General features: G+C 39.3%; 3 protein-coding genes and 2 non-coding genes across 5 annotated transcripts in view; 3 read left to right on the forward strand and 2 right to left on the reverse strand.

Moving 5' to 3' along the window:
* Positions 1 to 23,718: 23,718 nt before the first annotated feature.
* LOC141648020 (magnesium transporter MRS2-4) lies at positions 23,719 to 29,646 on the forward strand. The gene is made up of 4 exons (XM_074456435.1): positions 23,719 to 24,193; positions 26,064 to 26,509; positions 28,062 to 28,337; positions 29,171 to 29,646. Exons 1-4 carry the CDS (start codon positions 23,899 to 23,901, stop codon positions 29,447 to 29,449), a joined length of 1,296 nt encoding a protein of 431 aa, XP_074312536.1. The 5' UTR covers positions 23,719 to 23,898; the 3' UTR covers positions 29,450 to 29,646.
* A 16,831-nt stretch (positions 29,647 to 46,477) lies between these two features.
* On the forward strand, positions 46,478 to 46,551 carry TRNAT-AGU (transfer RNA threonine (anticodon AGU)). The gene has a single exon. It is a non-coding gene; the product is annotated as a tRNA-Thr (tRNA).
* Positions 46,552 to 46,756: 205 nt separating this feature from the next.
* Positions 46,757 to 52,313, reverse strand: LOC141648021 (protein NRT1/ PTR FAMILY 1.2-like). Its single transcript, XM_074456436.1, has 4 exons — positions 51,970 to 52,313; positions 50,537 to 50,754; positions 47,975 to 48,525; positions 46,757 to 47,838 (listed from the first exon to the last, which is right to left on the reverse strand). The coding sequence occupies exons 1-4, from the start codon at positions 52,091 to 52,093 to the stop codon at positions 46,920 to 46,922; spliced, it is 1,812 nt and encodes a 603-aa protein (XP_074312537.1). The 5' UTR covers positions 52,094 to 52,313; the 3' UTR covers positions 46,757 to 46,919.
* A 6,829-nt stretch (positions 52,314 to 59,142) lies between these two features.
* Positions 59,143 to 59,216, forward strand: TRNAT-AGU (transfer RNA threonine (anticodon AGU)). The gene has a single exon. It is a non-coding gene; the product is annotated as a tRNA-Thr (tRNA).
* A 187-nt stretch (positions 59,217 to 59,403) lies between these two features.
* LOC141648022 (protein NRT1/ PTR FAMILY 1.2-like) overlaps positions 59,404 to 72,089 on the reverse strand; it is a 14,402-nt gene continuing 1,716 nt past the window's right edge. The window contains exons 3-5 of the mRNA XM_074456437.1: positions 60,854 to 61,404; positions 59,866 to 60,761; positions 59,404 to 59,781 (exon numbers count right to left, since the gene is read on the reverse strand). Coding sequence (XP_074312538.1) covers positions 59,765 to 59,781; positions 59,866 to 60,761; positions 60,854 to 61,404 — 1,464 coding nt within the window. The 3' untranslated portion in view covers positions 59,404 to 59,764. The remainder of the gene's footprint in view (positions 59,782 to 59,865; positions 60,762 to 60,853; positions 61,405 to 72,089) is intronic.

Consider the following 72,089-nt stretch of genomic DNA (forward strand, 5'->3'; position numbering starts at 1 on the left):
AGATTCATGAGATATTGGACTCTCACGGGTCGCTCGTCACTCAAAATCAGGCACAAGGTGAGTATATATGTGAAAGATAGGAAGAAGTAAAGACACTCACCTAACTCGACCTATAAGAACATGCATGCAGTTAACATGAATAAAGTCTCTACAACCGTACGTATGCATTCCAACCATACTAATGACCAAGACACATGCGAGGACTTACATTTGGGTAAGTGAGGTAATGGGTGAGAAGGGGCTAAGATGAATTTGGATATGTGGAGTTAATAGCCAGGCTAGCAACAACGGATCCAAATATAAACTGCATCCCAACTTCGTACTCAATATAGCAAGATGAAACGGTGCAAGACCATGCACTAATGTCACGCCTTGGTTACTTTGACACTAGAAAACCAAGCTCGTGTGCCACTTAACTCGCACCCCTTTGCAAGCTAAGTCAGGCAACCCCTTTGCAGCGGAATATTATAAGTGTTATAAAGGATAAATGTCGGCTAAGAAGGCTAGACACTAAGTGTGGAAAGGTTACTTATATTACACTTGAATACTTAAGAGAATTACAAGACTTGGATATAATGTGTTGGTGTGTGTGTTTGGTAGGATGGATGGCAAATGATGCCCCTTACCCATATTTATACTACTCCTATGGAACTCTCTAGAAGCGGAACCTTCGGAATGCTCGAACATCACAACCCCGAAACTTAGGAATGTTTGGACACTACTAGATATCTCTACCATGTACATGAATATTCTAGTACCTACTAGAACATTCTGGACCCTTCTAGACAATTCTAGTATGCACTAGAACAATCTAGAACAGCCCAGAAGACTCCACACTATTCTAGAATATTCTAGACACTTCTAGAATACTCTAGATTACTCTACACTATTCTAGAATATTCCGGACCTTCTAGAATATTCTAGTTGACTCTACTATCTTCTAGAAACTTCTAGACATTTCTGGATGCTTCTCTAATCTTCTAGATTCTTCCTTGAAGATTGATCCTTTGAGCCTTGAAGCGCTCCCAGCACATGGACCTCGGTTGTACATAACGTCAACCGTGACATTCTCCCCCACCAAAGCCGTAGACGTCCTCGTCACGGTCGATCCTCGATAACCATGCTCATACGTTGTCTTCCGGCCTCGATGACTAGCTGTGCAGCAACAACACCCTTGTTGAACATATCCCCAATTCCTCGCGGGGTTAGTCCCTCCTTGAATCTTTGGTCGACGCCTTCTTCTTGGCGCCTTAATCACTCGTAAGGAAGCGATCCTTGCATCGCGTTCCTCTTGTGCGAGATTGATATCAATCTCGCTTCCGTTTGACGTGATGGTGATCATGCCATCCCCAAGTTTGAAGGGCCTGACTGAGTCGATAAACTCCATGCCAAGCACAACTTCTTCGTCGTCCATATCGACGATTATGAATTTGGCCTTCCCCTTCCACTTCCCCAAGCGGATTGGGACTCCATAGGCCATCCCGTAAATTGGCGTAGCCGAAGAATTCACTGCCTTCAACTCGCCCCCAGTTTTGGTGTATCGAATGCCCATATCCCTAACCACTCTCAAGGCAACGTAGTTGTGTGTTGCACCTGAGTCGATCAGCACCCGAGTATGAACACCGTTTACCTCCCCATTGACGGTCAATAAGTTCCCTTTGTACCTGTGTCCCGCCTCCTCATTTGTTGTTGTCACCTCGTACGCGACCTCGTTAGCCTTTTTAGTCGGCTCGACTTCACAATTTGCCGTAGCATCCAGCCCCACAGGCTCCTTGCTAACGACCCCGGTAGCCTTTAATGTCGGCTCGACACCGAATTTTGTCGCGGCAGCCAGTCCCGTCGGCTTGTCCACGACCCCCGTATTAAGAAGTCTCATTGCCCTAAGCCTCCGTGGTTCATGGGACTCTGATGACTCCTCATCTTCGTAGCGCATCACCATTGCGCTAAGCTTTGCCCGCTGGGGGCACTCCCTGACCATGTGCGGCCCTCCGCACAAGAAGCAGTTGAACGTCTTACCCTTGTCGCGCCCCAGCGTACGACTCCGGTCATGTGTTGCCTCCTTGGCCCTCGTACCATCACCCGTGATGGTGCTTGATTGGCGGTCTCCCCTACCAATCTCGTTGCTGCTATCCGTCTCTTTGCCCCTCCTTCGATCACTTGTCACCTCGTATAAGGACTCTGCCGCCACAATCGCCTCATTTAGGGTCTTCACGTTGCGGCGTTTCAACTCTTGTTCTGCCCAACGTTGTAACCCGTCCATGAAGTATATGAGCAACAAGTTCTCCGGCATACTCGACACCTCCAACACCGTAGATGAGAATTTCTTCACATATTCTTTTACGGTCCCCGTGTGTCGCAATGCTCGTAACTTCTTCAAAGCAACCTCCTCGGCATTCTCGGAGTAGAATTGCTTCTTGAAGTCTACCTTGAACTCGTCCCATGTCCTGATTTGGCATAGTCCCTTCTTCACCTCGGCTTGTCGACGTCTCCACCATAGGATTGCGTCATCGACAAGGTACATACTGGCGGTAGTGATCTTCGTGGCATCGTCTTCAACTCGGAGAGCGTCAAAGTAACGCTCGACGCACCACAGGAAATTATCTATCTCCTTTGCGTCCCGACTCCCGTTGAATTTCGGCGGTTTAGGCACCTTGATCCTAGTTGATGCCTCCCCAATTGTGGCGCTCCATGCCACTGCAGCTCTACACACCACGATTTGTTCTTGAAGCTCGTCGATTCGCTTCAAGAGGGGCTGGACTAAGGCAGCCAGCTTCTCATCCATCCTCTTATCAAGCCTCTCTTCAAGTGAGCTTGCAAGAACGTTGAACGCACCTTGCATCTCCTGCTTCACAAGGTCGCTCACCCCATTATCCAACGCCTTGACCTGATCACTTACATTCTCCACGTTTTCACTTATTCTCTCAAGCGCCCCTTGGTGCTGCACCACAGCTTCCTCCAAGTGCGCAAGCCGAGAATTAGTAGACTCCTTTGCCTTCTGCACATTCACGGTCCCACTAATGGCACTAGTTGCTTCAACACCCGACATCTCCGCAATGTATGGTCTTCGCAGGCGAACCTGCTCTGATACCACTTGTCACGCCTTGGTTACTTTGACACTAGAAAACCAAGCTCGTGTGCCACTTAACTCGCACCCCTTTGCAAGCTAAGTCAGGCAACCCCTTTGCAGCGGAATATTATAAGTGTTATAAAGGATAAATGTCGGCTAAGAAGGCTAGACACTAAGTGTGGAAAGGTTACTTATATTACACTTGAATACTTAAGAGAATTACAAGACTTGGATATAATGTGTTGGTGTGTGTGTTTGGTAGGATGGATGGCAAATGATGCCCCTTACCCATATTTATACTACTCCTATGGAACTCTCTAGAAGCGGAACCTTCGGAATGCTCGAACATCACAACCCCGAAACTTAGGAATGTTCCAGACACTACTAGATATCTCTACCATGTACATGAATGTTCTAGTACCTACTAGAACATTCTGGACCCTTCTAGACAATTCTAGTATGCACTAGAACAATCTAGAACAGCCCAGAAGACTCCACACTATTCTAGAATATTCTAGACACTTCTAGATTACTCTACACTATTCTAGAATATTCCGGACCTTCTAGAATATTCTAGTTGACTCTACTATCTTCTAGAAACTTCTAGACATTTCTGGATGCTTCTCTAATCTTCTAGATTCTTCCTTGAAGATTGATCCTTTGAGCCTTGAAGCGCTCCCAGCACATGGACCTCGGTTGTACATAACGTCAACCGTGACACTAAGCTCACGAAACACCAACAATCGTCAACTCCCCATAAGATATAAGTAGGACATGGGAGTGAAAATCATTAACCAATTTTCTTTTTCACATATGATTTTTCTTTTTTTCTTCTCTTATTCCATTTTTTTCCGTTCTCTTTTTTTCTTTTTTTTTTTCGTTTCATTTTTTTTTTTTCATTCCCTTCAATTCTTCCACCATCTTCTGAAATCAGATAAAATAACCGTATTGCAATAAAACATTCCAAAAACCACTCGTCACTAGCTCGGCTAGGGTAGGAAGTATTATAGAAAGTAGTTAATAGGACAAAAAGGCAATTTGTCTATGTGAGGCTCATGGGCAAAATGAAGTAAAAGGAGCTGCCTCTCCTAACATGTGTCACCATCTACAGACCGAATGCATACAGGTATCAAGAAGACTAGACTCATGCTTATGCAAATTGATGTTACATGCCTTAAAGAGAGTACTACTCACATCCTAAATGAAACCGGTCATGAATGTCACCAGTTTATAAAGCTCTAACCTCAGAATGTAATGTAGCTTGCCGACATAATGAATCAAGTCTATTCGTTCAGATAAGAAAGAAACAAAAACTCGTAGATTATGCACATAATCATGCCAACTAAATGTCAAGAATATGCAAGGCTCGAGTAAAGATTCAAAGTAGCGTCAATGTTCAAACGTTCCGACTCAAATTAAACGTGAATTTTTTGAATTTTTATGATTTTTTGAATTAATTAAAACAACAATGCATGCGGAAATCAATAAACGTGAAAGCAAAAATGCAAGAAAACATGCAGACACAGATATGGATGCATACCTCCCCAAACCAAACCGTACAATGCCCTCATTGTACCAAAAATAGGGAAAGAAATGCAAACTAAGGAGAAAAGGATAAATGGAGTCGGAAAACTTACAAAACGTTATAAGGAGGGACCTCCCCAAACCGACCATGAACATGGGAGGTCAAAGAAAGTCAAACAGTACCTCCATAGACATGAATCAGCTGCTGGGAGTCAAAACTACTCGATCGAGCACTTGGAACAGCTCGATCGAGTGAACTGGTGCATGGGAGGACTCGATCGAGCAGAAACCCGCTCGATCGAGTGAACGTGATTTTGGAAATGGTCGATCGAGGACAATTATCACTCGATCGAGTGAAAACTATCCCAAAAAGTGCTCGATCGAGCTGAAAACCACTCGATCGAGTATTTAGACCTGCAAAACACGCAATTAAAGCAAGGAAATACATAGGGAGTTCGTAGAACAGCGTATAAAGTTCGACAATAAGCTAAGGAAAAATAAAATGTTTAACAAAAGTACAATAAAACAGTCCGGGCTGCCTCCCGGAGAGCGCTGGTTTAAGAGGTCCCGCACGACCTTTCTGGCATCAATTAACTGGCGCGTCAAGCTCGTCGAAGCGCAAGACTTCAACACGATTGTCTGCTTCATTCGCCTCGTGGTAATGCTTCACATATTGGCCATTCACCTTGAACCTATGACCTTCGGAATCTTCGAGCTCCACGGATCCAAATTTGGTAACAGCCGTCACCGTATAAGGGCCACTCCACCTGGACTTCAGCTTGCCAGGAAATAATCTCAATCGGGCATTAAACAGCAGCACCTTTTGCCCAACATGAAACTCACGAGGTAAGATTCTCTTGTCATGCCATCTCTTCGTCTTTTCTTTGTAAATGCGCGAGCTATCATAGGCATTAAGCCTAAACTCTTCCAATTCATCTAGCTGCAAAAGACGATTCTGACCACATAACTTAGGATCATAATTAAGCTCACGAATTGCCCACCAGGCTTTACATTCCAATTCAACAGGTAAGTGACACGATTTCCCATAAACTAGCCTATAAGGTGATGCACCAATTGGTGTCTTAAAGGCAGTTCTGTAAGCCCATAATGTGTCATCTAGCTTAAGACTCCAGTCCTTCCGTGATTTAGAAACTACCTTAGACAAGATCTATTTCAACTCGCGATTAGAGACCTCTACCTGACCACTAGTTTGGGGATGATACCCCAAACCACGCCGGTGTTGGACACCAACTTTAGACAGAATGGAAGTTAGTTTCTTTTCTTTAAAATGCATCCCCCCATCACTAATGACGACCCTAGGGACACCAAAGCGGGGGAATATGATCTTTTTAAACATCTTTATCACGGTCTTAGCATCACAATGAGGTGAGGCAATTGCCTCAACCCATTTCGACACATAGTCTACAGCCACTAAAATGTACCTGTTACCTTTACTGGATGGGAACGGTCCTTGGAAATCAATGCCCCAGACATCGAAAACCTCAACCTCTAAGATACTGTTCTGTGGCATCTCATGTCTCCTTGAAATGTTCCCTGATCGTTGGCAAGCATCACAAGCTGAAACAAAAGACCTAGCATCATCAAACAAAGAAGGCCAATAAAAACCAGACTGAAGTACCTTAGCCACGGTGTGCGATGGACCGTGGTGACCACCATATGAAGAGGGGTGACAGCCTTCCAGGACTATTTTGGTCTCCCACTGTGGAATACACCGTCTGTAGAGACCGTCTGCACATTCGTTAAACAAGTAAGGATCATCCCGAAATCTTTTAGCGTTATACGTAAAACGCTTCCTCTGCTGATGAGAAAGGTCAGGCGGCAGCTTGCCACTGACAACGAAGTTAGCTATATCTGCATACCAAGGTTCTTGGTCAACAATAGATGATATAACAGCAGTTAAAGTATCGTCAGGAAAAGAATCATCAATAGGTAGAGAATCTTCCCCTTCTTGTCGCATCAGTCGCGACAAGTGATCAGCTACAACGTTCTCAGCTCCTTTCTTATCCTTGATCTGCAAATCGAACTCCTGAAGAAGGAGTATCCATCTCAGTAGCCGTGGTTTAGCCTCCTTCTTAGCAAGGAGATGCCTCAAAGCTGCATGGTCAGTAAAAACAAGTAACCGACCCAACTAAATAAGTACGAAACTTCTCTAAGGCATAAACTACAGCTAGCAGCTCTTTCTCAGTGGTAGTGTACTTCACTTGAGCCTCATCCAGAGTTCAGCTCGCATAGTAGATAGCATTCAAAGCCTTGTCTTTCCTATGGCCTAGCACCGCTCCTAGTGCATAGTCACTCGCATCACACATAATCTCAAACGGCAAGTCCCAATCGGGAGAAATTTTGTATGATCGGCGCAGAGACTAAAGCCCGCTTTAACCTATTAAAAGCAGAAAGACAATCATCAGTAAACACAAAAGGGGCATCCTTAAGTAACAGCTGTGTAAGTGGTTTAGCAATTTTTGAGAAATCCTTGATAAACCGGCGGTAAAAGCCGGCGTGACCAAGGAAACTCCTCACCCCCTTAACATTAACAGGAGGTGGTAACTGCTGAATCACTTCCACCTTTGCTTTATCAACCTCTATTCCCCTATCAGAAACTAAGTGCCCTAGAACAACTCCCTCGTTGACCATAAAGTGGCATTTCTCCCAGTTCAGCACAAGATTAACCTCAATACAGCGCTGCAACACTTTCTCAAGGTTAGACAGACAGTTAGAAAAATCACTTCCGTATACACTGAAATCGTCCATAAAAACTTCCATGATAGACTCAATATACTCTGAAAATATTCCCATCATACACCTTTGAAAGGTGGCAAGGGCATTACACAAACCAAATGGCATCCTGCGATAAGCAAAAACGCCTTGAGGACAAGTAAATGTAGTCTTACCCCGATAAATGCGGGTGGATAGGGATCCGAAAGAACCCGAGTACCCGTCTAAATAGCAGAAAAATTTATGAGAAGCTAACCTTTCTACCATTTGATCAATAAAAGGAAGGGGAAAGTGATCTTTCTTGGTGGCGGCATTGAGCTGTCTGTAATCTATGCACATCCGCCAACCAGTCACTACTCGAGTAGGTATTAATTCATTCTTTTCATTCTTAACTACAGTCGTCCCTCCTTTCTTCGTAACCACCTGTACTGGACTTACCCATTTGGAATTACCAACAGAATATATAATACCTGCATCTAGCAGCTTCATTACCTCAGCCATCACAACATCCTGCATCTTTTGGTTGGGCCTGACGACCCGCCTGCAAGGTTTGTGATCTTCCTCCAGCTCTATCCTGTGCATACAAATATCGGGACTAATCCCCTTGATATCGTTCAGTGAATAGCCCATTGCTTTCCTGTTTTTTTTAAGTACAGCTAACAAAGAAGTCAGCTGATCATCATTAAGCTTGGCACTAACAATAACTGGATATTGCTCTGTATCGTCTAAGAAAACATTTTTAAGTTGAGAAGGGAGAGGCTTACTGTAATACTCCGTATTTATAAGTCTTGGGGTACTCTATCGAGTAGCCCTTACTCTGTCGAGTAAGGGTAAGTTGCGAAATAAAATAGTTTCTGACCTGTTGGGTACTCGATCGAGTAGCTGGGGCACTCGATCGAGTAAGGGGGTACTCGATCGAGTACCTTGGGTACTCGATCGAGTGTCCGGTTTTACGGGGAGTTTTCTCGGGTTTTGTTAATTATGCGATTAAGGTATTTAAGTTTCGTCGTCATTGTTTTAAATCACTTTTACAAAACCTAATTTCCTGTTTAAGAGAGAAAGCAACAAGTTCATCTTCCTAATCGCATTCTTAGCAATTCCCGGAGTTCAGACGGTCAGTTCTTGTCGTTATTCGTATCGTTGAGTTCCTTGCGTCGAGGGTAAGATCTATATACCCTTTTTATTGTTTTTCCCTTGATTTGGTTAAACCATAATTTAGAGATTGGGGGTTTTTATGTGTAGTATGTGATTGGTAGCCTATATGTGTTGTATGATAGGAGGAGGGTTCATAGAAGAGGCTTTTGATTCAAATTTGTAGAGACCGTCGATTGTGTGCATACCGGTAGGGTTTCCTACTCGTATTAGTCCCATAATGGGATATTGGTTGATGTGTTGTATTTGGTTGTTTGATATAATAATTGTACTGTGATTGTGGTTGTGATCGTTGTTGATGGTTCGCGAGGCGTGGCCTCGGCTGAGTGGGGTCACTTGTGGGAGTGACTTCACGCCCTAGTTTCGCCCTTCGTGGAACCCGCCACGAAAGGGGATGTGCACATTAATGGACAGGGTTATCGCTCACTATGTGGAGCGGGGATTTGGTGGGTACGGCTGCGGTCCCCCATCTGGGGGGCTGGTCCGGTGGACGGTCGATATTGAGATGATGGGAATTGGTTGGTTGTGTGTGTGTGTGTGTGTGGCAGTTAAAGCTGTATGTGTATCTTATTGTTGTTATACATATTGATTGTGTGATTAGTACTGTCCCCGGTGTTGTTTTGTAAACCTGCGGTGATCCATTCGGGGATGGTGAGCAGATTTTGAGCAGGTATTGAGATGAGTACTGGGATAGCTGGGATGCCACGACATGATGATAGGAGTCTTCCGCTGTAGCCTTTAGTTTATTTACATTTCAGTTAGAACAGTCATTTTGAAATGATGTATCGTACTTTTGGTTTGGTTTTGAGGATTGTAACTATTCGCTAAATTATTTATAATAAACGTTGTTTCTTTATTGTTGTTTGATTATCATTGCCTCGGGTAACCGAGATGGTAATGTCTTCATACCTAAGTAGTCCTGGTAAGGCACTTGGAGTATGGGGGTGTTACAAATGGTATCAGAGCGACGATCCTGAAACCTGTAACCAATGAACCTAATGAACATAGGGAGTCAATTAAAATGAACCCGGGGTAAAAGTTGTAGGAGCTAGTGCAAAGGCTTGGGAGACGTCCTAAAGTCGCAGGGGTCGCCCTACAACTTTGAACCGGTCACATGGGGGAAGTGTTTGTCGAGTCGTATGTGTGTTTGGTTAACTTGTGTACGGATGTGATGGAATGTGTTAATTGTTGGGTGTTGAAGTAGAAAGTTGAGCATGTGAAAGAAAATGGTGATATGGGGGGAACTTGTTGATGAGATGATAACATGTTGGATGATTTACAATGTGGCATTTAATAACATGATGAAATGATCTCGTAGATAGTAGAAAAGATGCGTAGCATGTTTATTATGATATAATGTGGTTTATAAAGTTTAGCATGTTAGCATATGACGTAACATGCGGGTAGCTTTTATGAATTAGTGTTACTCGATCGAGTGGGACTGACTCGATCGGGTGGGTTTTAAGCGATTTTGAGTCGAATCGAGTTTTGGGGCACTCGATCGAGTAACTAGGGGTACTCGATCGAGTAGGGGGTCACTCGATCGAGTAGCCTAGATACTCGATCGAGTAGGTAAGAGATCAGAAGGTCTGTTTGGGGTCTGAAGATTGGGTACTCGATCGAGTACGTGGGGCACTCGATCGAGTAGCCCGTTACTCGATCGAGTGTGTTTGGGAACTCGATCGAGTGGGTTCGGGTGGCGTGTTTTCGTGTTTTGAAGTTTAGTACGTATGTTCATATCTACCCTTTCTTATATATGTATAGTTTCAAGATGCCGCCCAAGAGAAACGCTTTGTATGCGAGAGCCGAGCTTATGACCGTGGATGACATCGTTAAGATGTTAGAGCACCAGGATGCTCTTACCGAGACCCTAAAGAAAGTGAATGAGGATAAGAATAAGGATAAGGAGAAGGAGGTTGACCATTCAAAAATCAGCCTTTATATAGCGAGGTTTAACCCGAAAGAATACAAGGGAGTTGGGGAGCCTAACCTTCTTGATAGTTGGTGAGAGAGAGATGGAGAACATATTAGATTTGGTTCATTGTCCGATGAGATGAGGGTGGAACAGCTGCGTTCTATCCGAGGGAGGCGGCGCAGGAAGTGGTGGGATTCGGTGAAAGTGAGTGCTAAGGAGATATATACAAACCAAGGCTTACCCGCTATACCTTGGGAGGAGTTTCGTAGGGCTGTGAGGAAGGAGTTAAATCTTTGGAACATGTGAGGAGTAAGATGAGAGAAGAGTTTGATGGTTTTAAGATGATCGCCTTTGAGATGTCTACGTGGTGAGTACTACAGTGTTCAATGAGAAGTCTAGGTATCTTTGAGGATATGGGTTTGAGTGAGGAGAACCCGACATTGAGGTTTGAGAGGGGTTGACCCCTAAGATTATGGATAAGTTACCTGTGGGAATCCTTACTGATGTTAAGGAAGCTTATGAGAGGCGGGAGAGCCGAGAGGTTGGTGGAGATGGCTCGGGAGAGGTTAGGTGGTGAGAAGAGGAAGTCCGAGAGTGAGGGTGGTGGCCAATCGAATCACAAGAAAGGCAACCACAATCAATCTAAGGGATTTTCTTCCGGGTCCGGGTTCGATCTTTGGGGCTTCCTTTGGGCGTGGCCGTGGAAGTGTGAGTAATAGTTGGGGAGTGACTGCTATAGGCGTGGTGGTGTAGGCCACAAGAGACATGAGTGCACAAGTGCACCAGGATCTTTCCGGAGACTGCGTGAGCTTCGCGAGCAACAGACCTACTGGATCATGGCCAAACCGGGAAGTCGAGTTACAGTGGAGGCAACCGCAACGGCGGTAATTCTTATCGAAACCACCGAACAACAACAACAATCAAGGGTCGGGTGCTAAGCCGACCACATCACTAATCTTGTCCAGGAGGTGGGCGGAAGACCGATGGCAAGTTATTCATGATGGAGAAGAAAGCGGTGAGGAAGATGCGCACTTTATCACCGGTACATTCCTTGTTAATGGTATTCCTACCTTTGTTTTGTTTGATTCGGGGGCTTCTCAGTCGTTTGTGTCTTCGAGTCATGTAAAACAGTTGGGTTTGAGAATATATGAGTCTGTTAGTGAGCAAGTTTTCATACCTTCGGGTGAGTTTGTATCGTGTGGGAGATTGTTCAGGGATGTATCTTTGATAGTTGGGCAAGTTGATTTCCCTGTAGACTTGCTAGAGTTTCCTTTTAACGGTTTTGAGATGATAGTTGGGATGGATTGGTTAGGAAAGTATAAAGCTAAGATAGACTGTCATCAAAAGAAAGTGTCTTTAAGAGGTCCTAAGGGTGTTAGTGTGTCTTATCGTGGGTTTCTAGTCAAACCCAAGGTTAAGTTGATTGCAGCTGTTACCTTGAAGTCTTATCTGAGGAAGGGATGTCCTCTGATCCTGTGCCATGTGAGAGATGATCGGATAGAGAGTCCGACAGTTGATGAGATACCAGTGGTGGGGGAGTTTGCAGATGTTTTTCCGGAGGAGATTCCGGGGTTGCCACCGAAGAGGGAGATAGATTTCACTGTTGAGTTGAAGCCAGGGACGGGGCCGATCTCTAAGGCACCGTACCGTATGGGCCCTAAGGAGATGGAGGAACTTAGGAAGCAGTTGGATGATCTGATAGAGAAGGGATACATTAGACCAAGTGTATCGCCGTGGGGAGCACCAGTTCTTTTCGTGAAGAAGAAAGATGGGAGTTTGAGGTTATGCATAGATTACAGGGAGCTGAACCGTGTAACGATAAAGAACAAGTATCCTTTGCCAAGGATAGATGACCTGTTTGATCAGTTGAGTGGTGCAACAGTCTTTTCTAAGATTGATTTGAGGTCGGGGTACCATCAGGTGAAGATTAGAGAGGTGGACATACCAAAGACAGCTTTCACGTCGAGGTATGGCCATTATGAGTATGTGGTGATGCCGTTTGGGTTGTCTAATGCGCCGACAGTGTTTATGGATTTGATGAATAGAATCTTCAGACAGTTCTTGGACCAGTTTGTAGTAGTGTTTATCGATGATATCTTAGTCTACTCTAAGACTAAGGAGGAGCATGAGGAGCATCTGAGGATCGTGTTGCAGACTTTGAGGGATCATGAGTTGTATGCTAAGCTGTCCAAGTGTGAGTTCTGGTTAGAGAAAGTTGCTTTTCTGGGGCATGTAATCTCTAAAGATGGGGTAGCTGTGGATCCGGCGAAGATTGAGGCAGTGACAAAGTGGGAAGCACCGAAGAATGTTCTTTGAGGTTAGGAGTTTCTTGGGTTTAGTTTGGATACTACGGGCGGTTCGTGAAAGATTTCTCCAAGATAGCTAGACCGATGACAGCGTTGATGAGGAAAGAGAACAGGTTTCGTTGTGATGAGAGTTGTGAGACGGCGTTCCAAACCTTAAAGGAGCGTTTGAGCACAGCTCCTGTCCTCGCATTGCCTGAAGGGAGCGAGAATTTTGAGGTTTATAGTGATGCTTCGAAGAATGGGCTAGGTTGTGTGTTGATGCAGAATGGTAAAGTGATTGCCTATGCTTCTAGGCAGTTGAAGCCTTATGAGGAGAATTACCCTACTCATGATCTGGAGTTGGGTGCAGTGGTATTTGCTCTCAAGATTTGGAGACATTACCTTTATGGAGCAATCTTTAAGGTATTTTCTGATCATAAGAGTCTCAAGTACATCTTCACGCAGAAGGAGTTGAACATGAGACAGAGGAGGTGGATGGAGTTGATTGGCGATTATGACATGGAAATCATCTACCATGAAGGGAAAGCCAATGTTGTAGCTGATGCTTTGAGTAGGAAGAGTGTACATTCCCTATGTACAGCTCTATCTTTGATGAGGCTGAGAGATGAGGTAGCGAGTTTTGGGATACATATGATGCAGAAAGGAGATGCCATGGGTGATATGACAGTACATCTGGAGTTTTATGATGATATTCGGGGTAAGCAGGCTTTGGATCCCAAGATAGTGGAGTGGAGAGCTGGAGTAGAGAAAGGGACAGTATCCCGCTTTTCTATTCATACAGATGGTAGTTTGAGGTTTGATGGTAGGTGGTGTGTTCCTAATGACGAGGAGTTGAAAAAGACTATCATGACAGAGGCACATTGCACACCATATTCAGTTCATCCAGGTGGAGACAAGCTATACAAGGATTTGAAGAAAACGTTTTGGTGGCCTGGGATGAAGAAAGAGACAGCTGAGTTTGTGTCCCGTTGTTTGACATGCCAGAGAGTTAAAGGAGAACAGCGACGACCACAAGGTAAGATTCAGTCTTTAGAGGTGCCTGAGTGGAAGTGGGAATCCATTTCCATGGATTTCATTGTGGGTTTGCCAAAGAGTCAACAAGGTAACAACATGATTTGGGTGATAGTGGATCGTCGACCAAGTCGACTCACTTTGTTCCAATGAAAGATACATGGACTAAGGCACAATTGGCTATGGCCTATCGAAAGAACGTGCTTAAGTTACATGGAGTCCCTAAGGACATAGTGTCTGACAGAGATGCGAGGTTTATATCGAGGTTTTGGAAGGAGTTGCAGGAATCGTTGGGAACAACTTTGAAGATGAGTACTGCATTCCATCCTGCGACAGACGGGCAGACCGAGAGAACAATCAAGACTCTTGAGGATATGTTGCGAGCCTGTGTGATGGATTTTGGTGGTAGCCGGGAGCGAGAGGTTGGACTTGATAGAATTTTCTTACAATAATGAGTTATCACACCAAGAGTATAGGTATGGCACCGTTTGAGGCTTTGTATGGGAGGAGATGTAGGAGTCCAATCTGTTGGGACGATAGTCCGAGGCAAAGTGGTTTTAGGACCAGAGATGGTGCATGAGATGGTGGAACAGATTAAGATGATCGGGGAACGGATGAGAGCAAGCGACCCGGGATCGACAAAAGAGTTATGCGAGATCTACATCGTCGGGACATAGAGTTTCAAGTTGGGGACAAGGTTCTTTTGAAAGTGTCTCCTATGCGTGGGGTTATGAGATTTGGGAAGAAAGGCAAGTTAAGTCAGAAGTTTATAGGGCCTTATGAGATCTTAGAGCGAGTTGGGGAAGTTGCTTATCGTCTGGCTTTACCAGCTGCGTTAGAGAGAGTGCAAAATGTGTTTCATGTATCGCAGCTGCGGAAGTATGTGAGTGACCCGTCACATGTGTTGGAGGCAGAGAGCTTAGAGCTAGATGAGTGTTTATCATATCTCGAGGTGCCTAAGCAGATTCTAGACCGAAAGGTTAGAAAGACTAGGAGTGGTGAGACAGTTTTGCTTAAGATCCTGTGGTCTAACCACGAGACCGAGGAAGCTACATGGGAGCCAGAGGAAGCTATGAAAGAGCGTTACCCTTTCCTTTTTGATCAGGTATGTATGGTTACGGGGACGTAACCTTGTTTCTTTTAGGGGGGTAGGAGATGATCGCGAACAGTTTTTAAGAGTTTTATACCCCTTTTATATGCTGTGTCGGGATGTTTGTCGGGATGAGTTGGGTTAGTATCATGTTTTATGTTGAATTTTGTTTTGGTTGCTGAGTCGGGAAGGTTATGGGAGTACCTTTGTTTAGTAGTGGTTTGAACTTCGGGGACGAAGTTCCTTTTAAGGAGGGAAGACTGTAATACTCCGTATTTATAAGTCTTGGGGTACTCTATCGAGTAGCCCTTACTCTGTCGAGTAAGGGTAAGTTGTGAAATAAAATAGTTTCTGACCTGTTGGGTACTCGATCGAGTAGCTGGGGCACTCGATCGAGTAAGGGGGTACTCGATCGAGTACCTTGGGTACTCGATCGAGTGTCCGGTTTTACGGGGAGTTTTCTCGGGTTTTGTTAATTATGTGATTAAGGTATTTAAGTTTCGTCGTCATTGTTTTAAATCACTTTTACAAAACCTAATTTCCTGTTTAAGAGAGAAAGCAACAAGTTCATCTTCCTAATCGCATTCTTAGCAATTCCCGGAGTTCAGACGGTCAGTTCTTGTCGTTATTCGTATCGTTGAGTTCCTTGCGTCGAGGGTAAGATCTATATACCTTTTTTATTGTTTTTCCCTTGATTTGGTTAAACCCTAATTTAGAGATTGGGGGTTTTTATGTGTAGTATGTGATTGGTAGCCTATATGTGTTGTATGATAGGAGGAGGGTTCATAGAAGAGGCTTTTTGATTCAAAGCTGTAGAGACCGTCTGATTGTGTGCATACCAGGTAGGGTTTCCTACTCAGTATTAGTCCCATAATGGGATATTGGTTGATGTGTTGTATTTGGTTGTTTGATATAATAATTGTACTGTGATTGTGGTTGTGATCGTTGTTGATGGTTCGCGAGGCGTGGCCTCGGCTGAGTGGGGTCACTTGCGGGAGTGACTTCACGCCCTAGTTTCGCCCTTCGTGGAACCCGCCACGAAAGGGGATGTGCACATTAATGGACGGGGTTATCGCTCACTATGTGGAGCGGGGATTTGGTGGGTACGGTGCGGTCCCCCATCGCGGGGTGGTCCAAAGTGGACGGTCAGTATTGAGATGATGGGAATTGGTTGGTTGTGTGTGTGTGTGTGTGGCGATTAAAGCATCGTGTATCTTATTGTTGTTATACATATTGATTGTGTGATTAGTGATCGACCCGGTGTTGTTTTGTAAACTGCGGTGATCCATTCGGGGATGGTGAGCAGATTTTGAGCAGGTATTGAGATGAGTATTGGGATAGCTGGGATGCCACGACATGATGATAGGAGTCTTCATTTGTAGCCTTTAGTTTATTTACATTTCAGTTAGAACAGTCATTTTGAAATGATGTATCGTACTTTTGGTTTGGTTTTGAGGATTGTAACTATTCGCTAAATTATTTATAATAAACGTTGTTTCTTTATTGTTGTTTGATTATCATTGCCTCGGGTAACCGAGATGGTAATGTCTTCATACCTAAGTAGTCCTGGTAAGGCACTTGGAGTATGGGGGTGTTACACTTACGTTCCGGTACCTTTACCTCAATGGAGCAAAGAGTGCTAATCATTTGTTCCACCTGCTCTCCCTCATGCTCATTTAAATCATCAACAAGCAAATCCAACGCAGCGTCATCGTCGTCTGGGCTATCTGCACACTCATCAAAAAGCATAAGAGCTTCTAGTGGGTCCTTCATAAAAGAACCCGACCAGAAGTCATAAATAGACTCGTCAATAATATTGACCGAATAGCAAGTATCCTCTATCCTTGGTCGAGCCAAAGTACTAGGCAGACTCAAAGTGATAGCGTCATCCCCTACTGCAAGAGTCAAACGGCCTTGTTTGACATCAATAACGGCCCCAGCTGTACAAAGGAATGGTCTTCCTAAGATAATTTGGGTTTGGGTGTCCTCAGCTATATCCAAAACAATGAAATCTACTGGGATAAAAAGCTTGTCTATTTTCACAAGCACGTCCTCTAAGACACCTAAGGGCTTCCTAACAGATCTATCAGCCATCTGTAGGGTAATGTTAGTCACTTTAAAATGACTCATGTTCAGTTTCTTGCAGACAGGAAGGGGCATGACACTGACACTGGCACCTAAATCGCAAAGGGCCTTATCAATGACCATGTTGCCTATAATACAGGTAATAGAAAAGCTGCCCGGGTCCTTCATTTTAGGCGGACTCTTATTCAAAAGCAAATTACTAGACTCTTCCATAAATGAAATCGTCTCAAATTCACTCAGATTTCTCTTACGCGTCACAATATCTTTCATAAACTTTGCGTAAGTGGGTACCTGAGTAACAAGTTCGGAAAAAGGGACAGTTACCTGGAGGTTCTTCACGACGTCCACAAACTTACCGTACTGTCGCTCGATCTTTGCGTCCTTCAGACGACTTGGGAAGGGCACCCTGGTAGCGATGAGTGGCCCCGCAACTTTTTCTTTACCCTTATCAATGCGTGACGTCTCCACAGCAGGGGAAGATGACACGGTAGCGGCATTAGATAGCAAAATAGGATCTCCGCCACTTAAAGTACTCGATCGAGTACTTATATCACTCGATCGACCATTCTCTTCTTCTGTTTCACTCGATCGACCGGTTTCATCACTCGATCGAGTGATTTCTTCAGCAAAGTTACTCGATCGAGTAAGATTATCACTCGATTGACCAACATCAAATTGTGTACCACTCGATCGACCAGTAATTTCACTCGATCGAGTGATGGGACTAATAAATTCACTCGATCGAGTAGATAAATCACTCGATCGAGTGTCTGAATTGCACGCAGCAAGTATTTCGGTTAAGAATTCATCTAGATCGTCCTCCGGGGTATCTTCAGCTATCAAAACCTCGTCTTCTTCATGAGTAAGGTCATTTTGAAAATTCATTACCAGATTGGATCGGATCGCATATTGGAAGAAGCTTGGTTTGGTCTTTCGCGAGTGTTAACTGCGCGACTTGTTCTTTCAATTCCGATGTGACCGTTTTGATTGCCGTGATATACTCATCATAATAGATTTTAATTCGGCAATTTCTTCACTTGCGGAAGGAGGAATCGGTGAGCGGAGAGTGGCGGGGAAGGGGTGGAGACATTCTTTATTTCTTCATATAGCTGAGAGAAAGGAACTCCCTGCTTGTATTTCTGATAAGCAAGAACGCGCTCTACACTTTCCATGCATCCGATAGGGTCATGCCCTTCCATGCCACATCTACCACATGGCTCTATATGCTCCGTGATCGTAGGCATCCTGGCAATTAAACTTTCAAAGCAACAACTAACCTGCAAAACTAATCAAAACTTTGCAGAAATGAGATCAGCCTCAAGGAATAAATTCCTTGAGACAAGGGACAAACTTAATTAAAGCAACAAAATTGCGCCACCTCCCCAGCAACGGCGCCAAAATTTGACACGTCTGTCGCGTACCTGTCAAAAATACCAACTGGCTCTAACTAATATAGCTAGGGAAGTCGGGTCGAATCCACAGAGAGGTAGGAATTTGTCGGCTTATTCTAAGTTCGTCAAGGTAACCAAATTGGGGGGGGTTAATAAATGTGATACTCTGAACTAAAAGGAATAAGGAAAAGAGAATAAAAGAAAGGAATTAAACAGATAGAGAGAAACAGCTAAGACAAACGGTTCACCATAATCATCCGGTCAAGTAATCTAGGTCTCAGGTCAATGCTAATACGGTCTAAGGAGCAGTGAAAATCTCCTTTCGGTCTCAATTCGCCCTAAAGTGTAAACAGCTTAACTTTCGCCCTCACTGCAATACCCTATTGTTCGCTACTAGTCTCGCCTTTTCCAACCTTTCGGTCCAGTTCAAGGATCACTAAGAAATAAATGTCTAATTGCGTCGACTCAATTAGACGGATACAGTTAATTGTAGCATTTAACCAACAAAGACAATACCAGCATTAACCCAATAAATCGATTACTCTCCCTTCATAATTATGGATCCCCTATAGTCTTAGCATAAGGGAATTAGCTACTCATAACCATTGAATTAACGATAATGACAAATTGATAATTAAGACTTAACATTATGATAAAACTAAAAGGATTGAAATAAAGCAATTATGATAACAATAAAGGGAAGAAAGAATTAGAGCAATGATTAAGAATTAAGAGATTAAAATAGAATGATAATACCAATCGTATCCCAAATCCGAGTAGCAAAGAGTAAAAGAAGGGCAAAATCCAAAGAACAGTAACAAGAACTAGAGTAAAAACGAACGTGGAGAGAAGAGAGGAGTAACGTAGTTCACCCCTTCAGTCTTATACTAAAAATCCATCCTAAAACCTAATCTATGGACTAATTACAAAAGCCCATAAAATAATTAGGCGGAAATTAACTAAGGAAGGAAAAACCACTCGATCGAGTAGAAATAAACTACTCGATCGAGCAGTTATGTGTCAATCCCCTCGATCGAGTAGAAATAAACTACTCGATCGAGTATTTCTTGCTTGTCTCCTCTTGTGTGTACTCAAAAGTGGTCGATCGAGTAACTTAGGCAAATAAAAGCATTCGATCGAGCAATAAATCACTCGATCGAGCTGTTTAAGCTCGTTAGACCTTGAATTACTTCCCGAACCCAGCTCACGCGTCTTCCAAGTGTTAGATTTCCAAGCTCCGGCTCCTTATTCTCCATGAATGCATACAATTGGGACAAATTAGGCTCGATTTAGCTCCTCTTCGGTTAATTCCTGCAAATTACATAAAACGAACCAAAGTAGAATATTCGGGGGTATTTGTAGCCAGATGCTACATAAATAGTACAGAAATGCGTGTAAAAATGAGGTATAAACCTTATATAAAAGACACGCATCAAAAATCATGCATTTTCATATAAATTGCATAATTTCCTATCGTATTGGCCATTGAGGACAATGCCCATACTAGTGTGGGGATGAGAAATTCTAACTTGACTTTTTAAACAAAAATTGAAAAAATTGAAAAATTTCGAAAAAAATACATAAAAATTTGAAAAATTGAAAAATCCAAAAATATGTTCATTTCCTTTGTAGTGTAGTCTTGTATATATTGTTTGTATATATTATGTTTGTTCATCCTTTTTCACATTGATCGACTACGCCACATCCGAGACATGAGGATATAGAAGGCCGCATGGTATGATCTTTCCAATATCCTTTTTCTTCTTTATGTTAATGACTATGTGACTTTGTTTTAATTGATGCGGTATAAACAATGTGAAATTAGGATTGCATTTAGATTATTTGGCATACTAGAAGCATATGCATTAGGTTGTATAAATGTTAGTTGCATCATGGCATATAGTTGCATCTAGGAGAAAATTTTGTGAAACCGTCTATTTGGGAAGCTTGACAAGTGTATATAAGGCCCTTGTAGATACTTTTTCTTCTTAAGACTTTGCTTGTTAGAATACTTGTAAAACACCCTAGAATGTGTCATGCTAGTATCCTTTGACCCATGGATTAAGGCCTAGTCAATAGTACCTTGTGGTGTGATAACTCCTTGGCTACCGTTTGTTCCAAGGTGACTCTTGAAACCATGCAACCATCATCCATGTTCTACCATATTTTGTCAAAAGGAATGGGCACAAAAATTGTTCAAAATTTGAGTTCAAGAATTGAAATGAAAAGTCAAAAAAGTTTGCAATTGCATCAAAAGAAAAGAGGAGTAACAAAAATGAAAACTCATATGCTTCAAATATAAGCACCCTCCCTACAAATGGGGTAGCTTTGAAAATATTCAAAAAGAAATGCAAAAGGTTGAAAAATTGTCAAGTGTTGAAAATACCAAACATCAAAAGAAATGGCAAAGAAATGTTTTCAAAATGTCAAATGCCACAAATTGGGGGGAAAAACAACAACAAAAAGCAAACTCCCACATGAAACTCAAATACTATTGATCCCTTTTCCATCATATCCACTTTTGTGCATGGTAGAGAGGGGACGACCCATCTTCTTGTCTAGGCAAGAAGGGGAATTCTGCGATCCTCCAGTGTTTCTAACACCATAGGGAGTCTATTCTTGACAAAAGTATTTAACGATTGAGGACAAAGGTACCCTAGCTTGACACAACTTGGAGGTGATTTATTGGTATCCTTCTAAGCGTAGTAGTTTGAAGAAACCATATCTATAATGGAATGTGTACCCTTAGATTGCTTCCCCTTTAGATAATTTCCGCCACTTAGATGAGGAAAGTGGCTATTATTTTGTAGATGCATCCATTACTTGATCTTGTGTGCTTTAATGCTTGGATGTGTCGCCATTTTGGCAAGAGCCACCTTGCCTTGCAAGAAGGCATCCTACCTCATGGTTGTCTTATTGTGAGTTGAAGGGGCGGAGTGAGACCCGCTAATTATCTCATATCGGCTACATTAGTAGGTTATTTTAAATAAGGGTCCTAGTTTTGTCACCTCTTTACTCGGGACGAGCAAAGGTTCGGTTTGGGGATATTTGATGTGACCAATATTAGAGCATATTTAGTACCCGAATTAGCGTCGTTCCTATGCTTTTTAGTGTATAATTGGGTCATTTACTATCTTTAGTCTTTCGTTTTGCATATTCTTTGAGGTTTTGTTTCCTTGGTAGGAGAGGAGTGCAAACCTTGCATTTTCATGGCAAAATGGAGCTAAATTGATCGAATCTAATGACCAAGCATCAAAAGGAAGACAGGATTAGAAGGCCTATGTAAATAATGAAGTAAATGGGCATTTATGAGAAGATCCTTGCATCTCCAACAAGATACTTGAGGATTGTTGGAGAAAGAAAAGAAGAAGAAGCTGACTGGCTAACAATCCGGGCGTCGCAGTGCACGGGGCGAGCGTCCTGGCCTGCTACAATCCGAGCGTCCTGTGGCCAGTCATAATCTTAAATCATATTTTCGAGGTTATACCAACTTCAGCTATAACCTTGGGTACTACTCTTGGCCGTGAGTCAAGCCGCCTCTGGGGTTTTACTCGTGAACCCTAGTTGCGCACATGACACCCATAACAACGCACAAACAACATACGCTTCACAGTTAGGTCAATAAATCATGTATAAAGATGCGAAAACATAATTAATTATAATAATAAATTATCAAACATGTACCAATCATACAAAACAATCATTAAATCATATTAATTATATCAATTGGCATAAATACAATTAAAAGAGAAACACCTAGTTACCTTTTTAGCGAATAACTCCTAAAGATCTTCGTCACTAACGTAGACGTCTTCTCTAGGTGGAGCCTCCACGCCTTTATTGAATCATCATACGAGCCAAAAAAGAACGTATCTAATTAAAATACTAATTATACAAAACTAACGAAATAAATGCTTAAAAGAAAGCAGAACTTACGACAACGAATAGATCCAAGGAATATGATCAACCAAGGCTCGAAAAACGATGAAGAAATGAGAGACAAAAGGCGCACAAAACCCTAGAGAGAAGCGAGGCACACGGCTCCAAGAGGAAAATAGAGGAGAGAAAACTAGGTTTAGAGTTTTTGTGAAAAGATGATGAAAAAGAAGGTAAGGGTTTAGTTTCCCCTCTTATTTATAGAAAAACTCATGGGTTTATTCCAAGTTTAGACCCAAAATTCACCCTTCAACTCTAGAATCACGTGAAACCCAAGAAAGGAGCGGGTTTTCACCGGATTTCAAGCTAGATCAGACAATTCAATATGAAAAAGGATATTTTTCCGGAAAATAAAATACGAAATATGGGGAAAATGAATTAAATATATACTATACAGAAATTAGGGGTGTTACAATTTGTTAGTATGCTGCATTTATATGTATATAGAGGTGGTAATCGGGTCAGTCGGGTCGTGTTTGGGTCGAGTCAAGTCGGGTCCGGTCATATCGGGTTAGGGTTATATCGGGTCAGCCAACTCTTTCCGGTCGGATCGGGTAGGGTTCAGGTCGTTATCGGACCGGGCCATTTTGGGTCAAATAATGTATCGAGTCGGGCCAGGTCATTATCGGGTCGGGTTATTTTATCATATTATTTCAATTCTTTACCATTAAATTTAGTTTCTAACCATTATTTGGTTTAATTACTTCATTATTAAGTCAAACGTATCAATTTAAACACAAATCATTTTCATTTTGATCAATATTAAGTTTAATAATTGTGAGGTCATCAATTTAATAGGGTTAGTATCGGGTCGGGTCAATATCGGGTCAAATCTGGGTCGGGTTCAGGTCACTGATCATCGAGTCGGGTTTGGGTCAGGTTCATATCATTGATCATCGGGTCATGTCGGATTACGGGTCGCCATCGAGCCGGGTCGGGTTGGTGTCGAGTTGCAATATTCTCGAGTTCTGTAGGGTCGAATTTGGGTCAAGTCAAGTCGGGTTAGACTTGCCAGCTCTCTCTCTCTCTCCCCCTCTCTCTATAAATATAAATATAAATATAAATGTAATAGTTTTAGGCGTTAGGCCCCTTCGAAATGGGGCCCTGTTCGACGTCACGGGTTGAACACCCCTTGGGTCGGGCCCGGTTAAGTAAAGTTAGGTTTCATTTCTATATGTTCAAATCAACTCCTATAGGATTCAGTTTAGTTGCTCAACTCTTATTAGTTAAGTTCACCTCTTATAAATTCAGTTCAGCTCTTATATGTTTAATTTAAAAAAAAAAATAGTTTAATTCATACGCTTTTATGATTTGTAAGTCCAGCTCATATAAATTAGAAAAATTAAACTCGTCAAGCTTAGCTAAGTTCAATAGAACAAAGCTTTTACAAATATGACCGAAAATGTCCCGTTAAATATTGATATGGACCGACTAGACCCGAATACGACCCGAATGACATGAGATTGGCTACAAAAATGGAACTTGGTAACTAAGGGACAAAGTTATTCGTTGAGGAATATCAATCAATCAGCCCTCCTTAATTTCACCCCTTAACTTTATTCCTATTCTGTCAAGAGTCAACTCTTCCTAAAATCCTTCGTTTATGGCAGCTACCACAACAAACCACCACTACCACCGCGAAAAACAACAATCATCCCTCTTTCACTTTCTCTCTCCTAGGGTTTCCAATGGGGAAAAACCCTTTCTCAATTCACCGCACAATCAGCCGCCGCCGCCATAAGAAATCGCCGATTGCTCCTCCTACGCCGCCTCAGGAGGCGGCGATCGAGGTGGTTCCAATGGCGTCGACGAAGGTGAAGAAGAAGATGGGTGCTGCATTGAGATTATGGATGAAGTTTGATAAGTCTGGACAATCAGAGTTAATTGAGTGGGATAAGACTACTATAATCAAACGCGTTGGTATTCCTCCTCGAGATTTACGTATTTTAGGCCCTATTTTCTCTCAATCCTCTAGTATTCTTGGTATATTTCTTCCTCAGTTTGTTTTATTGTTTAATTTATTGTTGGAACTTGATTGAATTAGTTTTGGTTAGTTTGTGTTAAAAGTTAGTTAGTGATGTTTAGTTGTGGTTGATTGAATTCTACTACAATTGAGTTGTTGACTTTGAAAGGGATGATTTATGAGTAGTGGCGGAATCAGGATTTGAAGTTCCGGGGTTGGGGTGTAAACGTAGATTGAAAATGGTAGGCGCGAACGAGTAGCAAGTAACCTTGGGAAAATTGTAATTAAAGAAGTTTAATTTTTTTTTCATTTTATAGGGAGAGGACATTAACTGCTAGCATCCCTGCGCCACCACGTATCACCAATGATTTCGAGTGCTTAATACGCTGTGTGTGTGATTTTTTAGGTGGAAGGGTTTAAAATCTTGCCATTGTCCTGAAAAGATCAGCCACATAATGACAATTAGCCTTCATTGTCAATCTTTTTCAGCTTGACTTATTAATCACTTGTGAATTTGTGATTGTGATTGGGCATGGAATGTTTCTAAGAAGACTGTTTATTCAAATACCCTATGAAAGAATAGTTAAGTTTGTGGAGAGGACACTTGACAGTGTGTGGGTGTGACTACAAAAGGCTCTATACTGACTTAACATTGACAGAATGGCGGAGTGGCTGAATTGGTCTTCTGTGATCAAACCTGTTCTGCTTTGACGTTATTAAGTGCCTGAAATGTAATTTGATTTAGATTGTGCAAATACAATTTGATTTGGGTTGAAAAGTTCATTCAGAAAAAACTATCTATAATTATTGAGGGTGAGAGATCTAGACTCTAAACACGCGCTCAATTCTAAAGATGTTTAACCTGGCACTTTCCCCCCTTTTTTGGATGAATGTTGGATTTGGTAATTTTTCCACCTATTGTCTGTCATTAAAAGGTTTTTATGCACCTGTAACTTTGTAACTCCGTAAGACAGTGATTTTAGGAATATTCTTTAACTTCTAAGCTGTCTCTCCCTAGGGCATATTGTTAGTTACTCCTTCATGGATGAAACAGCTTTCAAGGAAAAAGCGAGTTAGTTCCTCCCTTATCTGTTCACAAGGCCGTTTCGATGAATTATTATGATTATTTGTGTGGGTTCGGTGAAGTGTTATTAACTAAGAAATTGATAAATGTGAGTGCTGAACAAGAAATGTAACTTTTGATACTTAGCTTTAGAACTTCGAGATGAATGCGTACTCCTCATGAACACGAGGTGCGTTGTTCTTGCAAAAGAAAAATTGTATTTTTAAAATCCGCATTGAGTTTTTACTAGTATATTCATAATAAAAAAAGCGTTTGTGTTTGTGATTGTTCCAGAACAAATGAAACAAATGGTGTACACTAATATCCTTTATGTTAGTTACACCTTATATGAAACAGAAGAAATAAAACCGGGTTGTATGATAGTGCACCGAGTTAGCTACACCTCATGCGAAAGGTGCACCTTAGGCGCCCGGAGGCATTTCAATTAGTGGGGTAGTGCCTTAGCGAGTCTGGCGTTCAGGTGCGCTTTTTAAAACTAAGTTTGAATGTGGGAGCCATTATACATCCCCTTGACACTACCTATCAGGTAAATTGGGTTTTGCCTGCTGTTTTACTTCAAAAGGAACTTGGCAGTTTGTGTTAGGGGTCTTAGAGTAACTGAACTGTACGCATGGTCTCCGGCTTCCTAACTTGAGTTGATTTCTCATTTATGTTTCTTTTTTTAATCTAAAAAAAATAAATACATTGTTCTATTGTATATATATTCATTGTTACATCCATACACATTGCGTACAGTTTTTACTGGATCATTAGGACGAAGTGAGTTGAATGAAGACTAAGTCAACCTTTTTGGTATTGTGTTACAGCACGAGAGAGAGCCATGATTGTCAATTTAGAGTTCATAAAGGCCATAGTTACTGCTGAAGAGGTTCTTTTGCTTGATCCTCTGCGTCAGGAGGTTCTCCCGTTTGTAGATCAGCTCCGGCAGCAGCTTCCTCTTAAAATCTCCGACGCGAGGAATAAAGCAAGTCCAGGAAAAGCTCAAGATAATGAAGCACATTCTACAGTGGGAAAATGGACACACGCTGCTGAAGCTCTTGAAGATGAGCAGCAGGAGCTTCCTTTCGAATTTCAGGTTTTGGAAATTGCATTGGAGGTGGTGTGTTCATATTTGGATTCCAATGTTACCGAGCTTGAGAAAAATGCTTATCCTGTCCTAGATGAGTTGGCTCGTAATGTGAGTACCAAAAATCTTGAACGTGTGAGAAGTTTGAAAAGTAACCTCACCCGTATGCTTGCTCAAGTTCAAAAGGTAATCCACTAATCCTCCAATCCATTGAGCTTTTGCTTTTAGTCTATCCCTTTGTTATTTAGTTATCTCGTAATTAACATGAGGCGTAAGATGATCATTTCTCAATAGCTATAACAAATGAAATTCACTGATATGCAATTACGCAGTACCTATCTTCTACAATTTTTCTGGTCGTCAACAAGACGTGTCTTTATTAGAAACAATCTGATTCTCCGAACAGTCAGATTTCATTGTATGCATCGTGTGACTAGGGACATAAAGTTTCATATTTCAACTAGAGTGATTATCACTGTAGTGAGATATTTAGTGTACTAATCATCTATGTTGCTCTTTGTTTTGGTCTTGAAAATGCCATTACAAGATGGATTTTGTCATGTACTTTACATCAATAAGCTTGTACCTTTTCGTTGAATACGGAACAATTTAACACAATCACATTTGGGGTGTGGTGGATATGTGGGTGGCAATAGCTGAGCTACTTTCTGGAGTTTGGTTTGACTTTGCCACTATGTTAAATACTCATTTCGAATTATTTCCTTTTTGCCTAGAGCAAGGTTGTTTGGCTTGCGATCTTTATTCAGTTACAGCCACTATTCCTCCTGCTTTTATTCCCTTTTTCTTGATGCTTCTGGGACAAGATGTAAAGAAGCTCCCTTTTTCTTTATTGTAAAACTAAAATAACCCTAGTAAGGATTTTAGCTTGTAGCTCTTTTTCTTCAAAGAGTAGAAATGCTTACTTCCAAAGGTATTATTAAAAAGATAGGCTAGATCAATGCCAGATTATGATCTCTCACACAGGCCACTCGCCCGGTCTTTATCTTCTCAAATCTCAAATCACCCTGTCTGGTCACTACTATTTACCCGGTTTATCATTTATGTACATTTGCTAGGAAGCCTAGAAAGTTGAAATTATATGATGCAGGATAGTAAGATATATTTCAGTCTTTAATACTCCAAGCATCCCATTAGGTCTTCCTACGCCATTTGCCTTTGCTTCTATTCAGTTTCCTATTGGACAGGCCTGAGGACACTAGCTTGCTCTGTGCTGTTATTTAGTCAAAGCCATCTCACTGGAAGTATTTTAAACATAGAAGCACTAACTTACAAAACTTCATTTTGATAATTACTTTATTATTAATCCTTAGATTTTCTACCATCTACCAATTTTGGTGGTGGTAACCCATTTTTGATAATTACTTTCAAGCTTACACTCGAGTCTCGACCCCATTTTTATAGTTACTTTATTTATTTTTAAGCTACGTTCAATTTACTCTGTCGTGCATTTTGAACATGTTAACTTCCCAACGTAACTGATTGTAACTTTTAAAGTAAGTTATCTGAGAAAGAAAGAAGCTTATGGTAGTTGCACCCCTCTCCCTTTTTGTGGTTTTGGTGGCCGTGATGGATGTGTTTTTGAAGCACAAAGGCTATTTGAAGCAGATGCGCTTTCCATCAATTGCTAGCTTGAGATACTCATTTGGTCGATTTTATATGTGCTATATTATCATTGATCTTCTGAATGTTTGATCTGTCACAAATATATTTTTCTTAGGTAAGGGATGAAATTGAGCATCTTTTGGATGACAATGAAGACATGGCTCAATTATATCTTACAAGGAAGTTGATTCAATACCAACAATCTGAAGCGTTATTGAATTCTGCTGCTTCAAATTCTATAGTCCCTGCACCTCGTCTTCAGCGAATGAGTTCTTACCGGAGTGGGAGCATGATGACTGGCAGCCACTGGGATGATGATGTTGAAGATCTTGAAATGTTGCTGGAAGCTTATTTCATGCAGTTGGATGGGACGAGGAACAAGATATTATCTGTAAGTATTGCGCGACTAGCCATATCAATGCCTTCTTTTTCCTCCGCTATGTGCTTATTGGAGTCTTTTTCTCAGTTCTTTCCTGTGTCATTTTTTTTGTGGTGCTGTGAAGAAGTAAACAACAGCTGACATATGATCATTTCGTTCTATGTTAGCTTCTATGCTGCTGTTTAGAAATTCATATGTTAGCTTCTATGCAGCTGTTTAGAAATTCATATGGCTGTAGAATTGTTCTTTAACTTTGATAGGGAAAAGGGTAAACGATTTTGCAAAATTACAATTTATATGGGGTTTGACGGCTTTGACCTGACTTTCATCGTATCTGTTTCTTTCTTTTTTTATCTGAATCATATCGTCATCTTTCCCAATGTTCTATAGAGTATTTAGTTTTTTTTTTACACTCGTTTATCTCGTTTCTAGCTCACATTCAAAAGATTCTATCTTTTTTTTTTCTTCGTTTCACACTTTTTTACGCCTATTCACTTTGTTTTTGCATTTTGTTTCAATTATCTTCGTTTCAATCTGTTGTTTCTAGCTCTCGTTCAAATTCTGCTGTTTGTTTTTTCTTGTTTTTTGTTTCACACTTCGTTATGACTATCCTCTTCATTTTCCTCTTTTGTTATCCCTTCTTAGTTCTTACAACTTCATTGTTTTTCATCAGACTTTGTCGATTCATACTTCAGCAGACCTAAATCATTCGGAAGTTTGAGAAGGACACCTTGACGTCTTTGTCCTCTTTTTGAAATGCTTCATCTTATCTGAAAAGAAGAGGTGTTGTGACAACTTCTTCATCATTGTTTGTCATCTAACATTGTCGATTTACCATGTCACAGGTGAGGGAATACATTGATGACACAGAAGATTACGTGAACATCCAACTTGACAACCAGCGTAATGAACTTATTCAATTGCAGCTGACACTGACCATTGCGTCATTCGCTATTACGATTGATACTCTCATTGCAGGAATCTTTGGCATGAACATACCGTGTAAATTGTACAATATTGATGGTATATTTGGCTATGTTATAGGTGGTGCAACCGCTCTCTGTTTCCTGATTTTTCTCTTCATTTTAGGATATGCAAGATGGAAGAAGCTACTTGGCTCATGAACCACGATCTCCGTATGTAAATTCATCTCATTTTCTATTAGAAACAAATATCATAGTTGCGTCAAGTCAAAGTTTCGCTTCCGAATGTTATTTGATATACATATGAAGATATTCTTGATTCTTGACAAGGCAATTGTACAACCATTGGAAATGCTCGTGTCATTCATTAATCATTATCGCCCGCTTAATTTTTCTAACATCAGATTTATATTAAGCATGTCTCTAATTGGTTATTTGATCATTCAATTTCACAAGTGTCCACTTGCCATCTAATAACACGGCCCTCAAATGGTCCCTCCCCTTTCCTTATCTTTGTGTCAAACTAAAGGTAAACAAATGACCGTGACGGAGGGAGTACTAGACTACTACTCGTAGTTGACACTTGTGAATTGCGACTTTTTTATGCACGCGTCTTCACTCTTCAGTGATCAACTAGGTAGCATCAAAACGGACACGGACACGTGATACGGCATCCCATGAAATTTAGGACACGGGACACGCTACTTAAATTTAATAAAAAAAATATATTTTATGGTTATAAATAACGTATGATTTTATTTTTGTAATGTATTTGATACTAAATTTAGGTAACTGAAGGTAAAAGTCGACTTTAACTATAACTAATTCTAATTTCGCACCCAAACCAATCTTCTAGTCAATCTCTTTTGAGAATTTATTCCTCGTGTAAACTATAACATGATTAGGCGTGTGTCCGACGAGTGTCGAGTGTCCGGGTGTCCGACACGGTGTCCGACACGGGACGGCTAGTTTGGAGGAGTGTCCGTGCTATCTAGGTGATCAATGTTGTAAATTGTTCTTTTTTAATGGGCTTGGAAAAATGTTTTTTCAAATTGTATCAAAAATAGGCGAATTAGCAATAAGAAAAGGAGTTGGGAATTTGGATAAAGAAAAACTGTTTCCCAAATTTTGTATGGTAATTGCTCATGTTATATAAACATTTAAATGTCATTTATCTAGTGTGCCATATCGACGTTGTTAGTAAGATAGCTTAAGCTGACCAAACGCTTGTTGGGTTCACTTCACAAGTGAATTGGGAGTAGATTTGGAAGCAAATTGCAGAATATTCAAGTAAGTGGAACACCCTACAACATCGCAATAACCACCTCCGGCAACTCATCAACCTATAAGATGGAACAAATCGATCTAATATTCTACATGAATAAAATGAAGGTTATTTGTGTCTAAATTATCGGGGTCATTCCGTCCATTACGCCCGTCCAGCCCGCTTATTACATGGGCTTGGACAAGTATTTTTTACCCGAAAAATCAATAGGGCGTGTCAAGTCCAGCCCACCAAGTTAAATGGGCGGGTATGGACAACAAGAAAATCTCGTGGACCGACCTATTAAGCCTGTTTACTATTTAAATCCTTTACTTTTACTCATAAAAAAAGATATTTTCAAAGAAAATTGTATCAATTTTATATGGATGTGGAACACTAAAATAATAGGTAAACTAAAAAGGTTAAAATATATAACAAAACAGCTACTCTCCTATAGGACCGTCCTATAGCATACGACGGATCCAGTAAGAAGAATCCCCTATTTACTAAATGAATAGGAGTCTCTACGTTTTTTCCCGCCTAACCTTATAACCTATAAAAAATATACTCTAAAATCATTGCTATAATTAATTATATGTCACATCTAAATCATTGCTATAATTAGGATTAATTCACGGGAATAATCCAAACTAAGTCTCCTCTTCTCATATTAATCCAACCTAATGTTTAACCGAGAAAAATCCAAACTTTGACATCATTTAACTTTTACTAAACCGGTCCCATAATTTACCTGATTTCACAAGTTTCCCAACAAGTGACCATGTGAGATCTATTTCTTTTCTATTTTTTTGGTTCCTTTTTTCCATTGTTGATTATTCTTCATCTTCCCAAGTCAATAACTTTCTTCAAATTAAAAACTAACCCCAAATTTTATCCAAAAAAATTCTAAGCAAACGACCCAATTACAAGAATACATGATACAAGCATCTTCAGACCAACGATAATTTGTAGCAATTGGTTCGTCTGACAACCAAATTCCCCTAATTTTATCAAAAATCTCACCCAATAATTCTACACTCCTAATTATTACTGTTAGCGATAAAGCCAAAGTACCAAACACAAAACCTCCGTCAGTTTTCCCCTTTTTTTCAATTTTTTTCATCATTTTCAATTTTTTCATTCATTAAATTAGCTGCCCTCAATCTTCGCATCTTTATTATTTTCATGATTATTAATCTGTATTTCACCGCTTTCCGCTTTATTTTCCTCCAACACCATTGATTACCACCAATTAAAATCCAAATCAAAATTAAATTAGGTTAAATCCTAAATTGAACCTAACAGTGAGATGTAAATCTGAAAGTGTACCGAAATCGTGTTGATCGGAAAGTATGAAATTGGGGGAAAAGGGAAGGAACATATGAATATGTGAGGGGTGCGAAGGGTATAAAGAGTTATGGGTGGTTTGGTGTCAGTGGTGATGGAGCTCGTTGGTGGTGGGATCCTAGAGAGGAGGTTGGGTCATGGAGTCTGGGTGGGATACTGGAATTAGAGAAAAGGTTTGTGATGGAGCACCTTTAATAATAACAATTATATATATATTTTTTAGGGTTATTTGATATGAATAATCCAAACTATTGACCATCTTCTCATATTAATCCGAACTTTAATTTAACTCAAAATAAACCGTACTTTTACTACCCTTGACTCAGACTACACTTAAGCCATTTTTTACCTGTAAAACCCGGTAAACCAACAGGTTGATCTCATATTTTATTAAGCCTACTTTCTTCTTCCTCCGATATCCCTCCCTTATCAAGACCACCACCACTCTACCACCCTTAACCTAGCTCACCACCAACTACCTCCAAGGTCCAACTACTCTTCAAATTAATGTGATCATTTATTATTTCCATCACATTTCTAATTCCCATCATCAATTCCTCAATAACTGAATCTGGCATTCTACTCAACCTTCTTCACTTTTACTCTTCAAACTTTCTTTCTTCTAGTCAAATTCCTCTTTTTCCGACCATTAAAATTAGGTTGGAATTACTTATACAAACCCTCCTCCTTTCATTGTTACTTAACTTTAATGTTCAAAGTTTCAATATTTCTGGTGAAATATCCTCATCAATCTGAATCTATCAATTAAACAATTCATCTTCTCAGTTTGAAGCAAAGTTTCAATATTTCCTCCCTAATCTCAGCACTAATTTCCTTTACGGAACAATCTCATAACAAATTCTTCAGTTTAAATCTATTCAAATTCTTGATTTTAGCAGGAATCACATTGATTTTAAAATTCCAGAAAGCATTGAGTTGATGGGTTGATGATCTAAAGGTTTGTTGTTCATTTTGAGGTTGTTCAGATGTGGTATCGTTGCCGCGAGCAATGAGGAAAATGCGATGGTGGTGGCGGCGAAGACGGGACAGCGGAGATGAACGAAGGAAATGGGTGTGATGGCGAGGATTGAAGTTTGGAGTGAGGTTGGGAGTTACAGATAATGTCGTGGTGACGGTGGTGCTAAGGTGCTGCGAAAATGGTGACGGTGATGCTAAGGTGGTTCAGTGGTGTAGGCCTGTGGGAGCGGTGAAGTGGTGATGCAGTCTGTTTTCGGTGTTTGATCTTTTGTGAATTGTGAGTTGTGACGTGCTGATGGAAGTGTTAAAAGCATTGTGGTTAATGATCTTTTTTTTTTTTTAGTTATGACCTGACAAGCAGGTAACTGGTTACTGAGGGCATTAGGAGAAGATGAGGTTAATAGTACGATTTATTATGGGATTAAATAAAATTTGGAGTATTATAAGAATACCGCTCATAGTTTGGATTATTCTTGTAAAATAACCCTATTTTTTAATTTAAAAACATAGAGTAATAACCTGGTTAATAGGTAACAGGTCATCTAGTCTAATTTGAGAAGGCTATAGTTAAAGATAGGTTTATTATGAGTTAAAATGTTGTTCAGATTATTATGAGAATGAGAGCCTTAGTTTGGATTATTCATGTGAAATAACCCCTATAATTAAATATATGTCACGCCTAAATGAATAATGTCACTGTAAAATATACCGTAAGAATATAAAAAATATACTCTAAAATTATTTCTATAATTAAATTTATGTCACACCTAAATCATTGCTAAAATTAAATATATGTTGCGCCTAAATGAATAATGTCACTGTATAATATAATGTAAAAATATATAACAAAGGGAATTCTCAATCATTGTTGTAAAAATATATGTCAAAGGAAATTCGATATCTACTAAGAGAATAGACATTCTGAAAATTTTACCGTCAAAGTACACCGACTCAAATATGGAAATAAATGTTTCTTTCACTAAACAAATATTTTCATCAAATTAATATTCTTTTTACCAAACTATAATAATTTCAATCAACTCTAAATTATACTTCTTTAATTAAAATAAAATAACATAGATATCAAATTATAAACGACAAATAGCTAATTCTTTCATTTGTGCTATTAACAGAGAAGTATTTGGCTCATCCTTATTATGCACAAAACTAAACTATAAACAATTATTATTAACTTCGCGACAAAAAAAGGAAATTTATTATAATAATTTGATAAAATCGAGAAAATGAAATCTCTGACTTTGATGTATAAAAAAATAGGTGGATCTCCAAATCAAGAAAATCGAGAACATATTTCATACTACGTAACATCCCCTATTTACTAAAAGAATAGGTGGACTCCAAACTTTCTCGCCTAAAATTTTAGCATCTAGAATTGGGCTTATTATTATAATATATTCTATAGGTATATCTTGAACTATAAACGGATATAATCTTTTAATTGGATATATTCATAAAATTAAAATGCTTAGAATCTGCACAAATTTGATATGCAAGAGATTTTCCCCAACAATTTTTATGATAAAAAAATTCATTGATTTTCTAAGAGATAAGAAATTGTAGATCAAAATCTCCTATATACTAAAAGATTAATACTTCCTCCATTCAACTCCACTCTACCTATTTCTATTTTTTACACTATTCACAAATTGTAACACCCCCATACTCCGAGTGCCTTACCAGGACCACTCAGGTATGAAGACATCACCATCTCGGTCGCCCGAGGTATGATAATCAAATAGACAAAACAGAAACAACATTTATTGTAAATAGTTTAATGAATAAATACAATCCTCGAAACCAAACTGAAAGTGCAATACATTATTCCAAACTATCTGTTCTCAACTGAAATGTAAATAAATGCTAAACTACAGCGGAAGACTCTATCGTCATGTCGTGGCCATCCCAGCTATCCCAGTACTCATCTCTATACCTGTTCAATATCTGCTCACCATCCCCGAATGGATCACCGCAGGTTTTACAAAACAACAGGGGTCGTACTAATCACACAATCAATATAGATAACAACAATAAGACAAACAGACAAATTTGAACCTGTCACACACACACACACCACCAACTCCCATCATCTCAATATCCGACCGTCCTTTGGACCACCACCGCCGATGGGGGACCGCAGCCGTTCCCACCTAAGCCCCGCTCATCGTACGAGCGATAACCCTGTCCATTAATGTGCACATCCCCTTTCGTGGCGGGTTCCACGAAGGGCGAAACTAGGGCGTGAGATCACTCCCGCAAGTGACCCCACTCAGCCGAGAACGCATCTCGAGAACCATCAACAAACACAACCACAATCACAATCACAATCACAATCATCATATCAAACAACTAACTACAAAGACATCACCAATATCCCATTATGGGACTAATACTGAGTAGGAAATCCTACCTGGAAAGCACAACACGCAGACGGTATCTACAGCTGTATCAAAACGGCTCCTCTACGAATTCTCCTCCTATCATACAACACATAGATGCTACTATTCAAATACTACTCAGAAAAACCCCCAATTCCTAAATTAGGGTTTCATCAACCTTATCAAAACATTATAGAAATTATATTAAAAGCTTACCCTCGACGCAAGGAATCCAACGACACGAACTACGATACGAACTGACCGTCTGAACTCCGGGAATTGTCAAGAACGCGATTAGGAAGAAGACTAGTTGCTTTCTCTCTTAAACAGGTTTTAGGTTTTGTAAAAAGTGATTTAGAACAATTACGAATATGTTTAAATACCTTAATCGCGTAATTAACAAAACCCGAGAAAACTCCCCCGTAAAACCGGACACTCGATCGAGTACCCCCCTACTCGATCGAGTGCCCCAGCTACTCGATCGAGTGCCCAACAGGTCAGAAACTATTTTGCTTCGCCACTTACCCTTACTCGACAGAGTAAGGCCTACTCGATAGAGTACCCCCAAGACTATAAATACGGAGTATTACAGTCTTCCCTCCTTAAAAGGAACTTCGTCCCCGAAGTTCAAACCACTACTAAAACAAAGGTACTCCAAAACATTCCCGACTCAACAACCAAAACAAAACTCAATATAAAACACGCTACTTACCCAACTCATCCCGACGACCTACCGACGCAACATATAAAAAGGTGTATAAAACTCTTAGAAACTGCTCGCGATCATCTCCTACCCCCCTAAAAGAAACAAGGTTACGTCCCCGTAACCATACATACCTGATCAAAAAGGAAAGGGTAACGCTCTTTCATGATATCCTCTGCCTCCCATGTAGCTTCCTCGGTCTCGTGGTTAGACCAAAGGATCTTGAGCAAAACTGTCTCACCACTCCTGGTCTTCCTAACCTTTCGGTCTAGGATCTGCTTAGGCACCTCAAGGTATGATAAAGACTCATCCAGCTCTAAGCTCTCTGCCTCCAACACATGTGACGGGTCACTCACATACTTCCGCAGCTGCGATACATGAAACCCATTATGTACTCTCTCTAACGCATTTGGTAAAGCCGACGATAAGCAACTTCCCCAACTCGCTCTAAGATCTCATAAGGCCCTATAAACTTCTGGCTTAGCTTGCCTTTCTTCCCAAACCTCATAACCCCACGCATAGGAGACACTTTCAGAAGAACCTTGTCCCCAACCTGAAACTCTATGTCCCGACGGTGTAGATCTGCATAACTCTTCTCGTCGATCCGGGTCGCTCTCATCCGTTCCCCGATCATCTTAATCTGTTCCACCATCTCATGCACCATCTCTGGTCCTAAAACCCTTTGCCTCAAGACTTTGTCGTCCCAACAGATCGGACTCCTACATCTCCTCCCATACAAAGCCTCAAACGGTGCCATACCAATCGGTGTGATAGCCGTTGTTGTAAGAAAACTCTATCAAGTCCAACCTCTGCTCCCGGCTACCACCAAAATCCATCACACAAGCTCGCAACATATCCTCAAGAGTCTTGATTGTTCTCTCAGTCGGCCCGTCTGTCGCAGGATGAAATCTTTGTACTCATCTTGATTTGTCCCCAACGATTCCCGCAACTCCTTCCAAAACCTCGATATAAACCTCGCATCTCTGTCGGACACTATGTCCTTAGGGACTCCATGTAACTTAAGCACGTTCTTTCGATAGGCCATAGCCAATTGTGCCTTAGTCCGTGTATCTTTCATTGGAACAAAGTGAGCCGACTTGGTCGACGATCCACTATCACCCAAATCATATTGTTACCTTGTTGACTCTTAGGTAAACCCACAATGAAATCCATGGAAATGGATTCCCACTTCCACTCAGGCACCTCCAAAGACCGAACCTTACCTTGTGGTCTTCTCTGTTCCCCTTTAACTCTCTGGCATGTCAAACAACGGAACACAAACTCAGTTGTCTCTTTCTTCATCCCAGGCCACCAAAACGTTTTCTTCAAATCTTTGTAAAGCTTGTCTCCACCGGATGCACCGAATATGGTGTGCAATGTGCCTCTGTCATGATAGTCTTTTTCAACTCCTCATCATTAGGAACACACCACCTACCATCAAACCTCAAACTACCATCTCGTATGAATGGAAAACCGGACACTTTGTCCCTTTCTCTACCCCACTCTCCACTCCACTATCTTAGGATCCAAAGCCGCTTATCCCGAATATCATCATAAAACTCAAGTGATCTTGTCATATCACCCATGGCATCTCCTTTCGCATCATATGTATCCCGAACCTCGCTACCTCATCTCTCGGCCTCATCAAAGATAGAGCTGTACACAAAGAATGTACACTCTTCCTACTCAAAGCATCAGCTACAACATTGGCTTTCCCTTCATGGTAGATGATTTCCATGTCATAATCGCCAATCAACTCCATCCACCTCCTCTGTCTCATGTTCAACTCCTTCTGCGTGAAGATGTACTTGAGACTCTTATGATCAGAAAATACCTTAAAGATTGCTCCATAAAGGTAATGTCTCCAAATCTTGAGAGCAAACACCACTGCACCCAACTCCAGATCATGAGTAGGGTAATTCTCCTCATAAGGCTTCAACTGCCTAGAAGCATAGGCAATCACTTTACCATTCTGCATCAACACACAACCTAGCCCATTCTTCAAGCATCGTATAAACCTCAAAATTCTCGCTCCCTTCAGCGCAATGCGAGGACGGGAGCCGTGGTCAAACGCTCCTTTAAGGTTTGGAACGCCGTCTCACAACTCTCATCACAACGAAACCTGTTCTCTTTCCTCATCAACGCTGTCATCGGTCTAGCTATCTTGGAGAAATCTTTCACGAACCGCCTGTAGTATCCAGCTAAACCCAAGAAACTCCTAACCTCAAGAACATTCTTCGGTGCTTCCCACTTTGTCACACCTCAATCTTCGCCGGATCCACACTACCCCATCTTTAGAGATTACATGCCCCTTAAAAGCAACTTTCTCCAACCAGAACTCACACTTGGACAGCTTAGCATACAACTCATGATCTCTCAAAGTCTGCAACACGATCCTCAGATGCTCCTCATGCTCCTCCTTAGTCTTAGAGTAGACTAAGATGTCATCGATAAACACCACCACGAACTGGTCCAAGAACTGTCTGAAGATCTTATTCATCAAATCCATAAACACTTCCGGCGCATTAGACAACCCAAATGGCATCACCACATACTCATAATGGCCATACCTCGACGTGAAAGCTGTCTTCGGTATATCCACATCTCTAATCTTCACCTGATGGTACCCCGACCTCAAATCAATCTTAGAAAAGACTGTTGCACCGCTCAACTGATCAAACAGGTCATCTATCCTTGGCAAAGGATACTTGTTCTTTATCGTCACACGGTTCGGCTCCGGTAATCTATGCACGGACCTCAAACTCCCATCTTTCTTCTTCACGAAAAAGACCCGGAGCTCCCCAAGGCGATACACTTGGTCTAATGTATCCCTTCTCTATCAAATCATCCAACTGCTTCCTAAGCTCCTCCATCTCCTTAGGACCCATACGGTACGGTGCCTTAGAGATTGGCCCCGTCCCTGGCTTCAACTCAACGGTGAAATCTATCTCCCTCTTCGGTGGCAACCCCGGAATCTCCTCTGGAAAAACATCTGCAAACTCTCCCACCACTGGTATCTCGTCAACTGTCGGGCTCTCTATCCGGTCATCTCTCACATGGCACAAAATTAGAGGACATCCCTTCCTCAGATACGACTTCAAGGTGACAGCCGCAATCAACTTAACTTTGGGTTTGACTAGAAACCCACGGTAAGACACACTAACACCCTTAGGACCTCTTAGGGACACTTTCTTTTGATGACAGTCTATCTTAGCTTTATACTTTCCTAACCAATCCATCCCAACTATCATCTCAAAACCATTAAAAGGAAACTCTAGCAAGTCTACCGGGAAATCGACTTGCCCAACTATCAAAGATACATCTCTAAACAACCTCCCACACGATACAGACTCACCCGAAGGTATGAAAACTTGCTCCCTAACAGACTCATATACTCTCAAACCCAACTGTTTTACATGACTCGAAGACACAAACGACTGAGAAGCCCCCGAATCAAACAAAACAAACGTAGGAATACCATTAACAAGGAATGTACCGGTGATAACGTGCGCATCTTCCTCAGCTGCCTTCTTGTCCATCATGAACAACTTGCCACTGGTCTTCTGTCCACCTCCCTGGACAGTACTGGCTGATGCGGTCGGCTTAGCACCCGACCCTTGATTGTTGTTGTTGTTGTTCGTCGGTGTCTTCTGATAAGAATTACCGCCGTTGCGGTTGCCTCCACTCTGGTAGCTCTGACCTCCCCGGTTTGGCCATGATCCGGTGGTCATTTGCTCGCAAAGCTCGGCAGTCTCTCGAAAGATCACGGTGCACTCGTGCACTCATGTCTCTTGTGGCCTACGCCACCACAACCAAAGCGAGTCACTCCCCGCCTATTGTTCACACTCCCACGGCCTCGCCCAAAGGAAGTTCCAAAGACTAAACCGAGACCCGAAGAAGAAAATCCCTTAGATTGATTGTGGTTGCCTTTCTTGAAATTAGATTGGCCACCACCCTCGCTCTCGACTTCCTCTTTTCTCCACCCGACCTCTCCCGAGCCATCTCCACTAGTCTCTCGGCTCTCCCGACCCTCTCATACGCTTCCTTTACATCGTAAGGACTCCCACGGGTAACTTATCCATAATTTTCGTGGTTAGCCCTCTCTCAAACCTCAAAGCCAGATTCTCCTCACTTAAACCCATATCCTCAAAGATATCTAGATTTCTCATTGAACCGCTGCTGTAGTACTCGACCCACGGACATCTCACCGTCATCTTAAACTTATCGAACTCCTCTCTCAACTTACTCCTCACATGTTCTGGTACGAACTCCTTCCTCACAGCCCTACGAAACTCCTCCCAAGGTATAGCAGGTAACCCTTGGTTGGTATATATCTCCTTGGCACTCACTTTCACGGAATCCCACCACTTGCCGGTGCCTCCCTCGGATAGAATGCGGCTGATCCACTCTCATCTCATTAGGACGCGAACTAAATCTAGTATGTTCTCCATCTCCCTCACCCAACTATCAAGATGGTTAGGCTCCTCAACCCCCTTGTACTCCTTTGGGTTAAACCTCGCAATATAGAGGCTGACTTTAGCATGGTCAACCTCCTTCTCCTTACTCTTATCCTTGTCCTCATTCACTCTCTTCGGGGTCTCGATAAGAGCGTCCTGGTGTTCCAACATCTTAACGATGTCATCCGTGGTCATAAGCTCTGCTCTCGCGTACAAAGCATTTCTCTTTGGCGGCATCTTGAAACTATACATATATATATGAAAAGGGTAGATATGAACATACGTACTAAACTTCAAAACACGAAAACACGCTGCCCAGAACCTACTCGATCGAGTATCCAAACCCACTCGATCGAGTAACGGGCTACTCGATCGAGTGCCCCCATGTACTCGATCGAGTACCCAAACTCCAGAACCAAACGGACCTTTCGATCTCTAACCCACTCGATCGAGTATCTAGGCTACTCGATCGAGTGATTTCTACTCGATCGAGTACCCCTTGTTACTCGATCGAGTGCCCCAAAACGCGATTCTGGACTCAAAATCGCCATAAACCTACCCGATCGAGTCAGCCTCACTCGATCAAGTACCACTAATACGTAAGAGCTACCCGCATATTACGTCACATACTAACATTGCTAACTTTATAAATCACATTATATCATAACATTCATGCTATTAATTGCCACGTTGTAAAACATTCCATCATGCTATCATTTCATCAACAATGTCTATATATATAACATCACTTTTCTTTCATCTCATCAACTTCCAATTCGAACATCCAACCATCAACACATTCCATCACATTGTTACGCAAGTTACTAAGCACACACATGACTCAACACACCTTTCCCCCATGTGACCGGTTCAAAGTTGTAGGGCGATCCCCTCGACTTTAGGACGTCTCCCAAGCCTTTGCACTAGCTCCTACAACTTTTACCCCGGGTTCATTTTAATTGACTCTCTATGTTCATTAAGTTCATTGGTTACAGGTTTCAGGATCGTCGCTCTGATACCATTTGTAACACCCCCATACTCCGAGTGCCTTACCAGGACCACTCAGGTATGAAGACATCACCATCTCGGTCGCCCGAGGTATGATAATCAAATAGACAAAACAGAAACAACATTTATTGTAAATAGTTTAATGAATAAATACAATCCTCGAAACCAAACTGAAAGTGCAATACATTATTCCAAACTATCTGTTCTCAACTGAAATGTAAATAAATGCTAAACTACAGCGGAAGACTCTATCGTCATGTCGTGGCCATCCCAGCTATCCCAGTACTCATCTCTATACCTGTTCAATATCTGCTCACCATCCCCGAATGGATCACCGCAGGTTTTACAAAACAACACCGGGGTCAGTACTAATCACACAATCAATATAGATAACAACAATAAGACAAAAACAATTTGAATCTGTCACACACACACACACCACCAACTCCCATCATCTCAATCTCGATCGTCCTTTGGACCCGACCGCCGATGGGGGACCGCAGCCTGCCGTTCCCACCTAAGCCCCGCTCATCGTACGAGCGATAACCCCGTCCATTAATGTGCACATCCCCTTTCGTGGCGGGTTCCACGAAGGGCGAAACTAGGGCGTGAGATCACTCCCGCAAGTGACCCCACTCAGCCGAGAACGCATCTCGAGAACCATCAACAAACACAACCACAATCACAATCACAATCACAATCATCATATCAAACAACTAACTACAAAGACATCACCAATATCCCATTATGGGACTAATACCGAGTAGGAAATCCTACCTGGAAAGCACAACACGCAGACGGTATCTACAATTTTGTATCAAAACGGCTCCTCTACGAATTCTCCTCCTATCATACAACACATAGATGCTACTATTCAAATACTACTCGGAAAAAACCCCAATTCCTAAATTAGGGTTTCATCAACCTTATCAAAACATTATAGAAATTATATTAAAAGCTTACCCTCGACGCAAGGAATCCAACGACACGAACTACGATACGAACCGACCGTCTCGAACTCCGGAATTGTCAAGAACGCGATTAGGAAGAAGACTAGTTGCTTTCTCTCTTAAACGGGTTTTAGGTTTTGTAAAAAGTGATTTAGAACAATTACGAATATGTTTAAATACCTTAATCGCGTAATTAACAAAACCCGAGAAAACTCCCCGTAAGCCAGGACACTCGATCGAGTACCCAAGGTACTCGATCGAGTACCGCCCTACTCGATCGAGTGCCCCAAACTACTCGATCGAGTGCCCAACAGGTCAGAAACTATTTTGCTTCGCCACTTACCCTTACTCGACAGAGTAAGGCCTACTCGATAGAGTACCCCCAAGACTATAAATACGGAGTATTACACAAATGCACATTTAATCTCGATTTTCTCTCAATACATAAGTAAAAATATATTCATGTGAGATCTTGTTTGATTCGTCTTTACGAGTACATTAAAAATATCTAACTTTTATAATTTTTGCAAATACGTAGCTAACGATATTCATCGCGTAAAACACGTGTTGGCGAACGTGAAAAAGCAAAGTGGTGGAGTGGAGTTGAATGGAGGAAATAGATCTCTAAATCCTGATGTTTAAATTTCTTGCCTAGGTAATATTCTACTGATTTCCTAATTAATTAGTGTTCACTATCAATATTTACTAAACAATATTTATCTCTTAATTTACTTTCATAACATCAATCAATTTTAACTTTTACATAAATAAGGCTAATAAAATATCGTCTTGGAATTACATATGCAAATTTTCTACCCTTTTCAAAATGGAGGTAAACTGCATTAGTTTAATTAATTGTCAAATTCTGTAATATCTTATCTAAAATACCGTGCATTTGCACGGGAGCTACACTAGTTAGCCCAATATGAGAATAAAAAGAAAAAAAAATTAGAAACTTAATTGGCAGTTAAGAAAACGTGGGGTAAATGTGGTCTTAGTGTCTCGCCTTTCTCTCAGTGAAACATTACTGATTTACTGCATTACACAAGTAGTACCATGCAATTGTTCATGATATTATTCTCCATAAATCATAATTACTTGACGTCAGTAATATTAAAAGTAAAGCTTCATAATTTAGCTTTATAAATATTAGACATTAATTAAAATGCTTAGTTCTTAAGTTAAAAGCACATAATTTACAAATAAAAAGATGAGTTATCTAAAATTAAAGGTTATATGTTTATCTTTACAAATTTGAATTTTAATTATTTGTCTAGCTCTTTAATTTTAAAAGTTGGGTTTTCTACTTAAAATATGATTTTTCAAATACAAAATATTAAGTTTTCTACTTTCTATTATATTTAATGGTGGAATTTCAAACTAAGCCAACCTATAGTTTCTTTCCTAAAATTTCAAGTTTTCAGCTTAAAACATAAAAAGACTCATAACTACGACTTTTTAAACTAAAATGTCACGTTCTCAAATTAAAATCCATAAACTTTTAATAACTAAAAACTCATAATTTTAAGTTAAACTCGATATTTCAAAATTAAATCTCTAAGATACTTTAGAACTTTTCAGGCAAAAATCAACGGTGTTTAATCAGGGCGTCTTAAAGTAAATGGAGGCCCGGTACACCACAAAAATATGAGGCCCCAACTATTAATGCACATGTACAATATGTCGAGATTTGTATTAAATTTTATCAATAAAACTTGTAAATTTGGGGTTGCCAAAAGCGGAGGCCCGGTTACGCCGCCCGTGGTTGCCCGTGGCCTTAGACACCCCTGTAGTTTAATACAAAGTTGAGTTAAGCTTATAACTTATTTCTAATCTAAAAGCATAATAGCTGAATTAAACACTAATATTTCTAACATAAATTATAATTAAGACGATATAGACGTTTTGATGTTGTTGTCAAACACCAAGTCACCAAGTATTAGTGTATCACCCAAACCAACGCGGGATTCGAACCCACATCTTGTGCCAGTGCACATGCTCTTCCATTTAAGCTAGTCGACTTTTGACAAAAATGCAATTTAAAACCTGAGTTTTTAAGTTATAATCACAAATTATCTACTTAAAATTGAAAGTTTTAATATAAAACCCAAACCGCAATGCTTTTAGTTAAGATCTCAAATTAGACTTGATAAAATTCATAAATCTGAAAAAGTTGACAAATTGAATGACATACGCCATATAAAAACAAATGTTGTAAAACATCTCAGGAACATGAAACAAAATGCAATAATAATAATCGAAATGCAACTATAAATTAACTAAAGTAGTTAAGAGAAACAAAATTACTTACTTCATTCTATTAATTTCACCCAAACCGCGTATCATGCAATGAAAACGGGGTAAAAAGACCCTTATGAGAATTACATGTGATAAAATAACATGGAGAAGTGCATGCCAAGAAAAAAAATTAGAAAAAATTAAGATTGTCAAGATGAATTAGTGAAGATAAGAGATGAATGAGAATCGAATCTATAAAAATGAAAGTGATGGGTGGTTTTATTTTATTTACTTGTCAAAAATACAATAAGAGATTGGGTTGGGCTTTAAATAGAGAAGTCTTATCATATAAGACCGTCTTATGGAACAAATTGTGATAAAAAATATTTATATATTGGGTATCCTCTTATATATTTTAATTAATAAAACATCTAAATTGAAGTTTCGTATTACGGCCCATTAGCCCATGGGCCGCCTGACTTTTGACTAAAGGGCGGGCAAGGGCAAGGATAATTGGCCCATAATTAAGGCCCGGCCCGCCCACTAAGGTCTTAAAGGGCAACTTTTTCCTACATAGCCCACCCCATGTCCGGCCCAAACCCGCATTTGAACAGCTCTAGTCTAAATACCTTACCAGAGTTACCACTTACCAAATCCAAATAAGCCGTTTGTTGAGTTTGTGTCAACTCTATTACTTAAACAAGAACACGTTAACCATAACTTGTTAATTTCGCATCGAGCTCATGTCGTTTTTTAAGATCGTTAATATTTCCGGGCTAAGTTCCCTCTTATTCTCATCCGTTTCTCAAGTTAAGAACATATAAGTTGCATAAGTTGAGTTACTAGAACAATTGTATAAATTACTCCGTATTTAAATTGGTATATATGTACCTTTACGTAATTTTTGGAAACACGGAATTGATTTCATTTTCATGATTTCAATTGTAGAAATTAAAATGTTTGAATTCAATTCCAAAAGTTCGTTTGGGAAACCCATGGAATTGGAATTGGAATTGGGCGGGACGGATATGGTCTATATCACCGAAATTTTTTATTTAAAAAAAAAAAAACAAATAAATAAAGGTCCGAAAAAGATTTGCAATCGGAAAAAAAATATCATAAATAAAAATATTGCGATGAAATTTGTATAAAAAAAATGTAAGTAGTGATGGAATTGAGATTACTACATATGATAGGAATTTGAGTGTCTCAAATTTAACGAGGTTGAAATTGATAAAGAATTGAATCCAATTCCATTCCAAATTCCAGGGGTTCCCAAAAGCTTCAAATGTCTAAATTCCAAAATTCAATTCCAATTCTAGGTTCCCAAAACATGCCTTATTTAACAAAGAAACAAAAGAAATTATAACAAGTATCACAGAGTATTGAGAAAAAGGATTACGCATCTGAGGTAGTATCTCAGACCTTATAGTTTTTGAGCATATACACATTTTTTCTGAGCATATTACCATTTATAAATATAGTTTTTGAGCAATATTATATTTTTTTAGTATAACGTTTTAGTAAATGTGCTCAAAAACTTTATACTAAAGCAGAACTCAAAAACTTTAAAATAAAACGTAAAGAGGTACTACCTCAGATGTATAGTCTATAAACTGTAGAGTATTAGTGAAAAAAAAAATACTTATAATATCAGTAAATTAAAATACACGATACTTATCATTTAAAAATAATAAAATGATCTTGCACAAATTTATCAGTCGTGCCACACTATCATATTTGGATATTTTTTTCTATCAAAAATTAAAACTAATGAATATTGTTCTTACAGTAGAAGCGAATGAAGGTTACGTCTTTTTTTAGACAAATGAATGAAGGTTACGTCATGTTTATATAATTATATAGGTTGCAAATCCTTGAACAACACGCTCTCGTAGCTCAGTTGGTTAGAGCACCCGTTTAGTAAGCGGGAGGTCTTGAGTTCGACTCTCAACGAGAGCAGATCCCCCATATTATCAGGATATCAAATTTTTTTCGTTCCATCCTTCAGTAAGGAACTGAACAAAAGTGGGTGTCGCTGTCTTTGCTGATTTTTTGCACAAATGAATTTCCGGAGAGTCGTGTATTGTCTGCACTCCAAAATAGTCGAAATTATGGTTTTTCAATCACTCGGCACTCGAAATTGTTGACAATCTGATGGACAATTATGTACAAATTACTGAATTTAACTGCAACAATCTCATCATTGTTACTGCGAATTAACGAAACACAAATCGGTGCAAACTCTAATGGCTATTGCTTGCTGCTTCATAATCAGCCCTTATTCTATGAGCCAAACCTTCATCTATCTTTTTAGCTCCACCAAATTGTTAGTCTGTCTTCGAAACATTACCTGAATCCCTTAACAAAGGCGACCCTTCATCAGTGTCTTTCTCAATAACTTCTTTCGCCATTCGCTCCAATTTCGTTGGTCCATAAGCCGAGCTACAATACACGTAGTACAGTAAATTGAGGACATTTAAAGAAGCCAGAAGGTAATAGTAATAATCGTAGTGACCCTTGTTCACATTGTTCGCCATCCACCCTTCGTTCCCTTCGCTCTTGGTTAAACTATCTACCGAGTTCAATATGAAGCTCGCTATCAAACTCCCAAACGTACCCCCTAACCCGAAAATTGAACCGGCAATACTCAACATATTCAAGGGGAGCTCAGTGTAGAAGAATTCTGTTTGTCCAATAACGAAGAAAGCCTCAGCAATGCCACCGAAAATTGAGTGTGGTAGAATCCACAACGCGGACATGTGGATCACGGCTAAAGGGTCGTCTTCAAATCCCTCGTCAATGGCCTTTTGCCTACGGATACTCTCCACAATTCCCGATGACAAGATTGACAGGAAAGAGAAAAAGAGGCCCAAGCCGATCCGAAGTTTGACGCTAAGGGTAACGGGTTTGCCTCGGATTTTTGATGCCAACGGGATGAGTACTCGGTCATAAAGCGGGATCCAAATTCCTATGACAAAGATTATGAAAGTCCCGAATGAAGCAGCGGGGATTTCGAATTTTGACCCAACGTGTCGATCCATGGTTCGTGTTAGAAGCAACCCGAACGGACTGCCACTTGTGTTTACGGATATCATGATTCCTGCAGACCAAATTGGAATCACTCTTATAAATGCTTTTAGCCCTTCGACATCTTCTACCCGGCAAAGTCTCCAAGGATTTCTTGCTAACCCGTCAGGGCGGATGTCTTTTTCAGTGTCTTGCACTATGCAAGACTTGTTCAGAAACCTACATTTTGACACCATCATAGAAAAGTTAGTGTCTTAGAAGACGGTCTCATTTTAAACGAGACAAAACCCGTGTACCCATTAATAGAACCCGCATTTATAAGTCTGTTTCTTTTTCGTAGGGTGAAAAATCATACCTTAATTCGTCGCTTGGGACAGTAATAGTAGAATCCCTTTCATGATAATACTGTGAGCTTAAATCAGGATCAGATAGGTTCATTTTTCTGTTCAGAAAAGCGGCGACAATGACTTGGACCAAGCCGGTTAGCAAATTCGTGTTACCCTTGACCTTAACATAAAACGGAGAAGCGAGCAGGAAAAAAAGTGTGGCCAAAAACATGAGGACGACAGGAACTCCAAACCCGATCATCCAACCTAAGTGCTCTTGAATGTATACAATCACGGTCAAGGCAATAATAATTGAGACACTAGAACACATGTAGTACCAGTTAAGGAATATCTCCATACTGTTGTTATTATTAGCATTTTTCCTTGTGTTCAACTGATCAGCACCAAATACCTGAGAGCAAGGCCGGGTTCCACCAGCCCCAATTGACAGTAGAATGAAACCAAAGACTAGGAAGGCGTACTGTCCGGTGGTAGGGGACTGACAGTTGGTCGTTAGCGTGTCGCATGGTGGAGGCTTTGCATTTGGAAAAAATGTTGTCATCCAGATAACAAGCATCCCCTGTTTCAATCAAGTTTAGTTAGGTTAATCTCATGAAGATGTCTCCTTAAGCTAAGGCCATCATGTTTAGGCCTGGTTCTTTTGGACTTAATTTCAGTTCAGCTCTATTCAGTTCAGTTCAGTAACATAGTTAAAAAATGAGCTAACGGAATCATGGATTGAATTCAAGTCACTTGAATTCGACCCATTTTAGAACATTTTATGGACTTACAATAAACACAAGAAACTATATTAAAAACACAAGAATGTTCACAGGTTAATAACTGGTTCAGGTCAAGCCTTGATCATGCTTGGTCATCGTCGGGTGGGGTCGTTATCTTTAGTAAGTCTGAGTCGTGTTAATTTCGGGTATATGGGGTAGGGTTGGTCAATGGTGCGGGTCGGGGGCTGGGCTGGGCTTGAGAGACCTGGAACCGGCCCGAGCTTGAGGGCAGGTCGGGCTGGGCTGAGGCGGGCCGGGTAAAAAGGTGACCCGTGAAACGGGTTTAGGGCGGGCCCGGGTTAGGATTGGTCGGGCTTGACATTTGGGGACCCGGAACCGGCCCGGAAATAGGGCGGGACGGGTCGAGACGGGTTGGGCCAAAAGTGACCTGGTGGACGGGTCAGGTCGGGCTGACCCGCACTTTTGACCACCCCTAAATTATGGGAGTGGGGATCCTCTATCCTATTTGGTGTCCAATGTGTGTGTCACTCCAATCACCTTCTAACACATCAACAAATTAATATAATTATTGTAATATTTTATTTTGCAACAAGTAATGTGTCAAAAGGTGATTCGAGTGGCACACACAATGGGACACAAAAGTGGGATAGAAGATTATTAAACTAATTTGTTATCGGTTATCAATCATGTCGAGTCATTATCAAACCACGGGACACGGGACATCTCTGACAGTTATGCTTCGAGTCATGTTGGGACAAACAAACTTGTTTTGGATTATCATTTTAACCTCAAAATGGGGTCGAATTGGTTTCGATTCACCAAATTTTAGTGATTTATCAAGTCGTCTTTCGAGCGGTTTAGTCGGTTCCTTGGGTGCCACCTCTAGATTTTTATCCCTTCAATTTGGTTTGCTATAAAATTGTTCAAAACATATCAATTTCGTGTAAGATAGTATAACATGTACATATCAAAGCACAAGTCTTATTATTAAAGCATTAAATAATTTAATTAATTATATATACGTGAAACTGTCTCTAAGATAATAAAATCAATATAATAAAATCAATAATTGTGAAAGCTTTCATTTGAACACGTCTGTACTATAAATTGATCACAAGTGTTTTATATTATGGACCAAATGTATCTACTCCTATTAAGACGTAATAGAGTGACTTAGAGTCTTTATCTAATTTTTATTATTTTTATTTTTTGGTGTTTATCTAATTTTTATTTTTGATGATGTGATACAGACTAATGTCATGAAACTCAATATCCAATTAGATTAGAATATTAAAATATTGATTTAATTAGAATAATTAGTTTAAGTTTTTAGTTGAGATCGTCCTAAATTAACCTTTAGACTCTGGCTGATCGGTCCGTTTTTCTTAAGACCATTGCTTTTGGTCTGAAATAAGACGCGTAACATGTCATTATTTTACAATAAAATGTTGTTATTTTCTGATAACATGTTACCATTATTGTTCACAACATTTTCAGGGTAAAAAATGACACCTCTAGTTATAACATTTTGTGAATTAATTGGTTACATTTGCTTAAAAAATGGCAACATTTTATCCGTCTGACAAATAAGACCAAAAGTATCCGTCTGAAACAAGAATTTGTGCTGGACGATATATATTAACTCAAATTGCGAAACCCGTTTATGTTCATTTCATGAGGAATCATAGATGATGAAGATCCATATATCCTGAAATATGGTATGCATCATTGTATACATCACATATTCAAGATGTCCCAGTTTTATCATTGGATTTGTACCCAAAATTAACTAAAAGACACAAACAAAGAGAAAACAAATGATGAATAATGCAAAAAAGAAGGAATTACCAGGAGACTGAAAACAGAGCCAATAGAAATAGCAAGGAAGCGTCCCAAAAAAGAATCAGCCAAAATAGCTCCAACAAAAGGGGTGAAATTATTGGCAGAGTTGTACAAATATAGCAAATTCTGTGCTTTCGTCACACTTAATTTGTACTCGTCTGTCAAATACACTATCATGTTTGGTGTCAGCCCAAAACTTGCCACTCTCTCAAATGCTTCATTTGCTGCATCATTTAATCATCATAAATTCCTAGTTAAAACAATTTCAGATCTAAAACGAAACTTGTCTCATCTATCTATACAGGGTAATACTTACTCGTTTTAGTTGTTAAAAGAATTACTTTTGTGAAAACTTACATTCTTTTTTTTTTTTTTTTTTTTTTATGACGAGGGGTTTAATCCCCCGGGCACACGCAATACCCTGCAAACCACGTGTGCCAGGTAAGACATCCCTTAGGATGACAGGTAACTGCATCACTCCCGTGTAAGGAGTTGAACCCGAGACCTCTCAATTCATTGCCAATTTGCAACGCTTTGAGGCACCCCGCGCTCCACTACACTCAGCCACTTTGGTTAAAACTTACATTCTTGAACAAAGAAAATTGTATTGGTTATTTTATGATATTTTATCATATTCTAGAGATAATACCGAGAGTTGTAATAAGATTATAATTAGACCTAACAAAACTAACTCGATCCCAATGACTCGTCCCGAATAACTGGATATGTACCCGACTTGCACCCGAACAAAAGACTGAATTTAATCCACAACTCGCATTGGCTCGACCCTATTCGATTCGACCCCGAGTTTTCATTGTCACATATTGACAAGTAACCTAAATAATAACTTGATAATAACGCACCCGAAATAACCCGACCTGGCTCAAATGCATGCGAACTCAAAACAAACCGACTTAAACTGACGCGGTCCACACTAGATATGATTGACTCGTTTGCTAGGTCTAGTTGTAACCCCATTTAAAATAAAAATTCCTTAAATCTATTTCCTCTTAATAACATGATCAAATTTTAGTTGAAAAAAAAAAAACAAGATGCATTAGCTAGGTTGGTAATAATGAAATACTACTTTCCCTCAAAAAAAAAAAAAATAATGAAATACTACCAATTACCACTTTCGTCCCAGTTATTTATTATATATTCGTGTTAGCACAAAAATCAAGGAAAATGATGAAAAGAAGAAAAAAATAATGATAAAGCAGCTAGTCTTGTTATAGACGGATATATCTGTCTATAGCTAAAGACGGGTCAAATAGCTTGAAAGTTGCGCCGTCTATAATGAGATTTTGTGTAAGTAAAAGGTTCTCTCACATGTCCACTTACCCAATTCTAATGTCCAATTGCCCACTTGTGTAAATTTATCAAAAATAAAAACAAATAACAATTGAATAGATAACAATTGACCGGGACGGAAGGAGTACCTAAGATGAATGGCATAGTGATGAAGCCACCCTTTCCACTCTTGGAGGTCCCATGTTCTTCATCTTGTATATTTTGGTTCAACATTGTTTCATCTTCACTCACCTCCATCAATTTATCCTCCATATTGGAAAAGAGAGGAAAAAAAGGAGAAACTTGAAATGAGAAGAAGGGAGCTTTGTATTTTTGTGGTGAAGAGCAAATAACATCAATTTATCGTCAACCCCTAAATTTCCAAAAACTAATTTTTTAGTAGTAATGCCTTACATGCTGATTTTTTTATAATTATTTTTTGTACGTGTATTTTTCTAGTGGAGTGAACATGTTCTGTTCTATAGGATCGTATATCCGTAGCTCCTTTCATAAAAAAAAAAAAAAGAAAAAAAAAAAAAAAGATGGGCACATGACCTATGTTCGAAGTTATATGGGACATGGAGGGAGAGTGTTTAAAAAGAAACATAACATGAATCTTAGTAACTAGAAATTTAAAACTTTTTACCCAAAGTTGACTTTCTCTCTTCCTCTCGTCTCTCTAAAAATCCTAATCTCCATCAATTAAATTTGGAGTTTTTATTAACTATTGACCGATGATAAGCTCCCCAAATAGATTTATTTATCAATTTTTAGTATGAAACTTTATGAATTAATCAATAAAAGTCTTCCTTTTGGTGATATCTGTTTGTCATTTTCTGATAACCTAAAGTATAAAATACAAGTAGTCATATTTCAAGTAAATGTGTTTGGTGTGGTGGTTGCTCACCTCATCCCTTAACCATGAGGTCAGGGGTTCGATCCCTGCCCATGGGAATGGAGCAAACTCTTTGGCCAGCCGTTTACCTCTTCGTAAGAGCACGCGTGGCAAAATATTTCAAGTAAAAAAGTGCAAAAATTGGTAAAAAAAAAATTAAAACTTTTTATTTATCATTTTCTGATAACCTAAAGTATAAAATACAAGTAGTCATATAACAAGTAAATTATTGACCTTTTTTAACATATAAAAAAGTGCAAAAATAAATATGTTCCATTTTCATAAATTTGTCAAAACTTAATAAAAATACGTCATTTTACTCTATTATACATAAATTATAAATTATAAGAGTACAAACTAAGTTTGGTAGTGAATTTATGCGGCCAAATGACCAAATTGGTAAAAAAAAGTAGGGGCTAAGTGACAAATTGGTAAAAAAAACTTAGCAAATAAAAGTGATATATTGGTAAAAAAAAAAAAAGTTGATGGCAAGCGACAAATTGGTAAAAAAACATTTTCGAGGAGATCTTGAGATGTCAAACCGTCTTGCGCCATATGTACTGAGACGGAAAATTGGTAAAATAAACATTTCGGAGGACAATTTGACGAAAAATAAAACATTATTTAGACTAACTTATTACCGGATTGTCCTTACCATAAAACCGTCTTATAAAAACTTTCTGAATGGGACCATCTAGTATTTCTTATTCTAATTCCTCCGTAAATTCCATTTCGCTAAATACTTAGGTTGATTTATGACCTCATTTTGACATTTTTTTTTAAATTCTCTTTCGAATCATATCAACTTTAGAGTTAACTTTCGGGTCATGTTCGCCTTTCCAAAGTCTAATAGTTTGTTTGGCTAGACAAAGAGGAAGGACATGGCGGATTGGCAAGGAGGAATGGAAAAAAAAATTAATTTGCGTGTAAAATGCTGGATTTCTCCTCCAAATACCTTCAGTTTAAACAAGGCCCAAAACTTTAAAACTTGTTAAGTTTTTTTTTTTTGGTACGTTTAAAACTTGTTATATAATGTCATAAAATCGTCTAATCTTTATTTAACAAAATCGGGCAAAATCGTTGAATCACGGGTTTATTACGTTTTATGGAGTATATATCTCTGTAATAGTAAGTCGCCTGCGATTTAATAACTATAGAGTAATAAATCTAACATTTAGTGACTTCGTACCAAGTTTGGAAAAGAAACAACGAACATATGTTCATTATACTCATGGTAAACATTTTCAGTTCAACCCCATTTACGCAATTATCTTGTCTTCCAACTAAAAAAAAACTTAACTTCACCATAATTGTAGTTTTCAAGGGTTAAAAAAATTTATCATTTCATATTTTTCAACATAAGAAAATTCAACATAAAGAAAAAAGAAAAAAATAATGATTATATTTTATCATGTTGTTTGCCAAATAAACGCAAATATTTTGACAAACAATGATAAAAGTTGCTTTTACATAAAAATATTTGATAGAAAATGTTTACTTATTTGGAAAACAAAATTCACGTTAAATAAAAAATATTTGTAATATTACCGTTTTTTATTTTCGGTTAAATTATCCTCGGAAATATTTTTTTACCAATTTGTCACTTATCAATCACTTTTTTTACCAATTTGTCACTTTGCTTAGTTTTTTTGCCAATTTATCACTTATCCCCTACTTTTTTTTTTATCAATTTAGTCATTTGGCCGAATTTATGCTTATGTATATAATAAAGTTATAAACGAACAAATAGCATAATCACTGTAATGGTTGACTACATGTTGTATTTAAACATTAGATGATTGTTAGACAAGGCTCATTTTAGGCTTTGTTTAGTAAAATCGAATCAAATTTGAAAAGGTAACTGGAAAGTGAAAAGGTAATTGATAAGATGACTGAAAATTAGGAGTTGATAAGCTAAATGATTATATAAAAAAATATTTGGTGTAACACCCCTAATTTCCATAATATAATTCTTTAATTTTATTTTTCCCATATTTTATATTTTATTTTTCGGGAAAATATTTGTCTCTTGTCTTTTGGGCTCGTTGGGCTCAAAAACGGTGAAGACCCGCTCCTTCCTTGGGTCTCACTGTTTCTTGGTGTAGATGGGTAAGTTTTGGGCCTAAGCTTGAAATAAACCCATGAGCTTCTCTATAGATATGAGGGGAAACTAAACCCTTACTTTTCTTTTCTCATAATTCTCAAAACCCTAAACATAATCTCTTCCTTCTTCTCTCTCTCTTGGTGCCGCACGCCCTACCCCTCTTTTAGGGTTTTTGTGTGCCTCATTCCTCCCTTGTGCCGCGCGTTTCTCGCCTAGGGGTTTCGTGCCATCCTCCCTTTCTTCTTCGTTCTTCATGCTTAGATCGATCCTACTTCTTGGATCTATCTATCTTCTTCGTAAGTTTTATGTTTTCGCATAGTTTTATAGTTTTTATATATATAGTTAGTATATTTATTAGATTCGTTATCTTTGGCACGTGGATGATTCAATAAAGGCGTGGAGACCGCACCTGGAGAAGACGTTTATATCGTTGAAGACGATCTCTAGGGTTTATTTGCTTAATAAGGTAATTAGGTGCATGTTTTCTTTTAATTGTGTTTATGCCAATTGATGTAATTAATATGATTTAATGATTGTCTTGTATGATTGGTACGTGTTGGATTGTTTATGATCATGTTAAATTATATTTTCGCATGTTTGTATATGTTTTAATGTATTAATTATATATCGTATGTTGTTTACGTGTTTATTATGGGTGTCATGAGCGTAATTAGGGTTTACGAGTGAACCCTAATGGTGGCATGATAGGCGGCCAAGAGTTCTCTCCGAAGTTATAGCTAAAGCTAGTATAACCTTGATGATGATTCAAGTGTTATAGCTAAAGTTAATACAACTTTGGGTAGTTACTCTAGTTATGGCTGAAACAGGTATAACCTTGGAAATATGATTCAAGGTTATAGCCGAAGCTACTATAACATTGAAGTACGAGTCAAGGTTATAGCTGGAACTAACATACCCTGAGATTTATGGCTCAAGGTTATGGTTGGAACTAGTATAACTTTGAGGTTCGTATCAAGGTTATAGTTGAGGTAAGTATAACTTCAAGTCGTATATGTTGAAGATATAGTCGAGGTTACTATAACCTCGTATCCAAAGTTTGTGTTATGGTTAGGGTTACTATAACATTGAATGGTTAAAGTTAAAGTTATAGCTGAAGTTACTATAACATTGGTTGCTTATACTTGTTTTATATGTTGTATTGTGTTCAACGTGTTATGTCCTCGTGTTTGCATATATCTTTGGTTACTCTTGTTCACATGATAAGTAGGATGGTCAGCTATACTATCTTATGAGTTGAGTCGTGAGGTCGTTCACGCACGTTAGTACAGTCAGTTATACTGTGCATTTATTTGTTGGTTGGTTTGAATAGATGACGGTAGTATCAGTTGTATACTATCGGAACGAACAACGCTACCCTTTGGGGACTGGTGAATGGTCTATGATCGGGGGGGTAACAGAGGCAGTGCGTTATACGCTCTGTTCCCCGAGTGTCGTTCGGTTTACCGAGAGTGTGGCCAGGTCTTAGACATATAGGCAGTGGTTATACGCTATACATAGTACCTTGGAGGCAGTGTGTTATACGCTTCACACCGATGGAGGCAGTGCGTTATACGCTCCATCAGCTAGAGGCAGTGCGTTATACGCTCTAGCAGTTAGAGGCAGTGCGGTATACGCTCTAACGGCGTTCGCTCTATTCGGCTATGCTTTGATGATAGCTTTGTGCCTTATGTTGCTGTGGATTGTGTGTCGCCATGTTTGCTATGCTTTAATGCTAGCTTTGTGCCTTTCGTTGATGTGGGTCGTTTGTCGATACTAGTCTTGTAAGTGTTCATGGTCTAGTGGTTACATATAGTCTAGGTTTGCATGATTGCATTCGCCTAAGGTTGATAAGTCATGGTAAGACGTGTTGGGGTTTCATGAGTATAGGTGATCTCACATGTTTACTGGTTTTACATTTCATTTGTTAATGATTGTTGATTATATTCAATTATTGTAAACATGACTGGGAGAGCATCTAGTTACTCCTGACTGATTGTCGACCCCCTTTATAGGTTGTTCAGTTGGTTGCTGTTTGGTTGATGCTTACTTGGGGATTGTGCGAAGCGAGCTTAATAATAAAATAGGAGTTTGTTTTTAAGTTTTAAGAACCTTTTGAATAATGTAATGTATTAGTTGTTTTGGATTTAGTAGCGAACCGGATTGGTTAGGTGTTTCCGCCACCTTGACCCTTTTATCAGTATCGTACTCTGATATTTACTTTATATTAGGTTTTTGCTTTGTTTTATAATCCGGGTTGTTACATTTGGCAAACTAGCTAAAAAAGTGGCTGATTTTAATAAAATGATATAAAAGGATATGATAATTATTTAATAAGAATTATAGATTGAAGGGGGTAGAAAGGGAAAATAATTAAAGTAGATCAGGTAGCATTTCATTTTAGGTAGTTTATTTGGCCAAATAAGCTACTTGCCAAACGCGTCCAAAAAAATTAAGGTAACTGAAATTTTGTTTAATAAATTATTTAACCAAAAAGGTACCTGAAAGGTATTGTCAAACAAAGGTTCCGTTTGGCACAACACTTCAGGTAGCTTATTTGACCAAAGTAGCTTATTTGACCAAAATTTCAGCTACCTGATTTTTTTGCAAGTGTTTGGCAAATAGCTTATTTGGTCAAATAAGGTACCTGAAATGAAATGCTACCTCAGGTAGCATTTGAGAAATCAGATACCTGAAATGACTTATTTTCCATTTTGTACCCCTTTATTCTATAATATTAAATAATTTTCATATCCTTTTAAGTCATTTTACCAAAATCAGCTACCTTTTCAGCTAGTTTGCCAAACACATTTTTATATAATCAGTTACCTTCTCATCTCCTAATTTTTAGCTACCTTATCAGTTAGCTTTTCAGGTTTCAGTTAGCTTTTCAGTTTTCAGCTACCTTTTCAGGTTTCAACTACCTTTTCAGGTAGTTTTGCCAAACAGAGCCAAAGTCTTAGACTCGTTGATTTATAGGCTATACGTGTATCCGAGCTTGTTTAAGGAGTCTCGGAATTTTTCGTTGCATTGAAACATGAAAATGAGATCTTTCTCCAAAATAAATAATATAGTAGAGTCCCCCTTATCTTTGTTCAACTAAAATATTGTAATCTATGAAGTATATTACAAGTTATCCCAAAAATAAAATAATAGTCATACTTATCTATCACAAAATCTCCTTTCAAAAAAAAAAAACAAATCTATCACAAAATCTCATTAAAGACGACATGTATCCGTCATTTTGGAGTGACGGATACCATTTTCTCTTACAAATGACCCAAATAGAGGAGAGAGGGAAGCACATGGGGGTGCCCCCACCTTGTCCCCCTATCCGTTTTGTGAGTGGCATTACCCGTTACTTGCTCCGACCCGTCTTCAGCAAGACTAACTGCTTATCTATGCTATAGTTGTTCTGATATTTCTAGATTTGCTGATCTGTCGCATAGTAATGCAAATAAATGTTACTCCTAGTAGTCAATGATATTAAACAATGCAAATAATTGTAAAAATAATAAAATTAAAAGGTTAGAAATTAAATTTTTGCAGTTTAGATGTACAAGTATCATACATTTCAGCATAATTAAAGTTCTGATCGATTTCTAGATTTGCTTATCTGTCGCATAGTAATGCAAGTAAATGTTACTCCTAGTAGTCAATGATATTAAACAATGCAAATAAATTCTTGCAGTTTAGATGTACAAGTATCATACATTTCAGCATAATCAAAGTTCTGATCGATGTCTCTTGCTTAAATATGCCTTGGAAAAGTAAGAAAGTATCCTCTACGTTATTAATGTAGTATGAGAAGACATGTTAATACATTTAATTTTGACATGAGAGATTCTAATTATCGTAAATATAACTGACGGTTATACCGAAGGAAACAGTACCGTACTCTAATTTTTTCTTTATTTACAACAATTTTCACTTGAGAATCTAAAGTGAAACAAAATGAGAAATAAGTAGTCCAATATCATTGATTCGTTCAAAGAAAAGCAAACGGAGATTAACAGACTAAGATAAATATCACATATTCTTTGTGCAAAAGGTTAATTATCACTAAATCGATTACACTCACAAACATGATTTTCATCATGGAAAAATGGTCCCGTAAAAACAACACTTCTCCTAGAAAAAATTTAAATCATATATAAAAATTTAAGATGAATGTCATAACACCTTAACTATAGAGGATCAACCTAGTTTTCCTACCTAATAAAAAAAAAAATAGAGGCCAAAAAAAATAAGAAAAATGAAGGAAACGACTTATGAGTTTTGGCGGATATAAAATCTATAAAATGTTATTTGGAACATTGTTAATCTGCTCTCGTAGCTCAGTTGGTTAGAGCACCCGTTTAGTAAGCGGGAGGTCTTGAGTTCGACTCTCAACGAGAGCACTCTCCTAATTTATAGAGGTACATTTTTTACCAAAAAACCCTCCCTTTGCGCGTGATACGCAGCATGACTCGTACTGCTGAAATGGGCCAGCAATTTCATTTCATTTTCTTTTAATCTTCAGAAGTCAGCAACATTTGGTTTGGTTGAGATTTGAGTCCAGTAGGTTGTATGAGCACTAGAGTGATATAAGTATATAACTCACATTAGCGTTTTTCAGCACAGGTACACAGCGGTGCACTCTTCGCAAAACAAATATGGAAACTCGGATCATCAATCTCTTACAAATCGTTCCGAGTATTCAGCAGCTAAAGGCCACAATTGTTGAGTTTTGCATATTATGGCTGTAATACTGGCCCTCAATATTTTTTGGTTTTTTCAATTACTTGGCACTAATGAACAGACTGAGATGACAGTTTGACGGACAATTATGTACAAAAGCTGAAGTAGAGTGCAAATCTCATCATCATTCATTCTTTCGACTGCAAAGTAATGGACGAGCGTGCAATCTCTAATCGCTAGTCCTTCTGCTGCTCCATCATCCGTCTTCTTACTTCTTATATGAACCTGTCAATCATGAGATAAAAACTTTATCCGTATTTTAATTGTAAGAAATTACATCCTCTTCCTAATCTGTCTTCCAAAAGTTACCTGAATCCATTAGCAACGGTGACCCTTCATCGGTGTCTTTCACAACAACTTCTTTCGACATTCGCTCCAATTTCGTTGGTCCATAAGCGCAGCTACAATACACATAGTACACTAAATTGAGCAAATTTAAAAAAGCCAAAAGGTAATAGTAGTAATCATAGTGACCCTTGTTCACATTGTTCGCCATCCACCCTTCGTTCCCTTCGCTCTTGGTTAAACTATCTACCGAGTTCAATACGAAGCTAGCTATCAAACTCCCAAAGGTACCCCCTAACCCGAAAATTGAACCGGCAATACTCAGCATGTTCATTGGGAGCTCAGTGTAGAAGAATTCTGTCTGCCCAATAACAAACAAAGCCTCTGCAATGCCACCGAAGATTGAATGTGGTATGGTCCACAATGCGGACATGTGGATCACGGCCAAAGGGTCGTCTTCAAACCCCTGGTCAATGGCCCTTTGCCTACGGATACTCTCCACCATTCCCGAGGTCAAGATCGACATGAAAGAAAAAAAGAGGCCTAGACCCATCCTTAGCTTCACACTGAGGGTTACTTGTTTGCCTCGGATTTTTGATGCCAATGGAAGAAGTACTCGGTCATAAAGCGGGATCCAAATTCCTATGACTAATATTAAAAATGTACCAAATGACGCTGCAGGAATTTCGAATTTTGGACCGATGTGTCGGTCCATGGTTCGTGTTAGCAGCAACCCGAAAGGGCTACCACTTGTGTTTACTGATATCATGATTCCGGCCGACCAAATTGGAAGGACTCTTAGGAATGCTTTTAGCCCTTCAACATCTTCTACTCGGCAAAGTCTCCAAGGATTTCTCGCTAGCCCATCAGGGCGTATGTCTCTTTCGGTATCTTGAATAATGCAGGATTTATTCAGAAACCTACATTTACACAAGATCAGCAAAAGTTAGTCTCCTAAAATACGATCTCACAGATTAAATCATTGTCTCGCCTCGTTAGAGTAAAAACATACCGTAATTTGTCACTTGGGACAGAAACAGCAGAATCCTTTTCATGATAGTACAGTGAACCCAAGTCAGGATCAGATAGATTAATGTTTCTGTTCTGAAAAGCCGCGACAATGACTTGGACCAAGCCGGTTAACAAATTCGTGTTACCCTTGACCTTGACATAAAATGGAGAAGCAAGCAAGAACGAAAAGGTTGCCAAAAACATGAGGACAACAGGAACTCCAAACCCGATCATCCAACCTAAGTGCTCTTGAATGTATACAATCACGGTCAAGGCAATAATAATTGAGACGCAGGAAAACATGTAGTACCAGTTAAGGAATATCTCGAGATTTCTCTTATTCTTAGTAGTGTTTCTTGCGTTCACTTGATCGGCACCAAATACTTGAGAACATGGCCGAGTTCCACCACCACCGATTGCAAGAAGAATGAAACCTAAGACTAGGAAAGCGTACTGTCCGGTTGTAGCTGACGCGCAGTTGGTCGTAAGGGTGTCGCATGGTGGAGGCTTTGCTTTAGGGATAATTGTTGTCATCCAGATAACAAACATCCCCTGTTCCAAGCAAGTTTAGTTAGGTTAATGTTATTAAGATGTCTAAGGGAGTCATGAATTGAATACAAGCCATTTTTAGATCAATTTTAGCCTTTTACACACTCCATTCCATTAAATTGTATGGAAAATGAGATAACGGCCACCTGTGAACCCTACACATTTTTGTTTCCATTTGTAGGGTTTAGTGGCGGAGCCATAATCATTTAAGTGTTGGGTCAAGTCTAATGTAACTATTCGTTTTTTTTATTACTGGGTATTAAAGACATAAATTTCAAATCAAACAAATTTTGATAATGAAAAACGTCAATTGTCGAAAAGTTATTGAGACCCCAGTACCCCACTACCTTATTTGTGGCACTGATAGGGTCTATATTTTACAGGTAAGAGGTCGGTACTGAAACTCAGTTACTCTATACAATCCGGTCGCGCTCCATACATCATTGAATATGGGGCCTAGGCCCTAGAGTACAATTGTACAGGTGAGAGGTCGGTAACGAAAGAGTACTTCATGCATCTCTCACGTATACATGTTACATTACGTACTTTTCTTGTATATAAGTACCCCAAACTCCCAAAGTTAGGTTAAATAAGTCTCCTTTAAGACGAGTCATTTTTGTTGAAATAATAAAACGGGATTTTAAGACCATTTTACAGCTAAATTTGACTACTTTTGAAAAAAAAAAAGAAGCAACCACAAACTATAAACACTAGCTAGATCATTATGGTCACATTTTACCGCAAAATATCTTAAACCCCGTTTTATTGTTTCAGACGAAGATAACCCGTCTGAAATAGGAATTTGAGTGAGTCAAGGGTGTTGGAAATAGAGGCTTTGAGAGCCTTTTTCTTAGTTTCCATTTGTCCCACATTGGTGAGGAAGTGGGTGTTTTATGGGTTTATATAACACCCCTTCCCTTACCTTATCACTAGTGGTCATGGGGAGTCTTCTGTAGAGACTTTGCGAGGTGCTTAATTCAGCTCGCACACGCGCGCGCGCGTGCCCGAGCCCGGCCCGGCCCGGCCCGGATCCGGGATTTGGGATTTGGGATCGGCGGGCTGTGCCTATCTTTTTGGGCTGTGTTGTTGAGTTGAATCAGTCAGTCCAACTGACTGTCAACATGAGGGTCATGCTCCACGTTTGTAGCCCTTGACTGCAACATCTTAGGAGTCGGTTTTGCTGCTTCTGTTGCTGCTGTTTGGCTATAAATAGGAGCCCGACTTCTCTATCAAAATACACAGAAAACATAAACTCTCTTCTCTCGTCTTCCCTGCTCTCTCTAAATTTCTGGGTATTGCTAGTTGATATCGTTCCAGGTCTTGCAAACTCGAGTGGGCGAGTTTGTGAGGCAGCAGTAGTGTAATCCTTGGGGACTACCGGTCGTCGCTGATCGCCACCACGGTCGCACCGGAGAAACAATTTAAAAACTATTTAATTAAGTGCAGTAGCCATGTCTGTGATTTCGAAAATTGTACCTGATATTTCGAAAATTGAACAATTAGACGGTCAGAATTATAAGCGTTGGTCCCTAAAGCGTTGATGTTTTTGAGCGGTTAGAAATTGATTATGTTTTATTTAATGACCCGCCAAAACCCGTTGTTCGTCGATGAGGCCGAGACTACCCCTCCTGCGGCTAAGGCGATTAAGTCAAATGAAGATGACATTGCTAAATTTGTTAAGGACAACAAAAGCGCTAGGTGTCACATACTTAATAACATGGTTAACCCATTGTTCGATTTATTTGCTGATAATAAATCGGCTAAAGTCATTTGGGAGTCCTTATCGAAAAAATATGGGGTGATGACGCTGGGAAAAAGAAATATGTTGTGGGTAAGTGGTTGCAATTTAAGATAGTGGATGGGAAGTCTATTATGGAACAGGTTCATGTCTACGAAAATTTGTGTCTTGATATTGTTAGTGAGGGCATGAAATTAGACGACCTTTTGTTGCTAATGTCTTTGTTGGAAAAATTCCCTCCCTCCCCGGTCCGAGTATAGAAATCGGCTAAAACACAAAAAGAAAGACATGTCCCTTATGGAACTTATCAGTCATATGAGGACCGAAGAGGCAAATCGCCTCAAAGACAACCCCCTATTTGTTTACCGGTCCGTGAATGCATCATTTGTTCTTTGTCAAAGCTAATTTGGTTGAGTCCGGTGGTCCGTCAAATCTCTTTGAAAAGTTCAAGGGTAAGGGTAAGGCCAAGGTTGGTCGGGGTAAGGGTAAAGGAAAGAAATCGATCCAGGGAAGTACACCAAGCCGGTTGCAAAGATTCGAAGCCTAAGGGTCCCTTGGTTTGCTATGTTTGTGGGAAACCGGGTCACAAAGCCTACCAGTGCAATGATAAGAAGATCTGCAAGTGAAGCCAATCTTGTGACTGATGATGTCATTCTTGCTTTGTGGTTGTTGAAGCTAATCGGTGGGTAATCTTCTTTGAATGGGTCTTGATATCTGGCGCTTCCAGACACCTCTCGTGCGATAAGGGGTTATTTCGAGTTCGAGGAGATAGGCGATGGGGAATGCGTCTACATGGGTAATTCTTCACCGCAAAGATCACGTGCAAAGGCAAGATCTTTCTCAAACTCACCTCGGGGAAAACACTTGCCCTTAATAATGTTTTATTTGTACCTACATTGCGTCGAAACCTCGTGTCTGGTGCCTTGTTAAACAAAGCGGGCATGAAACTTGTTTTTGAGGCTGACAAGGTTGTAATGTCGCGCAATGGGGAATTTGTGGGCAAGGGTTATCTGTCTGGGGGTCTTTTTGTACGAACACCGATTCTCGTTTTTAATAATATTGCATCTACTTCTACTTATATCGCTGAGTCTATTGATGTTTGGCATGGTAGATTAGGTCATGTGAATATCGACTACATTAAAAAACTTAGAACCATGAGTTTAATTCCAAGTTTGTCGAGTCAAGAATTCTCTAAATGTGGTAGCTGTGTTGAGGCTAAATTCACAAAGAAACCTAGTAAACCTGTGAAAACTAGGACTACGAGTCTTCTTGAGTTAATTCACACCGACCTAGCTGACTTCAAAAATGTTGCAAGTAGAGGTGGCAAGAATTATTATGTGACTTTTATAGACGACTGTTCAAGGTACACCCGAGTTTATTTGCTTAAGACTAAAGATGAAGCAGAACAATCGTTTATAAACTTTAAAAATGAGGTCGAAAATCAACTCGACAGGAAGATTAAAAGGGTAAGGTCTGATAGAGGTGGTGAGTATAAATCCAGTTATTTAGCGGACTTCTGTGCTGCAAACGGTTTAATTCATGAGACTAGTCCACCTTACTTACCCCAATCCAATGGTGTAGCTGAACGTAAAAATAGAACTTTAAAAGAGATGATGAATGCTATGCTTTTAAGTTCGGCCTGTCCGACGATATGTGGGGGGAAGCAATACTTTTCGCTTGTCACATTCTTAACCGTGTACCTCATAAGAAAATTGACAAGACACCCTACGAGATTTGGAAGGGCTATCCTCCTAACCTAAGTTACCTTAGAGTGTGGGGGTGTTTGGCTAAAGTGGGTTTACCTGACTTTAGGAGACCTACCGTTGGACCTAAGACCTATGATTTTGTTTTTATAGGTTATGCTCAAAATAGCTCTGCCTATAGATTTATGTCTTTGATCGACCGTTCTATATCCGAGGCTAGAGATGCCGAATTTTTTGAGCATGTTTTTCCTTTTCGAAAAATGTTGTTTCATCTACTTCATTACCTGTTGCATCTATTGATATGTCTTCACATGCTAGTTGTAGTAGCACTCCTATTGATCATCTTTGTTGAACCTAGGAGGAGTAAAAGACCTAGATGTCCAAAGGATTATAGTGATTATGTTACAACACATTTATCTGAATATGGATACTCTGTTTGTGCAAGTGATGAGTTTGTTTGACTTTTTTAATAGAGGATGACCCAAAAACCTATAGTGAGGCAATGAAATCCATTGATGCTAATTTTTGGAAAGATGCTATTAAAAGTGAACTTGATTCTATTGTTTCTAATCAGACTTGGGAGTTGACCGATTTACCTAAAGGTAGTAAACCCATTACGAGTAAATGGATCTTTAAAAAGAAAATGAGACCTGACGGTACAATAGAAAGGTTCAAAGCTAGACTTGTAGTTAGAGGCTTTACACAAAAGAAGGGCATTGATTACTTTGATACCTATTCTCCTGTGACCAAAATTTCGACTATAAGAACTCTTGTCGCTTTAGCTGCTATTCATAACCTTATTATACATCAGATGGATGTTAAAACTGCTTTCTTGAATGGTGAGCTAAAGGAAGAGATCTATATGTCGCAACATGAAGGGTTTGTGATTAAGGGTCAAGAGAATAAAGTGTGTAAACTGAACAAGTCACTTTATGGTCCAAACAAGCACCTAAACAAAGTGGTATGAGAAATTCAACACTACTTTGATGAGTAATGGCTTTATGATTAACAATTCTGATTCATGTGTTTATTCCAAAGTGATAGAATCTGATTGTGTTATTATATGCCTATATGTGGATGACATGCTTATTTTTGGTAATAATTTAGATGTGATAATTAAAACCAAAGAATTTTTGTCATCACACTTTGAGATGAAGGACTTAGGAGAAGCCGATGTTATCCTAGGGGTTAAGGTTATCCGAAACTCCAATGGAATTTCTTTGAGTCAATCTCATTATGTTGAAAAGGTGTTGAAAAAGTTTAACTGCTTTGATGTTGTGCCTGCTAGAACACCCTATGACTCTAGTGTACATTTGAGTAAAAACTTGGGTAACAAGTGTTTCCCGGGAAGAGTATGCTAAAATCCTAGGGAGTGTGATGTTTCTTATGAATCGTACTCGACCGGATATTGCATATGCGGTTAGTAGATCGAGTCGTTATACACATAACCCTGGTAATGAACATTGGAATGCTCTTCGTCGTTTGCTAAAATACCTAAGAGGAACAGTTGATATGTGTTTGCATTATGGTAAATTTTCTTTGTGTTAGAAGGATATTGTGATGCAAATTGGGTTGCGTGTAACGATGAGATTTGTTCTACTAGTGGTTATGTCTTCACCATGGGTGGAGGTGCGATATCGTGGAAGTCTTCTAAACAGACTTGTATTGCACGCTCTACCATGGAGTCGGAGTTCATAGCTCTTGAGTTGGCAGGACAAGAAGCCGATTGGCTGAAAAACCTATTGGTCGATGTACCAAGATGGGAGGACGGCCGACACCGGTCTCCATCTTTGTGTGACTCGAAAAGTCGCTATTGGCGTTGCAAAGAATAGTGTCTACAATTCGAAAAAGAGACACATGCGAATAAGGCACGCTTCAGTTAAACAACTCCTTGAGAATGGAGTGATTACTGTGGACTATGTGAAGTCCGAAAGTAATCTTGCTGATCCCTTTACTAAGGGGTTGACTAAGAGATTAGTCGTTAATACGTCGAGGGGAATGGGGCTTAGGTCCCTGAGTCAAGGTTGAGATTGGTCCAAAGTTTCCATTCCTATGGCGTAGTATGATTCATAGCCTTTATGGTGGTGCTTTTGAGACGCACTTGATGAATCTTACACTAGGTTGGACTTAGGTCCTTAATGGCTCATGTGAGAAGTGCTATTGAGAAGCACTTGAGCCACCTACGTAGGTGTAATGATCCTAAGACTATGAGAAGTCTTGTGGTCACACCTATCAGTACCAAGGTAACGCATAAGCTCTAAAAGAGCGCGTTGCACTCTGAAATCGCGGGACGATCTTAATTTGAAGGTATGATATATGTAGTGGGGGTATCGACCAAGTTCACTAGGAATTCAAATCGCAAGATATTCTCTAGTTGTAAGTAAGTTGTTTCCTCATTTCACTAAAGTGTCAATTCAAATCGAAAGATATTGATACCTAAGTATCCACCCTTCCTTTACCCAGGAATTCTTCTTTCTCTGGCTCTGGCGCCTCTAGTGGGGGATTGTTGGAAATAGAGGCTTTGAGAGCCTTTTTCTTAGTTTCCATTTGTCCCACATTGGTGAGGAAGTGGGTGTTTTATGGGTTTATATAACACCCCTTCCCTTACCTTATCACTAGTGGTCATGGGGAGTCTTTTGTAGAGACTTTGCGAGGTGCTTAATTCAGCTCGCACACGCGCGCGCGCGTGCCCGTGCCCGAGCCCGGCCCGGCCCGGATTCGGGATTCGGGATTCGGGATTTGGGATTTGCAATCGGAAAATGTACGCGGTGTCCTTAGGTTTGACATTTTGACCAAATGTCCAATTTTTTAATCGGGGAAACTTTAAGAGGTCATAACTTGTGATTACGAGCTCCGAAAGTGGCGATTTTTTTTTTAAAATTAATTATCTTTTTGAGAACTACGACTTGAAGAAAAAATTGTTGAGTTTGGAATTCGTGACCAAGAAATATGGTCATTCAAAGTTTGTTCGATCAAAAAAAGTGACATACAAAAACTCCTAGCCACGAGATCCAAATACAACAACAACATCAGAGCCTTAATCCCAAAATGATTTGGGGTCGGCTGACATGAATCATCCTTTCGAACCGTCCATGGGTGAACGCACGCCTCAAAATGCGAATAAAAAGGGGAAGATAAAAACAAAAGGGAGAACGAAAATGTAATGGAAAGTCAAGGTGAACTTAGGGGTTTTAAAATCGAATTCCGTCTTTCTTTTATAAAAACTTAAAATTTAAATCGAGAGAAAGGATTAAAACGATTTTTAAAAACCGAAATAGAGTTAAGGATCCGGAATGAACCAGGTAAAATCTATAAGAAAGTGGTTGTTGAAAAAGTGTGTAATAAAGGAGAGAAAAATAAATAAATTAATTTCTTTAAATTAAATAAATAAATAAAAACACTAAATCTGTCAAAAAACATCAAATACTAAAAATCCACATGTATCCTTTCCCTCCATTGTGCCCTCTCCGTCACCATACTCTCCTCAAGCCCCAGAACTCTCATATCGTGCTCTATCACTCTCAACCATGTCTGTCTCGGTCTTCCTCCGCCTCTAGGGACCTTTTCTCGTTCTCCAAGTCTCCACCCTCCTAATCGGGTGCGTCCATAGGTCTCCTTCTCACATGGCCAAACCATCTTAGTCGGTTTTCCATCATCTTGTCCTCTATTGGCGCCACTTTAACCTTTTCCCTAATCACCTCATTCCTTAACCGATCTTTCCTTGTATGTCCGCACATCCACCTCAACATGCGCATCTCCGCCACACTCATCTTTTGAATGTGACAATGTTTCACGCCCAACACTCGGAGCCGTAAAGTAAAGTAGGGCAGCCTAATTGCCGTGCGATAAAATTTTCCCTTTAATCTTTGGGGCATATCTTTATCGCATAGAAACCCTGAAGCACTCTTCCATTTCAACCATCCCGCTTTAATTCTGTGAGCCACATCTCCGTCTAACTCCCCATCTTTTTGAATAATAGATCCTAGATATCTGAAGAAATCCGAGCCCTCAACAACATTCCCATCGAAAATAATACTCTCCGCCTCTGTCGATCTCAACCCCGCCACCTTAGTGAATTGACACCTCAAATACTCGGTCTTACTCCGCTCACTGAACCCACGAGTCTCTAAAGTCCGCCTCCACAATTCCAACTTTCTCTCCACCCCCTCTTTTGTCTCATCAATCAACACAATATCATCAGCAAACATCATACACCAAGGGATGTCGTCCTGAATATCCCTTGTCAACTCATCCATAACTATAGCAAAGAGAAAAGGACTAAGTGCGGAACCTTGATGCACCCCGATGGTAATAGGAAATTCTTCCGTTCTCCCAACATTAGTGCGAACACTTGCACTAGCCCCCTCATACATGTCCTTTATGAGGTCAATATATTTTCGCGACACACCCTTTCTCGCCAAAGCCCACCAAAGTACTTCTCTTGGTACCCTATCATATGCCTTTTCCAAGTCGATTGGTAGTTCTTGAGAAGATAATCGATTGGAAAAAAAATTATCACTTTCTGAACTCATAAACACGAGTTACGACCTCTTAAAGTTTTCCGAATTAAAAAATTGAATATTTTGAACAAAATGTCACACTTGGAAACACCGCATATATTTTTCGTTTAATTATATACTCGTCGTTTTATTTTAATGAATCAAAAAATGTGTTACGTAGAGACACAACACTAGAACACATAACTTGCAAAAGAATTAAACAACAAAATCCAAATTTGTGTCCGTCCGTCCCACCTAATCCCATATCTTTATCTATGGCCGACGATAAAAATAAGCGTGGAGAAAGAGCCAAGAGGACCATCGATTATTCTTCTTCGTCCTATTTGTATGTCCTATTTTTACGTCATTTACACTTTTTGAGACATTCAATTAGTTTTTCTTTAGTATTTTTCAAAATATATAGCTAAATAAAAACGTCAATTATTAAAAAATGAAGAGAGTAACCTAATGTATAATCCTTGATTATAAAAAAGATGATTTTATCCCTTCAACCTGTTTTGGTGTCCATTTAAATTATATTAAAATCTTGTGTGAAAAGTTTGAATGTGCAGGTGTCCATTTGAATTATATTAAAATCTTGTGTGAAAAGTTTGAATGTGCGCAATCAAAATATTAAGTCCTATTTTAAATCACAAAATTTTATTGAACACGGACGATATCTGTCACAAGCTTGTGACAGATATCGTTTTCTCTCACAAAATACCCATTGAGAGGTGATTGAGAAGCACATGGGGTGCCCCACCATGTCCCCTCTTCCTTTTTGTGAGAGGTCTTCAACTTGTGACGGGATTAGCCCGTCACAAGCAAGACGCTTTGATTTAAAATACTCGTATTCAATCATACTCTTATTCTCCTTTTATACATGATTATTTGAATCATACTCCTATTCTCCTTTTATACATCAAAATATTAAGTCCTATTTTAAAATACTCTTACTAATAATAAAACCAAATTATTAATCTCATATTATTACACAATTTAATTGATATGTAAAATTTTTAGATGACATAAAAGATATTGAGTAAGTTTCTCTTAATACAGTCTAAGACCAGAAAAGGTGAACATTTTTTAATAACAAATCATCATTTAATGATAAAATATTAATAATTAAAATTATTACTTTTCAAGAATAGATTAATAATAACATTTTATCAGAAAATATTTATTTTTTTAGCGTAAAATGATTACATTTGATTCATTTTAATTTCAAACAATATAATTAGTTAAAGAAGGATTAAATCAAAGATTTAAGAACAATATTTCAATTGTAATACTACAAATGTAGTTGGAACTTTTAATATTTTTGGATTTCTACCGAAATCTGAAAATTATTTCCGTTAAATTTGAAGTTTTCTTCATTCTGGGTTTCTTTGTTACTCCTTTCTTCAACTTTCTTAAGGGAAACGCACTTTTGTTGGAAATCACCGGGTTTCTTTAACATTTTTCATAGAAAATCAGCACTCTCAGTCCCGAAAATAGCTTGTTTTTGGGTCAACAGCGGAGTAATGTCTTAGCTGAGCAACCGTTTCCCGCATATCGAGGGCTGAAATGCTCTATTGTTGATCTCGAATTCAACAAATATAGCTTTCCATTACAAGTACTATTTCCGTTTTGGCGAAGTGCACAAAGTTTACGGGTTTGATTGAAAATTTCACACGAAATTTAGAATGATTTGCACTTATTTTTTGGAAGACTATTTCTTTGAGTTTATTTTTTCTTTCATTCTTTAATTCTTTGCCGAGACTTTGTAGTGACTTTCTTTTTGTTGATTGAGAGTTTCTCTTTTGTCCTCTTATTATGTTTCATCCGGTGGTTTGAAAATCATTGATTTTCTTGCACCTTTCTCATCCGAAAGGGTGGTATAGATTGATTTTGATCAATATAGTTTCCTTACCTTATTAAAAAAAAAAAAAAAAATTGTCAAAGATATTTTAAGAGAAAAAATCATTTTAGAAGCTTTAATTATACACAAATTCTCCCTTATGACGGAGATATTCGTCGCAAACTTGCGAAAGGTACCATTTTGTCTCACACAAAACCCATGGGGGTGAGAGAGAGAGCACATGGGGTGGGTGCTCACCTTGTCCCCCTACCCATTTCTACTCACATAATACCCGTTGCAATATCCGACCCGTCGCAAGAGAGACATACTGTTAATTATATCATGGGCCCAATGTATCTACTCACTCTAGACCATGTGTCACGTGTCCCCATCGAATTCTTAATATAGATGGTGAGCTTTTGGACTCGTATCCGTATGTCATTAAGATCAAGATTTAATTAACATTTTAAATTTATTGACTAGATTACAATATTTAGCTACGATCGTTTGATATTAAAGTTTGATGAGCTTTAAGATTCCAAGTTCGGAATAAAGCTTTTGGCACCATCAGTATATATTATCTCGAATTGTAAGACGAATTTATTTACTTTTTAAGGATTTATAAATGTTGACGTTTTATATTAAGAAATAAGAAAAGTATTATGGATTTAGTGATATAGTCACTTTATATTTTTAATGGAGTCTTAAGAGTTAAGACTCGACTTAAACTAAGTAAGGTAAATGTTTTACAACTAAGTTTGTATAAATATCGTTAATATATACTTCAGTGTTTTATTAATTTTACTTTTACATTCCATCTTACAAGCATGTAATAAAGATGAGGTATTTCATTGTCATATAATCAAAAAAAGAAACGCAAATTCATGTTTCAAACGGTCTATTTT

Source organism: Silene latifolia, chromosome 3 (genome assembly GCF_048544455.1).
Source record: "Silene latifolia isolate original U9 population chromosome 3, ASM4854445v1, whole genome shotgun sequence".
Taxonomy (NCBI): domain Eukaryota; kingdom Viridiplantae; phylum Streptophyta; class Magnoliopsida; order Caryophyllales; family Caryophyllaceae; genus Silene; species Silene latifolia.

What these genes read in the sequence shown, in the direction of transcription:
- LOC141648020 (XM_074456435.1), top strand. Translation starts at nt 23,899, where the DNA reads ATGGGGAAAAACCCTTTCTCAATTCACCGCACAATCAGCCGCCGCCGC. An exon ending in TCAATCCTCTAGTATTCTTG is followed by an intron (nt 24,194 to 26,063) that starts GTATATTTCTTC and finishes ATTGTGTTACAG; the next exon opens with CACGAGAGAGAGCCATGATT. An exon ending in TGCTTGCTCAAGTTCAAAAG is followed by an intron (nt 26,510 to 28,061) that starts GTAATCCACTAA and finishes TATTTTTCTTAG; the next exon opens with GTAAGGGATGAAATTGAGCA.
- LOC141648021 (XM_074456436.1), bottom strand. Translation starts at nt 52,093, where the DNA reads ATGGAGGATAAATTGATGGAGGTGAGTGAAGATGAAACAATGTTGAAC. An exon ending in CACTATGCCATTCATCTTAG is followed by an intron (nt 50,755 to 51,969) that starts GTACTCCTTCCG and finishes TAAATGATGCAG; the next exon opens with CAAATGAAGCATTTGAGAGA. An exon ending in GTCCCAAGCGACGAATTAAG is followed by an intron (nt 47,839 to 47,974) that starts GTATGATTTTTC and finishes GTCAAAATGTAG; the next exon opens with GTTTCTGAACAAGTCTTGCA.